Source organism: Petaurus breviceps, unplaced genomic scaffold (genome assembly GCF_028583685.1).
Source record: "Petaurus breviceps papuanus isolate PSGF00001 unplaced genomic scaffold, PetGlider_PUasm1.0 38, whole genome shotgun sequence".
NCBI lineage: Eukaryota > Metazoa > Chordata > Mammalia > Diprotodontia > Petauridae > Petaurus > Petaurus breviceps.
The window spans coordinates 98445614-98507439 of NW_027186304.1; the positions used below are offsets into that span (position 1 = coordinate 98445614).

Here is a 61826-nt window from a genome sequence, read left to right on the forward strand (position 1 = left end):
TTGATAAATACTTGGCATAATAATTCTTATAATCCTGAGTCTTGTATGTAATATATGGGAATCTGTCGTCTATATTGTCATGTTACCTATGTAAGTCCAAGGATGTACTCTAAAGAGGATGCAAAAAATATCACATGTATTTTCTTTAACAAATGCAAATCATTTAATGAGAATCTAAATCACTAAAATTTTAGAGATTTATTTACAGATTTTTGACTGGAAAAGGAGTAAAGGAGAGGCAGCATGGCACAAAGAACAGAAGGTGAACTCTAGATTTAGGAATACCTGAAATCAAGTCCTGTTTCTAACACTTGGTGTTGTGGCCCTGAGCAAGTTACTTAACTTCTCAAAGCCCTAGGCAGCTAAATTTTTTAGTTTCTGAATGATTCCAGATCTATATTGATAGATGAAGTTTTCATATTGATAATTCCTTATACCAATGAAATCATAGGTCACACTCTACTCCATCCCCCCCAAAAGTGGTATATAAGAAAATGTAAAATATCAAGAAGGGGTATGCCAGTCATATAAGGAAGGAGAGGTATAATAGATGGAGAAATTCGGGGTTGAACTAAATGTTAAAGGACCTATTGAAGGTCTCTAGAAAGCTAAGTATATTCCCTACTTAAGGTTATGGAACAATACAGAATGAAAAGGCGTGGATGAATTGCAATCTCTACTGATAGGAAGAATGTGCACATTAATTAGGTCGTGAATCCATTGGTATTTACTTGGAGGTGTTGATTGGGTGATTGTTGTTCTTTGTTCTTGAAGAGGAACAAAACAATATCACTATGTTAGAGACAAGCTCCAGAGTGCCTCACTGTGGCTGATCAGACCGACATGAGCTTGAAGAGCTCTACCACAGGTTGGGCACAAATAGCCCATGTAAACATTTGGGTTGGATTCTCTAAATCTGTGTATCTCATGTTTCTTTTGAGCTACTTCAATTCTGCTTTGCTTATAGAGCACAGCACCTTCTCTGATGAGGACATGCTATGCTGAGCCATCCTGTGCCTATTGAAGATATATGCCAAATCTGAAATCCAGAAAGGCAGAAGTGTGTGTGTGTGTGTGTGTGTGTGTATACATACATATACTCTATGTAGGGAGGGAAGAGTGTGTATGTATATATGTATACACACATACATATATGCACACCCATATACATACACACATGTGTATATACAAACACATACACACACACACTACTCTGAAAGGGAAGGAGGTACAGAAGAACAAGCATTTCTCCCATTACCATCAACATTATAATTCTTATCTGTCCTATCTTATGATAAATTGAGACACTATCATATTCTAGAGGATTTATTAAGCACAATGTATTAAGCACCTATTATGTAGCTACACTGTGCTAAGCATTTTAAAAATATTGTGTACTTTGAGCTTCACAACAAAAGGTAGGTGCTATTATTCATATTTTACAATTGAGAAAAATTAGTAAGTTGTTAAGTGACTTGCCCAGGATCACATTAAGAAGTGTCTGAGAATGAATTTGAAATAAGTCCTTCCTGACTCAAGGTCCAACGCTTCTATTCACAGTGCCACCTAATTATCTTAGACCAGTCTTTTTTCTTGGACTTTAGTGCCTTAGGGAAATTGCTGGAATAAACCAATTTATAATTCTAAAGAAGGACAAAGTGAATGAGAGATGATAACAAGCATTTTTCAACTACTCTATCTTGAGTAAATATGGAAGTAAGGGGTGTCACCTTGCTTATAACCAAATACTTTTGAGTGAGGAACTGTTCTGATCAAACTTAGAGGTTTCTCAGATATTCTCACAGAAGCCAATTCATTATGGAATTCTGAGTGTTCTTTCTTTTTTCTTTCTCCAAATAATGAACTAAAAGTTTTGGCCATGAAGTTCTAAAAGTGTAAGACAAAACTTTAGACCCACCCAAGGGAAGGTTAGATAACAATAGTGCTCATTATTATTTTTTCTTTCTTTATATATTTTAGGTTCACTTTCAGTATCTTATCATTTTAAAAAATATAATTATGAATAGCTGTATTTTCTACTTAAAATATTTTTGGAAGAAAGATTAAGGAATTGGTTCTTTCCCAATCATGAGTCAAGGGAAACAAAGTGGACCAGACTTTAACTGTACATACACCAAAGCCTTACTAACAGGAGCATTAGACATAGACCAGATTCTAAGTGGTTTATACCACATGTCAGAACCCTCTTCACCCACGGAAAAGTCCACTGTAACTTCTCAAAACCCAAATAAAACATCAGAAAAAAATGTAAATGACTGCTCAATATAGAGAAATTACTTCTTGTTAATCTTGAGATTAGTCAAAAAATCTTTACACAACATCAAGACTTAATTGCTAAGATAGCTCAACATGATCGGGACTTCATGTCAGTATTGAGATTAGACAGGTCCATTGAGTTAACTCAAAAAATGTGCGCAGAGATGACAGCAAAATAGGATCATTTAGTGGTATCCACAGGCAGGGACATCAAGTGCATCTGCTTATGATGCTTATGTAAAGAAGCATGATCATTCTCCTCCTACTCCAACACTACTCCCAGAACTTCTGCAGTGTTCCACAAAATTGTGCAAAAAGTAAGATCCCATCAGACTTACTTGAAGTCCATGAAAGGTGAGAGGAAGCCACATTTCTAACTGCAGAGACTTTTTCTAAACCAAAAATAAATGCAAAGAAATTTCTGCAATTAATAAACCCTCCCTTGGGAGGGTTAGGGCTCAAGTTCTGGCTCATATAGGGGAGAAAAAGAATGCTCTGGACAACTTTTACAGTGAATTATGGCTTCACTGCCTGATGGTGAATCAGCTGAGGCTGCTTTATTAAATGTTCAAAGACATTATAACTCTTTACTGTAAATTAAATCCCTCCCCCCATTTAAAAAATGCATACAAAAATATCACATGAACGTGCAAGAAAAGCCTAAGCAACCCTCCTCCACATCCAAAATATAGCAAAGACTAGGTCTGTTTATACCTTACACCTATTGGCCATTTGATTGGACTAAGGATCTAAATCTCTCACCTTTACAGAATTGCTCCTTCACTACACCCAGGAATCATTACCAGACTACATCCCCTTTCCTTGTAGAGTAGCAGATACAGCTGAAATATGTTGAGGGTGGTAAATTATTAAGAAAAACTATTTTTATACCTTGGGCCAAATAAACAATTTAGTTTTCTATTGGCATTTTATAACTTTATTTTGGAAACTATTATGTATAAATTATTCATAGCAAATCCTCTTGCTCAGTCCTTCCATAAAACCATACATAATATATAATAAGTGCTCTATCTCCACACAAACAAGTTAAGAAGTAGAGATCTTGTAAGCTCAATGTGAGGACTGGAATGCATTAGACTATTTTGGGAGAAGAGATGTAATGGCACAAACTAACAAAAATAGCAACTACTGAAATAATGTGCAAAGGCTAATATTTATAATAACATTTTTATATTTCCTTTCATTGTATTGATTTCTATCCATACAATCTATTAAAATTAGTTGTTTAATAATTGATTTAACAGATATAATAAATTTCACAACATTAATTCAATTTTTAGCATTCCCACCATCTTCTAGTTTTTAATTATCCTCTCTACAAAGTAAATTCTTTTGCTTTACTGAAAGAAAAAAAATCACTTAGAATCACAGAGAAGCTGGCTGTTTTCATCCACAGAGACATTGTAATTGAGTTCTAAATAGCAAGGCCACTTCTGCAAGCCCGAGGAAAATAAATTCTTTCCCTGACTACTTACCTCAGAGGGTTTAGATGAGAACATTCACAGTGAAACTTATCTTTGTAGATTTCCCGCTGACTTGTACCTCACTCTCAGTCTACCAGAAGACACCATAACTGGTTGTCTTCTCTAGAGAATTGTTGTACTTTTGTGTCCATGTAAATAAATGACCTTTATGCTTAAATCCATCTTCTGCTTCACTCATGTAACAAGATCTTAAGATTTTTTTCCTCAGGGAATTTTCTCTGGTTCCCATTTTTAGTTCTTATTTATATAAGATGTTGTCTACTTTAAGTACCCACACACATGTGTATGTGTATATATATATATATATGTTTGTATCTAAATATCTGCATATAGTACATGCATATAAACATATATATGCATGTGTATATAAAGAGATGTATGTATGTATGTGTTGTATTTTATAATTACATGGAAACCTTTCACACATTCTTTTACTTTTTATATGATTTTATTCACTTTGTTCTGTGTTATTCATCTTGTGAGATACAACTTTTCTGTTAGTCACAGAATCACAGAATATTCAGACTGGGGGAAAAATAATTTAAAGGTTATTTAAATCAAACACTTTATTTTACATATAAGGTAACTGATACCCATTAATTGAAATTATTTGTCCAAGATCATGCAGCTATTAGTTACAAAGGAATGACAAGAAATTCATTCTCCTCTCTCTGAAACCTGTACTTTTTCCAATCATAAGGAAAAAAAAACACTTGTGTTTACATTGTGATAGTTCAGTTAACCATTGTTTCACTGTTGTGAGTAGCAGCTTCCATCCATATAAAACTATTTTACCACTGCTAAAAGTCGATAGCCTTTGGCAATTACAGTGGCCAAAATTTAGTAGATTGATTACAAGAAAGCAGACATAGAATCTCTCTTTAGACCTATTTTTAAAAAATATTCACAATTTTAAAAAAATTTTCAGTTATATTTACTTTCCTTTGACATAGTGTATACTATTTAAAACACACCCTACTAAAACTATGACAAACAAGGTAATACTGGACTCCATCCCCCACCCTACCTTCAAAAATCTTGTAAAGTCTTTGTTGTTTACTGCACTGTCCTCAATGGGGAGGAGGGGGTAGAGAAGCAGAGTAACCCTTTGTATCATATTGTTCTTCCTCTGCCAGTTCCCACCAGTCCTACTAGGTGACACTATGTTACCACCCTCCTTCTTCCCCATTACTGGTCATCCTTTACCAGGTAACATATGACTAGAATGACTAGGTAAAAGCCTTCCACTTCTAGAATTCATAAATCAATAAAACTAAATATAAATTAAATATGATATAAATCTTGTCAACAATTGCTGAAAGATCAAGTGTTTACCACATTTAATAGAAGGTTTTAGATCATAAGGACTATTTAAATTTAGTTCAAAGAGTAAAAGTAATTTAGATTCATAGTATCAGAGTTACAAGAGTCCTGGGAGGTCATTCATTGTTCTAATTCCCTCAGTTTAGAAATGAATACACTGATGTTTTAAGAAGTTATTTCTCAAATTAGTTCCATGCAACTAGTTAGGGGCAGAACCTATATCTTTTCACTCCATATAACTGGGAGATAAAGGAGATTTGTTGAAAAGTTAGGCAGTCAGCTCTGTAAGGAAGAGGCAAAAATAAATCAGTTAGTAGCAGAGTATGAATTAGAACTCAGGCCACAAACCATACAAAGGTGAAATATGTATCTACCTCATGAAATCTCTAAATAGTCTATATATTAGTATAATTTCCATATCTAGAAGAATGCTTGTGACACTCATGAATCCTGGAGTCTTGAATATACAGCTTGAATAGCTAGTGAAGAAAGAACTACAATTCTCAGGCTACTAGGCCTGAGTAAAAGTGTTTCACAGAACAATGGTTGTCAAACTTTTGATTACAAGCCATTCTCAGTAAACATTATTTTTTGCATGCACCCTGAATATGTATCTACTTTTCCTGGAGTGAAATATATATATATATATATATATATATGTATGTATGTATGTATGTATATATGTATATATATATAATGTATAAATCTTTATATACATTATAAAATTTGTCAAAAATACAAATTCAAAAAGATGAGATAGATCTGGGTTTGGCAAAAATATATGGAAAATTATAAATATAATATAATGTATATCATAACCACTCAGAGAGTGTTTATCCAGTCTATTCCACTGGAGACAGGGGGTGGAGGTGGGAATGGTACAGAGAATGGTTACTGTCATTTGTACTGTCTACTTTCTCAGAGCACTAATCCTAGCACCTGACATAGCTACATGATGATATGAGGACAGGTGTGGGAATGCTAGAGTAAGGTGATAGGAAAGTTTGCCTGTGCAGCTGCTGTGATTACCTGCATAAAGAAGAGATTATGATTACTCTTAGGTTTGGTAACCAAATGAGGCCATGGGAAGCCAGAGGCTGGAAGATGCAGTTTCATTGAATGTTGAAAAATAATGGATAAAGGAAGTATAGGGGCAGTTTTGGAGACAAGTTCATGACTTCTGCAGAGTGGAGAGAAGTATAAAATCCAACTCCCTACTCTTTAATTGCTTTATCATGTATCCCTTATAGTAATTTTACAGAATCCTGAGTATTATCAATCCCCAAGACAACCAAGAGTTCATATTGAAACAAGCCCCATGGGCACTATCCAGCTATTAATGAGGGAGAGTTAGAGATTCCTTGGAAGGTCTAGGATGGCTACATTTGGGATGAACTCTTTAGTGGTGGTGTTTAGTAACCAAAGATTGGCCAAAATAAGTATTTTGGGTGTCTGGCCTACAATGGGCTAATCTTAAGTCAAGTATAAAAAAGGAGAGGCAGCATCTTGGATATGTTGACCTTCAAGGACTGGCAGGACCTGATTCAAAAAGTGATGCAGATTTTCTCTTTGCTGAAATTTTCAACTCCTAATTTAAATATTTAGGGACATTGCTAAAGAGTCCTTTAATAAATTCATGAATATTTAAGTGGTTTGGGAACCCAAGCTACTGTAGGAGAGGGAAGGAAAATGGAAATGTGGGCTATGATTGTGTTATCTTCTTTTATAATTCATTAAATTATGAAATAAATATTTTACTTTTTCAGTGGCATTTTTAGCCTGGACTTGTTAGCATTCTCAGAAACTGAATAACTTAAACTTGCATTAACTCCAAGAGTTCCCAGAGTTATCTAAGTGGGAACAAAAGAGGCCATAGAGGTCACTTATTGAAGAAAAGCACCCATGTGGATCTAGAATTGCTTTTACAACATGGGCTAAACATCTGTAATTCCTTTCATTGTGTATCATGCACCTAAAGTTTTGTTCATCTTTAATTCACACAAATGCATATAGACATGCATACACATAAAAAACACACAGGTTTACACTTAAACATTTTAATTGTAAATTATTGACTGACTCTCAACTTCTTGATATTTGATTTCTGGCCCTACCACTTAACTGAATTTTTTTTCGTTAAGTTCACAAACTACCAGGAGGATTCTGGGAAGATGAAGAAACTGATCAGAAAATTCCAAGTTTTCAATATTTTCCCCCACAAAAGAGTTGATAGCATCTTAGGGCAAACAAAGTGTGGGTGGAGATAAATAAGAACAGGGGAATGTCCTGGGTCCTCCTGAGACAAATTTGAGAAGATCAGGAGAAAAATCCCAGTACAAGGAGGTTCTCTCCCTGTAAAAAGTAAACACCTCCTCCAGTCTAATTCCCTTTTAACAGCAAGCAGAAAGACTCTTAAACAACAAGCAGCAAGCCCTAGGGTGAGTTAGTTTGAGAGGCTGCCTAAGTTGCAGCCACTTTTACCCCCCAGGAAACTTTTACCCCACCCCCCCCAGGATAGTGAGGGGACTTGGGTTTCTGAGCCCAGGAAGTTTGAAGGAAACTCTGCTGACCAAGAATGCCAGACCTAGGTGTGCTGTGAAAACCAGCAAACACCTGGTGAATGCAGAAGCAGTGAGGCAGAAAGCTCCTGTCTGTGGGCATTTATGGGAGGTTGGACATTTGACTTTGGTTTCAGGTTAGAGGGGGTAACTGAAGATCTGGGGCTAGAGGCACCATTTCCCATACCCCAGGGCAAGAGGTGACTACAAATAATTAAGCTATTACCACAAAAATTACACAGGCAAAGGAGAAGGAATCCAACAATAGAAACCTAATATGGTGATAGAGATGACCAGGGTTCATCTTTGGAGGAGGATAATGAAGTAAAGAAACCACCAAAAAGTAATGTCAAATGGTCACCTTCCCAAAAAAAAAGAATTTATAGAAGATGTTAAAAAAATACTTTAAAAATAAAATGACAGAGATGGAGGAAAAACTAAAAAAAAAAAAAGAAAATAAGACTAATCGAAGAAAAAAAAGAAGGGTATGAAAGGAAAGTCAACCAACTAGAAAAGGAGATACAGAATCTTAAGGAAGAAAATGACACCTTGAAAACTAGAATTGGGCAAAGTGAAATCAATGGAATTTTAAGAGACCAAGAAATAATTAAACAAAATATCAATAATGAAAAAATAGAAAAGTGAAACATCTTATAAGAAAAACAACAGGGGCAGCTGGGTGGTGCAGTGAATAGAGCGCTGGCCCTGGAGTCAGGAGTACCTGATTTCAAATCCGGCCTCAGACACTTAACATAAAACTAGCCGTGGGACCTTGGGCAGTTCATTTAAACCCAATTGCCGCCCAAAAGCAAAAAAAAAACCCAGATTTTGAGAATAGATCAAAAAGAGAAAATATAAAAATAATTGGAATAACTGAAAGTTATGATCAGAGAAAGAATCTTGATGCAATAATACAATAAATAATTAAATTGTTCTGAAGCATTAGAACAAGAGGAAAAAGTAGAAACAGAAAAAAAAGTTCATCATTCACCACTTAAAAGAGATCCTATGAGAAAAACTCATAGGAATATCCTAGTTGAATTCAGAAACCCCCAAATAAAGGACAAAGTATTAAAAATATTAAGATTATAAAAGTTTAAACATGATGGTGCCACCATTAGAATTGCATAAGAATTAGCAGCAGAGGCATTAAATGACCACAGGTCTTAGAACATAGCATATCAAAAGACAGTCTCAGGACTTTGGCCAAAAATATTATACCCTGCAAAGTTAAGTATTATTTGGATGGAAAAATTGATATTTGATATACTCTCAGATTCTCAAGACTTTATTTAAAAAATTCTGAACTTAAGAGACAATTCAAAATATAAAGAAAAAAAACAATAGAAATATTAGGTACCTAATGAAGACTTATCATAAGGACAGACTGTTTATTTTTTTAATATGTAAAATGTATGTTTAGATTCTTATCAATAATTGGGTAGTTCATAAAAATTGGGGTAAACTTGAATATGATATGAATTTTAAAAGTAAAATCATTTGGGAACAGCTTGAAAGAGCAATTATTTTATACAAATGAGGTGCAAGAGGAAGAATTGATACAGATGAATTAGTTGCAGAAAGAGGGCTGGTAGTTTTGGTAACCAATTTTCACTGGGAATGGGTTTAAGAGGTAATATATACATGTATATGTATAAAAATATATACATATATAATTAAAAGTGTATAAAAGTCTTCTAAATTCAGAAGAAATAAAATGGTAAAGGGCATAGAAAGGGGAGATCGGACAAGGGAGAGATATTTAGAGGGGAGGCGATGGAATAGGTAAAAAGGGGGTATCAAAGGATGTTTAGATTTATGGGAATGGGAGGATGAGGAGGGATTCTTGGAGGGAGGTAGGCAAGTCATAAGAGGGCAAGAGAGTGGGAAAAATAAAGTAGAGGAGGCAGGAGGGATAGGCGACAAGAAATATGCACATATATAAAAACAAAGATCAGGAATAGAATAGCTTTGGGAAAGTCTATGTCTATGTATGTATATATGCATGTATGTATGTATTTGTTTATGTATATATTTTTGCTATGGAGAAACATATCTAAACATTATTGTGGCTTTCTTGTGAGGAGATGTTGGGAGGGAAAACAAAGAACAATTTTTAAAAAGTGCACAACAGAGAACAACAACAAAAAAAAAAACTCACAAGGAACCAAAGAAAAGATGGACAATTCTCAACAAAACAAGTAGAATTTGTCATATACACTTTCCTAAAATGAAAATTTATTGTTACATATTTTGAATCCTCTCTTATGTTCTGCTATGTACATGGCATGCTTCTTTTCCATTTCTAACATTGTATTTAAGTTTCAATATTTAAATTTATATGTTTTTGTTTCTTTTATCTATTTTATTTGTGTTGTCATTTGAGTCTAAAATAAAATTTTGAAAACAAAAGTTCACAAGGCACCAAATCCAGTTTTATTAATTAACTTATTATTAGTTTTCAACATGCACTTTCACAAAATTGTATGTTCAAAATTTTCTCCCCATCTTTCCCCTCTGCCCACCCCCAAGACAGCATGCATTCTGATTTACCCTTCCCTGAATCTGCCCTCCTTTTTTTATCACAACCATCTTTTTTTTATCCTCTCCCCTCCTATTTTCCTGTAGGGCAAGATAGATTTCTATGCCCCATTGCCTGTATTTCTTATTTACCAGTTGCAAGTAAAAAAAAAAAAAATACATTCATTTTTAAAACTTAGATTTCCAAATTCTCTAGCTTTTTCCCTTCCCACCCAACTTCATTGAGGAGGCAAGCAATTTGATAAATGTTGTACATGTGTAGTTATGCAAAACACTTCCATAGTAGTAATGTTGTGAAAGACTAACTATATTTCCGTCCATCCTATCCTGTCCCCCATTTGTTCTATTCTTTCCTTTGACACTGTCCCTTCTCAAAAATATTTGCTTCTGACTACTCCCAATTTTTCTTCCTTTCTATCATACTCCCTTCTCTTTTCTCCTTCCCCACAACTTCCTGTAGCATAAGATAGATTTCCATACCCAAATGAGTGTGTGTGTTATACCCTCCTTAAGCCAAATCTAATGAGAATAAAGTTTGTTCATTCCTTCTCAGCTTCCCCCTCCTCCCCTCCAATACAAAAAGCTTTTTTCTTAACTGTCTTCTGTGAGTTAATTTACCATATGCTACCTCTCCTCTTTTCCTTCTTCCAGTATATTCCTATCTCTCACATCTTAATTGTTTTTTTGGATATCATACCTTCATATTCAACTCACCCTGTGCCCATCTTGTCTCTGTTTCTCTCTGTCTCTCTCCATATATGTATGTGTGTCACACACACATACATATATGTATATTCATATATATGCATATGTGTATATATACACAGATACACATATATTATATATGTATATATAATGTATATGTATATATACGTATATATAATGTATGTGTATATACGTGTATATAATGTGTGTATGTGTGTACACATATATATGTATACATATATAATGTATGTGTGTATATACGTATATATAATGTATGTGCATATATGTGTGTGTACATATATATATATATATATATATACACACCCTCCGACTACCCTTATACTGAGAATGGTTACATGACTTACAATATGATCTTTCAATGTGAGAACGTAAACATTTGAACTTTAGTAAGTGCCTTAGGATTTCTCTTTTCTGTTTACCTATATTTACATGTTTTTCTTGAGTCTTTTATTTGAAAGTAAATTTTTTTTTTTCAGTTCTGGTCTTTTCATTAAGAATGCTGGCAAGTACTCTATTTCAATGAATGTTTACTTTTTCCCCTGAAGAATTATATTTGGTTTTGCAGAGGAGGTGATCCTTGGTTTTAATCCTAGTTCCTTTGATCTGTGGAATATTGTATTGCAAGTCTTCCAATCCCTTTATATAGAAGCTGCTAAATCTTGTGTTATCTAGATTCTGTTTCCACAATACTTGAATTGTGTCTCTACGACTGCTTGAAATACTTTTTCCTTCAAGAAATTTGGCTACAGCGTTCCTAGCAGTTTTCCTTTTGGGATATTTTTTCAGGAGATGATTAGTAGATTCTTTCAACTTCTATTTTATCCTCTGGTTCTAGAATATAAGGGCAGTTTTCCCTGAAATTTTCTTGAAAGGTGAAGTCTAGATTTTTTTAGTCATGGATTTCAGGTAGTCCTAAATATATATATATATATATATATATATATATATATATATATATATATATATGTATGTATGTATGTATGTATGTATGTATATATATATATTTTTTTTTAATTCTCTCTCCACATGTATTTTCCAGATCAGTTGTTTTATCCAGTGAGGTATTTCACATTGTCTTCTTTTTTTCACTTTTCTGGTTCTGTTTTATAATGCTTTGATTAATCTTAGAGTGATTATCTTCCATTTGCTCTATTCTAATTTTAAAAAAAAATTATTTTCCTCAGTGAGCTTTCTATCTCCTTTACCATTTGGCCAATTTTGCTTTTTAAGGCATTCTTCTCCTCATTGACTTTTGGACCCATTTTGCATTTTTAGTCTATTTTTAAAGCATTATTTTCTTTGCTATTTTGGGGGGTCTCTTTTAGGAAGCTATTGATTTATTTTTCAGGATTTTCTTGCACTACTCACATTTGTCTTCCAAACTTTTCCTCTACTTCTTTTACTTGATTTTCAAAATAATTTTTGAGTCCTTCCATGGCCTAAGACCAATTCATACTTATTTTTGATAGCTTTTAATGTAGGAGCTTTGAATTTGTTGTCTTCTTCTGGTTATATATTTTGATCTTCTTTGTCACCAAAGTAAGATTCTATAGTCTGATTTTTTTCCCTGTTATTTGCTCATTTTCCCAGTCACTTTCTTGTCTTTTTAACGCTTTTTTTTAAGGTAGGACTCTGCTTCCAGAGTGGAGGGTGCCCTGTCCAAAGCTTTAGTAGATTTGTGATGCTGTTTTCAGTGATACTTCTAGGGGACTGTCAATTTCCCATTCTTACTAGATATTATGATAAAAGGAGAGGTGTTTACTCCTTTCCTGTCCTGTGGTCTGGTCTGTGAGTGACCTCAAGGACTCTTTTCTGCCTTTGAACTGTGAGGAGGATTCCTTCTCCACCACAGCCACAAGCTCTGCCATGCCATCACTCCTCACATAAGAACCTCCACACAGAACTGCAACCCAGATCCAAGCATGGTAAAGCAAGAGAATACTGCCTTAGCACCAAAAAGGAGATCCCTGCAGTCCCTCTGTGATCAGTGGCTTGATTTCCCACTATGTGTGGGCCAAAATTTCCAGAAGCAGCAGCTGCTGCTGCCACCATCTTCACAACACTGAGATTGGGGCTGGACTTCCCTTCCCTCTCCCCAAAGTCCTGACAGACCTTTCCAACTGACCTTCTAATTTGTCTTTGGTATTTGTGGGTTGACAAGTCTGGAAATGACCACAGCTGCCAGTGATTCAGTCCTCTGAAACCTGCTCCAGTTTTTGCCAGTGTGGCCAGCATTGGAATATGCTCCTTTCCCAGGCTGATGCAATAGGCCTTACCTGTCAACCTTCCACGTTGTCTTGGGTTTGAAATTTATTCACTCTCTCTTTTTGTGGCTTCTGTGGCTCTAGAATTCTTTTAAATTAATTTTTATGGGTAACTGAAAGAGAGAGCTGAAGCAGGCCCTTTTCTTTTACTCTGTCATCAATAAGCTCATTCTTGACCTGTAAGATAAATAGTGTTCCCTTTTTGTATTTTACTGCATCCTCACAGATAACTTAATTAATTAGCTATTATTTTTTTCATTCCCAAGAAGTTAAGGGATAAAGACCTGATGGGTTGTACTTTGTGTTACCCATCCTAGGTAGAAGCGGAGCTATCTATGGAATGTCTGGAGCTTTGCCCTTGAACACAAAAGACTGAGAACATTAGAGTCCTGGAGCAAAATTCAACAGTAGAGTTTAGCAGCTATCTGTTAAGAAGAATTATTTTCAGAAAGAAAACTATCAGATAAAGAGCACCTTCCTCTTCCCTTAGGGTCTTCAGATTTGGAGAATCCCTTTCTTGTCTGAACACATCTTGTTCTTTCCTCTGGATAATAGAAGTGGTCTCCCAGTATCCTGGAAGTCTTCTACCAAAAGTCAGGGTATATTCTGTGTCAATAGCTCCTTTATCACAAATGTGCTAGGTATATTTCCTCTTCAAGTCTAATGAGGAAAAAGAGTTTTAGTGTCATTAAGTCATTTGTTCCAGGACACACAGCTAACTCCAATCCTTTTCTATGACTAAGTTTTGTGTTCTTTCTATTTATTACCTGAATAGGCAAAAGTAGTGTGATACTACAAGGTTCCAGGGAGGAACGAGTTAAAATTTACTCTATAAAATTCAACATTCTTTTTGTCTTAATATTTTAAATGTTTCTATATTTTTATTAATTTTAAAAAATATCTGTTAAATTATAATATTATACTCCTTACTCCCTCCTTACTGTCAACTTAAGTCTATTTCACGTATTGGTGGTAATATATATTTCATCTGTACTGTTTTATATTTGTGTTTGATATTTTATAGGATTTCCATGTAGAAAAGGACAGCAAAAGAAAATGTATTACCACAGACTAATATTGAAGAAGAGAACATTTTTACTTCATTTAAAAATATACTTTGTCCATTCCACTGAGAATTTAAGCATATTCAGATTTGAAAATTCTCATCTTAAAAATAAATTTCTAAAATTCATGGGAAAAGTATAACGTGCTTTGCTATTCCAATCATATTACTAGTATAACCTATAACTTGGGAAACTAGTAGCCAGGCAATATGCTTACACATGAAATTTAAATATAAAATGCTATTTCTGTCTTCCCCCCTATAATCCACTTCACATTATGCTTCCATGTTGTTCCTTTTAATATACTGGTGGTCTTATTCTTGGCATGAACCAGCTTGACTATGCCAAGAATGAGAACAGTAATACAGATTGGACATAATCAGGTCAAAGTATAGAAAACTGCTAATTTCTAATTTCTCCTTCAGGCCAAGTGATTTGCACTATACATCTTTTATAATATCTCTTCCCCCACACACACTTTAGTTAAACCTCAATCACATGTTTTCTGCTATGTTTATCCCCTTAGTTTCCTGGATTTCCTTTCGTAAGCCCATATAATTAATATACACTGTTATTACTATTATTGATCTCTTCTGGTACTTTTGAATAAGGATTAATCTTTCATAGACATTTCAATCATAAGTCACATCCAACCCAATATCATAGTGATCTATGAGCCTCTAAGTTCCTCTTTGCAATTTAATTATTAATTCACTCTTTTCCCCCCATAATTTGTGACATAGGAAGCCACACAGCTACTCTCTTCTAGAATTATTTCTTCTTGGAATTATTTGTTCTTTCATCTGCTATTCTATATTTCATCTCTTACTTTTGGAGCCTGGAGTGTTAGACCTATGTGGAATTTTTTTTTTTTCCTTGACCATTCTTTTTCAGTTAAAAGCCCTGAAAGTTTCAGTTTTTAAGACTTTCTCAACTAAATTCACAAGACTAGGGGTTGAAGACTCTGGAAGAGTGGATAAATAGGTGGCCTCAGAGTCAAGAATAGCATCAAAGATAGCCTCTGAATCCTATCGGTTTTGACTGTCCATGATTTTCTGAACCAAAATACCTTCTCTCCTGCTGGTTGATCTTAGAACTTCCCTCAGTACCTAAAGACTCCTTTCCAGGGAACAACCTACCATCCTTGCAGCTTACCCTGAAATAGTCTTCCCTAAGACCCACTTCCTGTTCTTCCATTGATGAGTTTCTCCGAGAACTTTCATTTTTTGGAAAAGCTCAAATCCACTGAAATGGACAAATAAAATGGACATGACAGCAAAGCCAATTATAATTTGATAGGAGTGTTTATTAACTGCGGTGACTGCCTGCCCAGTAGGGAAGGCAGCATCGAATCTCCTGAAAGATGCATTTTTATAATGAAATATGTTGCTAACAACAAAATATGGTTCCAAGGTGGGGGGTGCCATTTCTAGTAAAGTCTTGGGTACCTAACAAGAACAGACATGTATTTGGGCTAACAAGAACAGACTTGTATCTGGGGTATGTTTCTAGCAGCATATGTGAAAAGTTCCCTCACTATTATGGTCTATCAGGTGGTTTCCAGGGACCCTGGTAGGGGCCCCTTCTGGCAGGTTTAGGGGGTTTTGGTGTATAATTTCTGATGGGCACTTCACCACCTTCCTTAATTCTTCTGCAGGCCATATTCTGAATTTTTAGACTTCAGACTCATGACCCTAAACTTCCTCCTTCTCCCTGTTAACCTTCACTTTTCAGTTTCCTTTTGGTTATTTTTTTCTACTATTAGAATGTAAACCTCTTAGAAATATGGACTGCCTTTCTTTTTGTTTGCCTTTGTATCCCCAGCACTTAATGTGTTAAGTGCTGGGGATACAAACTCCTATTTGCCTGGCACATAGTAAGAACTTAAAACATCCTTCCTTCCTTCTTCCTTCTTCCCTTCCTTTCTTCCTTTCTCCCTTCTTTCCTTATATCCATCTCTCTAAGACTGTAAGTCCAAGAAAAGGGTCTTAACTGCATTGGGAGAGTTTCCTTGTTAGGAGCAATATATCAATGGAATCATAAGTCCATTAAAAATGATTCTTATTATATTCACTCTATTTCTTTCCAAGAAGCCATTATTCTTTTGCTTTAGGTCTTTTAAGTCAAATCCAAAATCATACATCCCAAACTATAAGTTTTAATAGACGTCATCAAAATTAAGACACTATCCTTTTGTAAATAAGACTATGGCTCATTCAAGGTCATAATTGTACTGTAAGTAACATACGTGATATTGGAAAACAGCCTCTATGTTTCCAAATCTCTTCCTCTGGGATATATATCAATCTGAGACAGAACATAATCAAAATTATTTTTCTGAGACAACATATTCTTTACTTATTGATTGTTATTCTAATTTTCTTCTCTTTTCTCTATCCTCTACTTTTAACATTACCTAGAAAGAAAATAACACCTTTGACTCTGAAGTCTTCAAACTTTTTGCTCAGAATTTAATAATCCTAAACTACTCATCCTTCCAATTGCAATATTTGCCCCTGCATGAATTACCAGAAATATATAATAATCATAAAATCTGCCAACTCTTGGAAAATTTTCTATTACATCACAGAAACAAGACCCCAAATATTATAGATTTTCTAATATTTAAGTTCAGTAAACAAATAATCTCCTCAGTTCCATCATTAGTAATTTCATCAATCAGTCTTGCAACAAGCATTCATTAAGTGCTTACTAACTTCTAACTGAATATAGTAACCAAATAATTATCTTTGGAAGGGGCTTCTTAATTAACTATCCTATGGTTCAAGACATCATTTCATGATTTCCCAAGAACAAAATTCTCTTGCCTACATATAGTTTTCCTATGTGAGTTGTCTCCCTAATTACAATATAATTTCTTTGAGCTCAGTGTCTGTTACTTTTGTCATTTATATACATTTTTGTTGTTCAATTATTTTTTGTTTATTTCCAACTTTCTGTGAGCTTTTTAAGGTTTTCTTTGCAAAGATACTGGAGTGCTTTGCCCTTTCCTTCTACATATCAATTTACAGTTGAGGAACTGAGGCAATCAGCATTAAGTGATATACCCAAGTTTTCACAACTAATAAGTGTCTGATGCCAGATTTGAACTCCTAAATATGTCTTCCTGATTCAAGAGCCAGAACTTTATCCCCTGTACCACCTACCTACCACATAGTATTTAGCATAATCATAATTATAAATGCATAAAATGAGTATTAAATTTGTTTATTCATTCATCAACGATTTCCAGTTTTACAGAAAAGGGTCTCATGATTAAAGTTTGGTTAACCTTTATCCTTTTCTTCTATGCCAAACATCTTAATATACAGAAAGTATTATTTGCTTATTTACATAACCTTTCTTTTTGTTTTTCCCTTTCCATTCTTTCAAAGAACATGATTCTTAGAAAAGGTTACATACCAAATATGCTTTGTTCTACCAGGGCTACCCTTAGGTATTGAAGTGGATCATCTCTCCTACTTTTGGACTGGGCCCTCAAAGACTTTATTCACCCTATTGTTAAGCAGCAGTGAATGACTAATACCCCATTTCAATTTAACCACATCACATTAATTAATTTTTAGAAAAGGATATTTACTCTGAAGATAAAAAATACAATTATTTCCTTTTAACACTTTAGGGGAACACAATCTCAATAATACCACTTTAATTTCTGGAGATAGTGGACACAGGTCAGTTTATACATATTATTCCTCCCACCAAGATCAATTCCACATTGAGTCTAGATGAGTCTGAAATACAATGGACTGAATCCCAAAGGTCATTCCTTGTTCCTCAGAGTATTCCGGCTGCAGAAACTGGATAGCATTTAACTCCTGGACATCCGAACTTCTCACTCTCCTGAATTTTTACCATTTGTCATGTCATTGATTGCAATTCCATCATTTGCAATGAAAAAGCAAAGGGAACTTGAAGTCCTGCTTCACAAGCTACATGTTAATCTCAGAAGGAGAGGACCCAAGGTCTCTCTCCTCCCTTACATTGTTTTTCACTGTTGTTATAGAAATGTAAATCTTTAAGATCTTCCCTGCCCCTAGGTTAAGTGCACCAGGAGAATGTGGTGGGAGGCTTGGTTTTTTCAGGAATGCCCATACCTTGGTGCTTTGTGATTGGGCAGTGGGTCAAGAGGGTTGTTACATTCTCTGATCCAGGAGAAGGCTATATAATCCCCGATGTGAGACTTTGTTTTGGGGCTCAGTTTGAGAAGTGTTGTATGATTTGACCAGATAAGACTCTGGGCAGCCATTGAGAGTCTCTCCCTCCCTCCCCCCCCTTTTGAAAAACTCAGATGTTTATGCTTCCTTCTCTGGTGCCTGTGATTTGGTATTTTGGTATGGATGTAATGGTTGGACAGTTGGAGGCGGTCTGCTTGAAATGTTTCTGTCTGTATACTCTGAAATTCGAAGTGCTGACCTTTTTCCCTTGAACTAGGTAAATGATATGTTTGATTGATTAAAGCAAGATTGCTAACCGATTTTGAGTTGCTTTCCTTTAGTTAAGCAGACCTAAGAACCTGTGTTGGTAGCCACCCTGGGGATGTTGGGGGTGCTTGCTGCAACAACTGTACACAGTCAGTGAAGGTGAGAGACTAAATGAGATGAGAAAAAGCCCTTTTAAAGCAGTTCCCATCTCCAATCCAAGAGCCTACTTTCCACAAAATGATTTCCTTACTGGAAGCAAATATAAAATGTCCACACAAAATTAAAGAACCAGCAAGGCATTTCTAGTATATGTCATCATGACTATCTTGTGATTGGTGAGCTTTTAAAACTTCACCACAATGACAACCGCAACAGAAATATTTTGTGTATTTTCCAGTTCCCCATTATATTTAGTTTTGTTAACTTTAAATATAAATAATAATGATAATAACAATATATTTTATGAAATAGACAACTTCAGTATATACAAAAGAAGACAAATGCTTTATAAAAATAAAAACAATGCAGCTAGAATAAGAAGAAAATATGGATATTGTGATAAATCTTTTAACCTGAATATCATAAATCCATTGATGTCCAAAATCTATAAAAGAAATGCCACTAATCTATAAAACTGATTCATCCCTTATGTAATGCCAAGCATGAGGAGCTTTCCAGAATACTGTTGCTGTGAATGGCTTTCAAGATTCTGATAAGAAGCATAGTGAACTCTCCATTTATTCAGTAACAAATTAAGGCAAAACATTCACAGAAAATAAAAACACAGCATTCACCATGTCACAACTCAACAACTTACCAATAAAATGGCCACACATTTTTCACCAAAGTGGTCTTATAGTTTTAAAGAAAGTACACTCATTTAGTAGCTCAATCATTTATTAAGTCCTCAATTTAATCACGAAGTACAAAGGTTAAAGTTCTCTTGTAAACAAGGTGAATTTATTTAGTCAAAGAGTCGAACCCTAGGTCTCACAGTCTTAATCTCTGCTATCAAAAGTCTTCCTTCTTAAACAAAGTACATTCATTTAGTCAATCACAAAGCAAAAAGGCCATCCACCCCTAGGTCACAACTACATTAAAATATCATGAGTCAGTAGTAAGTATTCGAGGAGAGGTCATTTCATCTTGACCTGAGGCAGATTCTCAGCTTCCATGGTTCTTATCACATTTTCTGTTGCTGGGAAGACAAAGCTTAACAAAGCCACAATAACATGAATAAACATTGCTGGTGTCCTGATCAATTCACTTTGTGCCTGTGAAATAACCTACACAAAACAACAAGGTCTGAGGCCTGGATCAACAAAGGAATTTGACAAAGAAACATCAAAACAGGCAAATAAAATACCAGCACCACAGTCATGCCTCCTCAGTTCTTGGCTGCTGTGAATGGCCCTCAGAAGTCCTGGACAGCTCTGGCTGTGAGTTTTCTCTCTCTCTGCCTTCCAGGATGCTGCTCCCAGAAATTCTTCTGGTTTCTTTCAGCTTGGGCTTTTCCATATACATGACATCAGCTCCTCCCTGTTCAATCCCCTCTCATCATGTCAACAGGTCCATTCCACTGTGTGATTCACAAGCTCTGATTCTTAACACTTAACCTGAAACCAAGTGCTAAGTCTCTGTTAGCTTACCAATACAAGGGGATCGTCAAATTCCATTAGCATTATACCTTAATATACAAATGTTGAAAAATGTAAATATAATTTTTAATGAAAGAAGTTGAAATTATCATTAACTATCTTAAAAAATATTCAAAATATCTAACAACTAATGGAGCACAATGAAAAACAAGTTGGAATAATCATCTTTTATCCTTAAAGATAGCAACCAATAAACTATGACAATATAGGTATACTAATTCACTACTTGTGGAGGTGTGAGATATTCTATTTCAGAAAATTATTTATAATTATCAAAGGAAACTTACAGATCTTACAAAAATGTCTGATCCAATAATCCTCCTAAATATGCATATACTCACATATGCATATACACACCCATGGATACATCCAGCCAGAGATAACTCCGCACTTGCCCCCACATGCTTAGCTGCTATTAACAGCAGAAAATTACTCACATGAATACTCACACACATAACCACTATACACACATATACTACATGTACAATATGTGTGTATATATGTGTGTATACATAGACATACACAATATATAAATCTTACATTTATTCTGATTATGTAAATTTTGGGTAGTCCAGTGAAATTATCCCTGACTTTAGAGTTCAGAAGACTCATCTCTAATTCCACCTCTACCATTACATTAGTGAATCTTGGCAAATCATTTAACTTCTTTGAGCCTCATTTTCTTCATTTTTAAGGCACTCTTAAGTATTTTCTAGGTCTAAATCAAGGAACCTATGAACTTGACAATCACTGTGATGTTGTTTCAACTAACTGTTAATAATTTGTGGGTAGTTGTTAAATTGTATAGTTTTTTTTATATTCAGACTAAATTAATCAGTTAAATTGTTTAACACTTCTTTATCCCTTCAAATTGTAAGAGTAGAACACTCTCCTCACACACTCTAATTATTTTGAGAAACACTCTGGCGTAGTAGAAAGAAAAATGGAATTTGCAGTCAGAGAACCTAGGTGTAAATCATGGCTTTGACACTTCCTATGTGACTTTTGGTTAGTGACTTAAGCTCTCTGGGCTTCAGTTTTCTCCTCTGAAAAAATAGAATATCATGTTTGATGTCCTCCAAGATCCCTTCTACCACTACATTTTGGGTCTAGTATAAAAATAAATCACTATTTTTATTCAAGACTCTCTCATCTTTGAATTTCTCAGGTCTCCCTCTTCTAATTTTCATATTTCCTCAATAAATCATGGCCTCCAGAGTATAGTTAAGAACTAAACCTTTTGATGTTCAGAAATCCGTCACATTTTCCATTAATATAAGAAATTCTTTGAATCCAAAACATCACAATTCTGTAACTCTCTCATGTTATAATGAAAAGTCTGTGCAATCTCCTTGGAAAATCATTTATAAAATATTATCTTTTCATATTAATAAGCAGAAATACCTCCACTATCGTCTCCCTCAGAATGTTGTATTGCGGCATTGAGGTAATCTTAATTTCTTGAAGTTCCCTGCCATGTACATGATTTTAGCAAATCCTAATAGGAATGGGAAAGTTGTAATTGACGGCATAGCAGAGGATTGTGTATAAACCATATATATTTGTAGTAATTAATATTAGAACAACAATAATAACTTTTTTGTGGCCATCTACCATGGCTCCTTACATTGTTTATTAAGGAATAAATGAAGCATCTGTGTTTACATCTGGTAAAAGAAGAACTTGCACAGATAGAATAATTCTTTGAAGAATGGATACATTCTGCTTTTAAAAGTTCTATCATAGCTTTATCTCACTTGATCCACATGACAATTCTGAGAAATAGGTTGACAGATAGTATTTCTCGTACTTTAAAGATGAAGGATAGGAGGCAGTATGGTGCAAAGTTCAGAGAGTCAGCCTGGAAACCAAGATTATCTAGCCTCAAACTTTGTTTCTGGCACATAGTAACCTTGTGACCCTGTCACCACCTTTCAGTGTCACAGACAACTCTCTCTGGTTAGAAGTTACAGAGGAGATTCTCACCTTCATTGGTTGGGGTGAATATTTTTGGAAATTCTCTTAATAAATGAGAAGACAGAAAGACAGAGAGACAGTCCCTAACCCTGAGTTGGAGAAGCTGAAGTCTAAAAACTTTAAGTTTGTAATCTATACTCCAGGAACAATTGCCTTGGGAGCAAGTTTGGTAAATTGAAAAGAAAGCGATAGTTGGATTCAAAGGACCTGAGTTGGAAACCTGATTCTGCCACTTACTATGTGTCTGTAGATAGATAGCTTCATCTCTAGGCCTCAATTTTCTTTTGTAATCTCAGGGATTCTGATTAGATTGACTTCAAGACCCAACTCACCTATAAATCTATACTCTAATATTTAAAAAGCACCACTCTTTTTATTCAAGACATGTCTTGGGGTCCTTCAATTTTCCTCTTCATTGCAATATTTCTTCATTAAATCATCCTCCCAACAACCCCTTCTCCCTGAGTACATTAATAATGACAAAGCCAAGAGAAATTAGGTCTCTTAACTCCCAGTTCAGCATGCTTTCTTTCTTTTATATTTGCCATATGTTTTGTTTGACCACCATATTATGATATACTATACAATTAATCCACATCTCTGGAAGATAATCTGACATATTGCATGCCTTTGTACTAACTACATATAGCTATGTCATAAAATAACAGCAATGCTTATTTAAGAAATACCCTCCAAAATAACTCATGAAATATATTCCCCAGAGCCTAAATGAATGGTAATATATTGTATTTGAATAGTAGTTTACAGCTTGCAATGTGCTTTAAAAATATCTCTTCCAATTTTATGATTTTTCATGATAACCATAAAATTTTGTCTAAATGATGATGACAGGTAAATTTTATAGAGCTTTACTTACTACATTCCTAACTTGGGACCTGGGAATCCCTAAAGCTTTTAAGTAATCATCTAAAAATTCCAGTTGTGATTAAGTTAATAAAAATACCAGTATGAAACCAGGCTTCTATCTTGGGGAGAAAATAATCAAAAATTATCATCAGGGCAGCTTAGATCTGCCCACCTTTGCCTAATTCTCTCAACTAAAGTAATTACCAATGTAATCTAAGTTACAAACTATATAAAAACCAAGGATCCTTATTGTTAGAAAAAAAGAAAAGCTATTTCACTGAAGTGATAGGGTCACAACTAATATGTACAAAAGAAGGCCCCTTTTAGATGACCAGAAAAGAAACCAGAAGCAATCGTGTTTTAATGAAAAGATTTCCTGAAGAAAATTGAAATGACAACTTTCTCATTCCCTATAGTCAGAATGAATTGATGGACACATTTCCCAAATGCAGTTCCAAGTGAAAGTGACATTGGTGTGTGCATGTATGTATATATGTGTATGTGTCTATATATTGCTGTGAATTGTTAGAATAATCGTCCATATTTTCTGCATCAATTTGTTTCTAAACACAAAGTGTATGTAATATCATTTTAAAAGTTTGTAAATTTCTTTGCAAATTAAATTATCATCAGTTAACTGATAGCTCATTTTGTTAAAGGCAATATGGATTATCCTTCCCCCTTTACTCAGGCAGTATGTTCAAGCTAAAAAGGCTTTGGAGTTGGAGTCAGAGTGTTTGGATTCAGATTCTAGTGGTGGAGGACTATTGTACTTTTAAATAAATGAGGAAATAGATGATTAAAAAAAAGTAAGACATAGGAACTGATGTAGAGAGAAGTAAGTCAAACTAAAACTTTAATGTCAAACTTATAAAAAGTAAACTTTGTGCTGAAGAATTAAATGAGTAGATCTAGGAGAATAAGTTTAAAGCAATACTGGAAAAACAAACAACTGAAATTTACGAGAACTATAATTAATAAAATGACAATTCATGATTCCAGCAGATTGTGAAAAAGCAGGCTCTCCATTTCAGGAATGAAATATATTTATGTTTTTTCTACAACCAGTGGAGGAGTTGTTGTAACTGACTTTGTTTATTATAAGATTTTTTTTTTACCTTTTCTTTTGATTTTTTAAATGGGATAAGAAATGATAGGGAGAGAAGTCATTTTACTATTTTTACTCAAATTCCAATTCTTAGTCACCACAAAAAGAACTGACATAAACATATTTTGCACAACCGGGGCCTTTTCCCTTTTTTGGATGTCTTTAGGATATAGACCTAGCAGTGGTATTGCTGGATCAAAATGTACGCACAGTTTTGTATCCCTTTGGGCATAGTTCCAAATTGTTCTACAGAATGGTTGGATCAGTTCACAACTCCACCAACAGAAATTAGTGTCCTTGTTTTACCACATCCACTTCAACATCCAGCATTTTCCTATTTTTTTGTATTATTAGTCAATCTGATAGGTATGGCGTTACCTCAGAGCTGTTTTAATTTGCATTTTTCTACTCAATAGTGATTTAAGAAGAATTTTTTTGTATGACTATGACTATTTCATTTGATTCTTATGATTCTTCATGATAACCATAAAATTCTGTCTAAATGGCAAAGAAAACTAAAATTTAAAGAACTTGCCTTACTACTCATTTGGTTCAGGAAATCAAAATCTCTAAAGCTTTTAAGTGATCATCTGAAAATGCCAATTATGATTAAGGGAATAAAAATACCAATGTGAAACAAGACTTTTATTTTCTAGCAGAAAATCACCAAAAATTGTCCAGCTGTATGACCCTAAGTCAGTCACTTAAATCCTATGTCTCTGTCAAGTTATCTCTAAAATGAGGGAGTTAAACTGAGTGACCTTTAAAGTCATTTTAACTTTAAATCTATGACATTATGATATTACCTCAAAAACTTATCCTTCAAAATCCCATTTATTTCAAGAGAAATTCCATCCTTACAATCAATTACATTCTTAAACTTGGCACTACTTTTTGTAATTCACTGTTGCCTTTCCCTAAACTTTTCTACTACCACCACATATTTTGCATATATGATATTTTCTTCACTCACATGGCTATAATTCTTTTTTTTTGTCTTTTTGGAGGGGTTAGGGCTGGGCAATTCAGGTTAAGTGACTTGCCCAAGGTCACACAGCAAGTGTTAAGTTTCTGAGGTGGGATTTGAACTCAGGTCCTCCTGACTCCAGGGCTGGTGCTCTATTCACTGTGCCATCTCACTGCCCCAACATGCCATAATTCTATAAAATATCATCATTACTTCTCATGTAGGTTATCGTAAAATTCATAGAGTTGATCTCTCTATCTAGTCTCTTACCTGTTTAATCATCTTATGAATAATTGTCACATGGCAATGAAGAGGGAAGATAATTGACAATCAAAAACTTCCAAAGATTCTCTTGCTTTACTGAGAGAAAAGCAAGGCATCCTCCAGTAGATTAGTAGACACCCTGAGGTAATTTTTGAGAGAACATAGAGAAGTTACAGGACAGATAGGTATGAATGGGTTCTGATCTGCATTGTTGAAGATTACTCTCAATTCATGCAATCACAGTTACATTAAAGTTGAAATATTGTTGATGTTGTTCAGTCTTTTCAGTCATGTCCTACTCCTCTTTATTCTATTTGGGGTTTTCTGGGCAAAATACTACAATGGTTCACTATTTCCTTTGCAGGTTCATTTTATAGATGAGAAAACTAAGGTAAACAGGGTTAAGTAGCTTTCCCAGGGTCACACAGCTAATAAGTGTATGAGGCTGGATTTGAACTTAAGAAGATAAGTCTTCCTGACTCCATTCCCAGTACTCTATCAACTTTGCCACCTAGCTGTCCCTAAGTAGAAATAGATTATTGTAAGTAATTGTCTATGAATAGGCCAGAGATTAACTGATTTGCCCAAGGTCGTACAATAATGTTTCTGTGCTGGGGATCTGAATGCAGGTCTTCTTGATATAGAATGAACATCATCTATTATGATTCTACCATGAATATGGCCTTTAGAATTTTTTTTTTATTAAGCAATCAGGGTTAAGTAACTTGCTCAAGGTTACACGGCCAGATGTTTCTGGGTGGGTGCTAAGTGTCTGAGCCCAGGACTCGATCTCCAGGTCGTTCTGACACTGGAGCCCGTGCTCTTACTCGCTGTGCTACCTGGCCGCCCCTTAGAATTTTTTAAAGGTTATGAAAATAGCCTTCTGATCTTCAAACCTCTTAGAATTGTAGTTATATATTTCTATAGATAGCATGTATACTTGATTTTACTTCTAAAATCTCCTTTTGTGTTTTAAGATAAAGCAGACCCATTCAGGCAAGTTTAAGAGCAGACAGAAATCAAGTATAAGGTGATCACAATTAGCCCTGTTTGTGCTTGTGAGAAGGTCTGCAAATTGTTTTTCTGAATTTAAAATATGAAAAGAAAGAATCATGGCAATGAATGTCATGATTCAGAAAATATGTAAATGTAAAGAAATTTGCTAAGAAAAAAATGACTAATTAGGAAATTGCAATCAGTCTTCATCTACCAAATATAATTAGCACAGCATGCTACCATTCAGCTGTTGATTAAAAGTATATATTAATATATTTGTAATAATTATATTTCCTTGAGCAATGATATCACAATCTGATCACTTAGTTTTGCACAGAACCTTTAATGTGGTAAGGACTTGCCATATAAAGAAGCCTCATTAGTTACAAATCAATTAGCATGAAGCACAGCAGGATAGAATGATGATTTCATTATATATTGTTTTTCTTTCCCATGGGAAAGAATTTCAAACTGTAGAGTGACAAAATATGAAAAGATATGTCTGTCTAGATATTAAAAACAATAACTTATTAAAGAAAAGGAAAACCATGTACAATAAGGAAATTGCAAATATGGATTGCTGGTTGTAGAATTAAATGTGATTGTTGAATCATTTACTCTCTCTTACAATATACAAAGTGTTGGGATACCTTTAGGAGACAAGAAGCCTTCATCAAGCTTTGAGTTTCATGATCGGATATAAGAGGTAGTCAAATGTAACAATTAAAATATAGTCAAATTGCATGTACAGCTAGATCAAATATAATCTCTTCTGTTTTGACTTTTAAAAACCTTCTTTATATGCCTCCTCCTATATTGCCAGCATTAGTATGCATTCTTCTTCTCCACTTATGATATGGGAAAGCCATATTACCCTACTAACTTGCAATATAGCTCCTGCCTTTGCAGTGGTTTTCTCACATTTCTAAAAGATTCTCCCTCATCATGTCTATGTCTTGGACTTTCTTCAAGGCTTTCTTCACATGTTTTCTTTTACAGAAGGTCTTTCCTGGTTCTAGTTTATTCTTCAATTACATTTCCTTCATTCTACCTTAATGTTTATGTAATTGTTGAATCTTTCATCTCTTAGAATTTAAATGCATTGAAGGTAGGGGATATTTTAATTTCTTCTGTTCCCAATATTTTGCATAATACTTATTAAGCAGTCATTTAATTTAAGGATACAGCATGTACTTAATAATTATTGATTGAATGACATAGGTTCTGAGTGGATAAAGATAAACTAAGAGATTTGGAGGAACAGGAAATTTTGCCTCAAAATGGAATTTAAGTTATGCTTTGGAAGTTAGAATGGCTTTTTAAAATTTTTTTTGAGGCGGTTGAGGTTAAGTGATTTGCCCAAGATCACATAGCCAGTTAGCACCAAGTGTCTGAAGATGTATTTGAATTGAGGTCCTCCTGGCTCAATGTCCAGTGCTTTATCCAGTGTCCCACCTAACTGTGCCAGAAAGACTTTTTTTTCTGACTACCCCTTCCCCTTAATCTGCACTCCCTTATATTAGCCCCTCCACCTTCTCTTATTCCCTTTCCCTCTGCTTTTTTCTAGGATAAAACAGACTTCTATACCCAACTGAGTGTGTATGTTATACTCTCTTTGAGCCAATTGTGATGAAAATAAGGTTCACTCACTCTCCCTCACCTACCCTGCCTTACCCTCCAATATAAAATCTTCTTGCTTCTTTTATTTGAGATAATTTATCCTGTTCTACTCCCTCTCTCTTTCCTCCATGTATTCTTCTCTTACACCTTAATTTTATTTTTTTAGATATCATCCCTTCATATTAACGTGTACCTCTGCCCTCTATCTATATAAACTTCTATTAACACCCTAATAATGAGAAAGTTCTAATATTATCTCCCCATGTAGGAATGTAAATAGTTTAAAATTAAGTCCCTTATGATTTCCCTTTACTGTTTACCTTTTTATGCTTTTCTTGAGTCTTGTATTTGAAAACCAAATTTTCTATTCACCTCTGCTCTTTTCATCAAAAATTCTTGAAAGTCCTCTGTCTCATTGGTTGTAGAATTTCCATTTTTCCTCTGAAGGATTATAGTAAATTTTGCTGTGTAGGTGATACTTGGTTGTAATCCTAGCTCCTCTAACCCATGACTCTGGCATATCATATCCCAAGCTCTCTGATCCTTTAAGGTAGAGGCTGATAAGCCTTTTTGCTATCCTGACTGTGACTCCACAATATTTAAGTTGTTTCTTTCCAGATGCTTGCAATATTTTCTTCTTGACCTGGGAACTATGGAATTTGACTATAATATTCCTGGGAGTTTTCATTTGTGGATCTCTTTCAGGAGGTGATCAGTGAATTCTTTTAATTTCTATTTTACCCTCTGATTCTAGAACATCAATGCCATTTTACTTGATAATTTCTTGAAAGATGATGCCTAGGATCTTTTGATCATGGCTTTTATGTAATAATCCACATTATTAATTAAACAAAATTCAATTAAATAATTAATTAATTAATTTTTCCAGTGAGATAGTTCATATAGTCTTCTATTTTTTCATTCTTTTGGCTTCGTTTTATCCTTTCTTGATTTTCATATAGTCATTACCTTCCATTTGTTCCATTCTAATTTATAAAGAATTATTTTCTTCAGTGAGTTTTGGATCTCCTTTTCCATTTGGCCAATTATGGTTTTTAAGACTTTCTCCTCATTGGCTTTTTTGACCTGTTTTGCCATTTATCCTAATCTGTTTTATAAGGTGTTATTTTCTTCAAGATATTTTTGTATCTCCTTTACCATTTTGTTGATTCATTTTTCATAATTTTCTTGCATCACTCTCATTTCTTTTCCCAAATTTTCCTCCTCTATTTTACTTGCTTTTCAAAATCCTTTTTGAGCTCTTCCACGGACTGAGATTAATTTATATTTTTCTTGGAGGCTTTGGATGTAGGAATTTTGACTTTGTTATTTTCTGAATATGTGTTTGATCTTACCACCATAGTGTCTTTCTATAGTCAGTTTTTTTTTCTAGAATTTGTTTGGAGTCATTTTTAAAGGTATTTGGAGGGGTTTCAGGGAGAGCTTGGGCTAGTCCCTGCCTTTAGTCTGCCATTTCAGTTTTGTCCTGAAAGGTTTTCAAAGAGGACATTCCAGAACTAAGAACAAAAATCACCAAAAGCATGGAAGCAGGAAATGGCAGGGGAATGGAGAATAATCCAGTTTACTAAGAGTACATAATAAGTAGAGGAAAATACACCTCCTAAACATAAAATAAGATTAAATCATTACCATGCTAAGTTGTGAAAGGACTTGAGTGATAAAATATTTTGCATTATAAACTAAGGCATTTGACTTATTGGATAAGAAATGGGGACCATTACAGGGGTTTAAATAAAGGCATAATAACATCACATCTGTGCCAATGGGAGATTGACCTAGAATGGGTGAAAAGAATGCTAAAGAGTGAAGAGAGATTTGTTAGAATACAGTAGCAAAATTTCAGACCGATGATACTGAGAATCTGTGGTATCAGTGTGTATAGAGTAGAAGGAAGGGATGTAAATGAACTATAGTTGTAGATCAATGATTGTATAAGATGCATAAGTCAAAGCTAACCCCAAAGTTTTGAGCATGAGCTTGGTTGAGTGAAATAGCGAAATAACTGAGGAATAGAATTGAAGCAAATTTTTTTTTGTCTTTTCTGGAGGGGGTGAGCAGGGCAATTGGGGTTAAGTGACTTGCTCGAGGTCACACAGCTAGTGTTAAATATCTGACATTGGATTTGAACTTGGGTCCTTCTGACTTCAGGGTTGGTGCTCTATTAACTGTGACACCTAGCAGCCCCAATAAAATAGTTTGTTTTTTTACCTGGAAAGAGAATTGTAAACTATCTAGTTTAATGTCCTTATTTTACAGCTGAGGAAACACCAAAACAATGATAAGTGATAGAATCTTCCATATGATAACACGGAGTCTAATATCTTCCTTCTCAAATGAATTCTCCATACTAACTAAGAAATTAAATTAACATTTCAAAAACATAGGATTGACAATGTCAGTCCCCTATTCAAACCCCTTCAGGAGGACCCTATGGTCTCCAGGTTAGAATGCACAATCCTCGGCCTGGCCTATAATTTTCTTAACAAAATGACTTCCACCTACTTTTTTTTTTAATATTTATCTCCTCTTACATCACTTCATACATTCTACATTATAGGAATATTGGCCTATTCTTCTCTGGATGTTGGGCTGTGTCTGCTATTCTTATTCCTGGAATGCATGCCTTTCTCATGTCCTTCTCTAATAAATATTCCTTAACTTTTTGCAAGAATCAAGTCAAGTCTCCACAGCTATAAGAAGTGTTTCTAGATCCCTCCACTTTTTAGTGCTCTATCCCTCAGAAAATATCCTTTTAACAACTTGCATGTTTTTGTGTCATGACTTCTCCAAAAGAAGGCCTACTCTTTGAGGATAAGGGAAAAAAAAACTATTTGCTATGTTTCTGTATCCCTGTCATCAGGCATTCTGTATTGAACATATGAGCTACTTTGGAAAATGTTATTGTGCGGATGATGAAAAAGTTATCATCTCATGAGCTGGGGAAGAATAGTGAAGAAAAAGTAGTGTGTAAAATGGTTAACATGACACTCAAGTTCAGACATCCTGGACATTTAAAAATAAAACTGGAAGAACAGCAAAGAGACAAAAAAATTCAAGAACATCTCATATGATATTTAGAACGATCTAGTTTCATTACTGGTGATATTTTAACAAACGATATTTAGATTCCAAAATCTCAATCTCCAAAGTGGTATATGTGGAAGAGAAAATATAAAAAAGACAACAAATACAGTAAATCTGGCTAGCAGACTAAGTAGGCATAAGAGGAATCCACCCTAAAGTCAACAGAATTATTACAGCAAAGATGGATTGTTTTTCAAGATAGTGGAAAGAAAGGAAAATAGCCAACTGCCAGGAAAAGTTTATACTATCAAAAAACATAATTGAGAGGACCAAATTAAAATTTGACCTTATGCTTGCTTTCTTATCTCTATACAATCTTTATAACAGTCATCTATATAAATACCAAGTGTTTCCTTGATGAAAACTTAAGAAAGCTATGTTCATGTTAAAAAATAAATTTCATTGACTGCAGGCTACATTTTAATATTCAAATTACTGAAAATCAGAGAGAAAATATAATAATATAGTTTATTGTTTGTCAAATATTATTTAAAAACACATCATTTTACTAGGTAAAATAAAATAGCCTTAATAATGTTCTTCAAAAATGACACATAGACACACACACACACACACACACACACACACCCCAGACATATACTAAGACTGTGCAAGATTTCTTCATACATAAATGAAAGAGAAATAAGCTTCTAGTCTGACTTATTTATTACTTTCTGTTGGCAACATCCATCTCCTATCTTTGTGCCTTTTCACATATTTGCCACAAACTTCTATGCTTTTTAAAATCTTGAATACTCTGATGATACTTAAAAATGATAAAAAGTCCTCTGTAGCAGCAAGCACCCCGGGGCCCCAGGGTGGCTGCCAACACAGGTTCTTAGATCTGCTTTTCTAAAGGAAAGTAATTCAAAATAGGTTAACAATCTTGTTTTAATCAATCAAATATATCATTGACCTAGTTCAAGGGGAAAAGGTCAGCACCTCAAACTTCAGAGTATACAGACAGAAACATTTCAAGCAGACAGGCCTCCACTTATCCAACCATTACATCCATACCAAATCACAGTTACCAGAGAGGAAAGCATCACCATCTGGGTTTTCAAAGTCTGGGGGCTCTCAACAGCTGCCCAGAGTCTCATTTAGTCAATTCCCACAACACTTCTCAAAGTGAGCCCCCAAACAAAGTCTCACATCAGGGATGGCATAGCCTTCTCCTGGGTCAGAGAATGTAAAAACTCTCTTGACCCACTGCTCAATCACAAAGCACCAAAGTGTGGGTGTTCCTGAAAAACAAGCCTCCCACCACAGGCTCCAGGTTCACTTAACCTAGGGGCAGGGAAGATGTTAAAAATTTACATTCTTATAATATCCTCCCAAATGTTGGCTGTACTCCAGAAGTTATGGAAAGAAATGGATTAGAATTTCACACAATTAGTAGATGTGAAGGTGTTATTATTCATCTATGTACCTAAGTATATTTATAAGTTTAGTCAGGAATAGGAAGATTCTATTTTATTATTCTCTGATAAAATGTCATCTTGATTTTCAGCCCCCTTCCCTTTAATTTTCCTTCTAGAAATTATCTGAAGTAACTCTACTATCATCTGATTCTCACTTTGCTTCTTAGGGTTTGTCTGACACTGAACTCTCTAAGTCTATTTTTAAGGAACAAAAGGTCTCAAAGCTTCAAGTTGTAGGCAGCTTGAAGACCAATTTAGCAAAACTTAGAAAGCATTATCAACAGAATATTAATCACCTTTAAGTGGTGAATATAGGGGATAAATTAGCTCTGTAGTCATACAGGGGCTATAATCTGTATTAATAAAAGGATTAGACTTGTGGTTAAAATAATGGCTACTCAAAGTATTGAAGCAAGTCAGAAATTGCTAAACTTCACTTAATTTGGTTTTGTTGAACTTTTTCCTATTAATTTCTCATCAAATTAAATCTTTATTTACATGTTCTGTGATACAATTACCACTGTAGGTTTTTTCCCCATACTGTGTAATACCATTGGGCATGCACAATGTGAAATATAACCTGGATTTAATTGTCTTAATTAGGGCTCATAACTTCACAGTTCATCACTCATAGCTTTATCTTGTTCAGCAAACACTTTATTTTGCATGATAGTTTTGTGTTTTCAGCATATTTTCAAAATAACAGCATATCTTTTTAAGCATTTGGAAAGAGGATCTTACAGCAAGTTCAATTCATCTTGACCTGCAAATTTGCTAGTTACAACTTACTTTTTCATTTTCTGCTTGCTTGCATAATGCATGTAAATTTTTCTTTTAGCTTTAAATAATAAAGTTTTGGTTGTCAAATGCTTGAAGTTATTTTGTTTGTCTAGTTATTGTTCAGTAAACTCAACTATTTTTTGCTTCTCACTTGGCTAATCTTGGATAGGAAATTCCCTTCAATTTTCAGTGACAAATACTTGCTTTTCTTAACTCATATTTGATGTTTCTTAAAAACATGAAATTCTATTGAACAAAGGACATTGCATATATTTCTTTAAACATGATTCTTAACTAATCTCATGGTTTTCTTCTGATTTTCAAAATCACCATACTTGTCTAAGCAAAGCTAATTATCATCATTTTTTTTTTAACAGAACAAGGAAGGTTATCATTCATGAGGTGTTGGTATCAAATGTGACCCTAACTTCCTACTAATTTCCATTCCCTCCATGCAATTACCTTAAAGGTGAAACATTCAGTTGATTAGATGAAAATCTAGCTTTCTTAAGGTTATCTCTAAGAGTACACATGATGCAAAAACGACCTTTTCTATTTTCACGTAATAAGATCCTTGAAATTCCAGTAATGTGCTGCAGGCCTAGAAGAGGAAAACTTGAAAACATTATTTTAAAAAAACTTTAATTCCCAAATAACCAATTAAGCTAACAATTTCAATTGTGGCTTTATAACCCATCTCTAATTAGTTTTGACTTGGAGCTTTGGGTATTTTAGAGATCTGAGAAGTACACATGAAGTAATTTTACAGAGGATGTAATGAAAATACTGCAATTAAATAGTGTAAATTTTGATCATTTAAATATGTTTTAACATCAATTAAAGTATGGATGTAAAATATATCTTATGAGAATTATTAGGGTTATTCCCATTTTTTATTTTTAAGCAGTATTTTCTTTTTAATTTTGAGTATATTTACTCTCTACATATGTCTTTCACTATGTGAATTATGTCTCTACTCTATTCCAAGGGATTGCATAAACTGAAGCATTGAACACGTGCAGCTCATTACTTAGCTTTAGTTTACACTTAGGAAAACTTGTGTTTCACATAATGCACTTTCAAGCCGTTTGACTAATGAGAATATTGTCCTTTGTGAGCACATGGATTGTGTATACTCAAGAAGAATGCTTAATGAATGCAAACTATTATCATAAAAGTAATATGATATGTAATCTAATAGGAGCTAAAACTACTCCTATAAACTGATGTTTCAAATATCATGACCATCCCCCTCCTTATTTTAATAATATTTTTGATATTGCTGAAGATATCTGGATAGCTCAAGCTTCTCTAAATATTCAATCTCTTTAGAATATCAATCTTGAAACCAATATGCAGAGGCTTAGCAAGATACTGAGATGATACAGAAAGTGTCAAAAACTAGCAAGGTTTATGTGGGGATAGCATTTTGTGGCAACAACAATAATTGACATTTATTTAGCATTTTAAAATTTTTATTATCTTATTTGAGTCTCACAGCAATCCTCTGAGGTAGACACTATTTTCCCATTTCATAGAGAACATGTAGGCTTGGAGAATCTATATGACTTTCTCATGGTTAGCAAGCATCAGAATCCATGTTGAGCACCATTCCCATGCTGCTTTACATTCTAAAAGCATAATTTTGAATTATAGGCCCTACATATTAGCAGTATTATTATTTTGTTTAAGGCTTTTAATTTAGTTTTTTTTTTTAATTTAGCTTTAATACAGTTTCCTCATCTGTAAAATGCAGTGCTGAGGATCTATGTTGGCACAAAACATGGTTGCAGTAAAGTGTTACCTGCTTTCCAATAGGGAGATTCAAGTATATTGTCTGGGTTAGGTTCAGGCCTGGGAGACCCTCTGTCTGTAATTAAGATGGAGGTGCTATTCTTTAAATACTTTAGCCTATCTAGTCTCACATCACAATATGCCAGGGATGATTTTAACTTATTCTTTATGTTGAGGGTTTCCCCAAGAAGCAATAAAAATACTCAATGTGCATTATATATGGGATATATATATATACACTTAGGGAATGCAATTGTAAAAGACTTTCAAGTATGCATTATTTGGACAGGATTTAATAACTTAAATTATGATTATTATAACAATTTGCAGGGGTTCTAATGTTTACACCTCATAAGAAGGCAAAGCAATTTTAAGATTTGCTAATTAGAAGGTTTTCATTTCACCTTAAAATCACACTGTCCAAACAATTGCTGGTTCATGACTCCTAGTAAAATTCAGTTTTGTGTAAATCTTCTCTCTGTTGCAGAAATTCCCACCTGTCACCAGTAAGCTGCAAACAAAAGAAGCAGCCCAAACTCAGTTTCAGTCTTGCCTAGTCAGGACAAATGTTCTAAATTCCAATTGCTCACTGCCTTATATCACTTTAAAGATTCTTAGTTGAAATGGAAGAAAGAACTGAAAGGGGCAGGTCACTCCCTTATATATCCACTAAGTGCTAATATAGATAATAATGAGATGTCATTACACTTTGCTAGTTTCTCTGTGATGAGTCATATATGACTGAAAACAAGTTTTTACATGTCTATTCAGCTCTATTGATGGATACTTTTGAAGCATGTCTTATGGTGAGGGTTGGGAGGATGGTTCTTAGTTTAACCTCAACAATATCTATAGTAATCATCTCTCAGATTGCTTTGAAGGAAGCATTTTATGTATCCAGGACTTCAATATTATAAGAGGCCTCAGGAATCATCTAGTTCAAGCAATTTCTAAGAAGAATCCCCTAAAACAGCTCTGGAAAGAAGGTATCTAGAATTGACTTGAAAACTCCCAAAGGGAGTATTTTATAAAAATTCAAAATATCATATAAATATTAATTTTTATTTATTTTAAACTTTTATTTTAGAACAGCCTTTGCTGTCTAAACTTTTCACTATACAAATTAAGACTACTGGGAATATGTATCTGAATTTGAGGTACCATTAGTCTTATGTTACATTGTACTGAGCATTAAACTGTTATCAATTATAAGCTCCTAGAAGCCAAAGTCTAAGCAATTCTATCTTTTTTTACTCAGTATAGTAACATATATTGTACATGGTGGGTGATTCCTTCATAAATATTTGTTGAAGGAAATTAGATAAATTTGATTTTTTAATTACAATTTAGAATCATGACCTATCAGGAAAATCCAAGTCAATATAAGATTTTTGCCTAAATTTTGTAAAACACAAAAAAATTTTTGTTGTTTTTGCTATTATTGCTCACACAAATTACCAAGCAATAGCTTGGTAAAAATGATTACTTTAGTTACTTCATGATTTAAGTCTCCTATAATATAGGCATGACAGTACTGACTGTTATATAATCAGTCATTAAGATTGATTGTTAAATTCCCAAACTTACATGAGCGTGGATGCTGGAAAAGTAAAAGCCAAAATGCTTTTCTTGCTTTCCTGATCTACTCTAGAACCCGAGGTATACAGAGCTGAAAGGAAAACAGAGGGATAAATGAATGAACTGGAAACACAGATATAGATAGAAGGATATATAGGTAATAGAAGAAAACAATAAAAAGGAGAACATGAAAGAAAGGGTTAAGAGAGAAGGAGAATGGGATCTAGATTTAGAGCTGAGACCTCAGAGAACATTTAAGCCAACTTTACACATAAGGAAACTGAGATCCAGAGAGATAAAGTGACTCATACAATGTGACACAACTTGGAATTGACAGAGATTGGATTTGAAATAAAGTAATCTGACTCCAGCATTTTCTTTTATTTTTCATTGTTTTCACCGAACCAAGAGTAATCATTTCATCAGAAGAAATGGAATAATAATCATAATCAAAACACGGATTCATAGACACTTAGAAGTTGAAAGAATGGTAATCTCCAGCAAGCCCTGGAACAAGTCCACCATTTTAGATCACATCTCAGACCTTGTCTTCTCTATCAGCTAAAAGCTTCGAAAAGGAACCATGTTTGCCTTAGTTTCCTCAGCTATAAAATGTGGGTAACAATAGAACATACCTCCCAGAAAATTTGTGAGGATCAAATAAGTTAATATTTGCAAACTGCTTAATTAACTAACTGATATTTGTAAAGTGCTTAACCAAGTACCTGATACAACCAATTGCAATCTTTTTCTTGACGCAGGGAGTCAACTTACCATGCTAGAGGCCATCTTTGAATTCTCTTAACCATACATATGTACTAGCAGAATCCTCTGCCTAGCTACCTTTTATCACATAACCAGCATGTCTTTTCATCATACCTTTCCCAGATGCCGTATTTTGCTCTTCTTTTTCCAAGCTTTCCATTGGCTGTATTTTGCAGCCTCCTTACATACATACATGTGATATTTCTTACTGCTTTTTAAAAGGGTCTTTGTTTCCACAGGTAACTTAAAGTCACTAAAAGGAGGTTAGAATTTCCCAAAGGCAACCCACACTACTCTTCTTCTGCTTGACTCTGCCACCAACTTGTGCAACTTATTATCTATCACAGACATGAGTAAGTGTGAAAAAATGGTTTAAGTTTTCTACCCAAACTATTTTATATTCTAGGAAATAGGCATTTTTTATATACTTGGGTTTTGCTTTGTTTTGTTTATTTTTTGTGAATGGTAAGGTCAAAAATTTTTAATTGTCTATAAATCTCTTCCTTCAATCACTGAAATATTCTGAGGCTTAATTCAGTGAGTGCAATGTGGTTTTCATTTCTTTGTAATTTCCTATATTCTTCCTATGAACTAGTTTTCCTAAGCATTATCAATATTCACATAGTAACCTACATTCATTCTTATTTCAACAGACTGTCATCATATTTGAACTTGCTTTTCATAAGATAGAGGCATGTGTAGGAACTTAACTTATGATTTTATTAGCATAAGAATCACCATGATGAGGAAACATCTGCTACCAATGTAAATTGTCATCATCATCATCATCAATCATCTTTCTCAAAATTTATACATTGTTTTTCTAAGCTTTGCAAAAAGAAATATGTTTTCATATGCATATATGCATGTACATATATGTAAACTTCCAAAGTTATACACTTGGTATTTGTATATGTGTTACATATGTATCTATGGCACATCTAAATTGATTATTATACACACAGCTAATTTCATCTTATCCTCAAAACAAAGTTGGAAGGTAAATTGTTATACTAAGTGTATAGAAGTGATTATGTTAAGTATACATGTTAATCATGTATTATCTCCATTGTACAGATGAGGAAACAGGGTAACAGAGGTTGTTACTTGACCAAAGTCATATAGCTTATAAATTTCAGAGGAACAATTCAAATTTTGATCATATAGATTTAGAGGGATATCTAAGTCCCTGAGAGGTTAAGAGACTTTCTAGCTCTGTACCCTGATGTTGCTGCAACTTCTTTTTCTGTCTCTCTGCCTCAGTCTCTGTCTATCTCTGTCTCTCTGTGTCTGTCTCTGTGTCTCTCTCTTCTCTCTGTCTCTGTCTCTGTCTGGAGTGGATAACAGAGCACCAGCAGGAGAAGATAAATAAGAAGGAAAGTTTTCTAGAGAAATCTTTCAATTGGATCTTTTTCTCTTAGATTTCTGTAGAGTTGTTGAGTCTTCTCAATCACTCCTTTCTTTGCCACAACTCAATCATACTTTTGCTCCTCAGGACTGTGCTAGAATGCTGTGCTTGTTCCAATCCCTAAAATATGTCCTTTATTGATCATATAACAATTTATATGGAGTAACCAAGTGTGTTTATCCCATAAGGACATGATTCTTGAAGCTTTTTATTTTTTCCAGTTAGAGGTGACTTTATTACTTGAGTACATAAACCAAAATTTATGCAACCAGAGCAGAGGCTGTGGATGATTCATATTTCCAATTAGGTGGGAGCACTCTCTTGGTCTTGTAGTACCGAGCCAGCTGGTGAATTCGGCTGTCATTCAGAATCAGACGGAATTTAGAGTCCTTATCCTTTCTCTTTCTCCCAAAATGCTTTCGAACAGCAACAGCTTTCTTGATCAAGTGATAAAGATCTTCAGGCAGATCAGGGGCAAGTCCCTTGGACTTTAGAATTCTCAAAATTTTGTTGTCAGTTACAAAGCGTACTTGTGCCACGCCATGAGAATCCCTCAGGATCACACCGATCTGGGAGGGCGTCAGGCCATTCTTGGCCAGCTTGTAGATAGGCTCCTTCACGTCGTCCGAGGTGAGCTTCAGCCACGTGGGCAAGCTGCGGCAGTAAGGCAGAGCCGACTGGGACGGACCCTTCCCGGGAGCGTGCATATGACCCATGATGGCGACGAGCAGGCAGCAAAAGAGGATTCTTGAAGCTTTTCACTCTAATCTGTAGCACTTTTTGACATTTAATCTAAGGTCTACGATATTAACCGATCAGACATCAGACACAATTTCCTTTAAAGGAGTTGGTGTTAAAGAGATAATTTGTTTCACTCTTAAGTATTTTTATAAGCTTCCATGATTCCTATGTTATGCATATCTCGTCTTTCTTATTTCTTAAATTGTATTGAAAAGAGGTTTTTAAAGATGATCATGCTAATAAGATTGGGTAGTTTGAGGAGGAAATAAGAAGTTACAGCTATGGTATGGTTTCCACATCCCACTAAACAGAAACAACAATAATCTTTTGTGGAAAATTATTCACCATTTTCCATTGCAACAATATCAATATAGAATATCTCGGTAGCCAAAGCTGATCCTGCTTTTTCAAATAGTAAGTACTCAAAGTATAGCTGTCAATCTATTAATAAAGAAAGCAAAGTTATACGGTGGTGATAGTGAGGTAAAATGATGATTTTAGGATATCATCCATCACTCCATGGCAAAAATAGCCCTCTTGTTTTCATACATCTTCTTTAACACTCAAAGACCACTTTAAACTCATTCAGAAATAAGTATATTAGCACAGGACTGGTGTGTGTGTGTGTGTGTGTGTGTGTGTGTGTGTTTGTACACACACACACACACATAGATATAGATATAGATCACTAAAATTGATTCTGGATATGTAGGAAGTATAATATAGCCTGCATTAAAATGCAAGTAAATATCAACAGTTATTTTAAAGGCACCATCTCACATTTCTCGACACTGTGAAATAAGTGTACAACCCTCACATTCTCTCCTCTATTGTACCTGATCACCAGCCCTCACTGTTTCCTGGTATAGAAGAGGTCCAATTAACTTAAAATTTTATTTTACTATAAAGCATAGAAGTACCAAAATATATTGAAAAAGAGGAAAACATTGGGGGTAGGTGATATAATTATTTTTCCCCAAAATTTTATCTGTTTTGTTTCAGAAAATTTATCAAAACATAGTTTAAAAATTAGAGGTCTCCTTAATACATTCATTCAAACTGTTTTTCCATAAATTAGAATCTTGGATATACCTACAAACAGTGTGGGGATGGAAATATGGAGATGGATGATCATCCATCTATCAAAGGAGACAGATAAGTTACAGTTAGACGCAATGGCAAAAATAAAAGAAGAGAGTATTATTTAGAAGAAGAGGATGGAAAGAAGTTTCATAATGTGCAGTGATGCTACAAAGTCCGAGAATTGTTTTAAAAAATCATGAGGCAGAATTAAAATACGTGTTTTTCTTGATATCATAGATTTTAAAGATCATGGAGGTGGCAGAAATAAGTGGATGGTGAAGAAATGGTGGTGGTGAGACTGAATTTTTTTTTTGCTAGGTAACTGGCAGTGAAATGGAAGAATAACATAAAATGATAGTTTAAGGGATGATGGGAGCATTGGGTGAAGATTATTAGTATGTTTAGAATAGTAAAGATATGGACACTTTTGAAGACATTAGGGAAAGAGTTAATAAATGGCAGAAAATGAAAAGAGAGCAAAGTTTGTAAAAAAGAAAGATAAGTTCTTAGGGAAGACAAGGGCAGGTAGTCAAAGACACAAATCAAACCTTTGGCTTTCCTAATGTGAGAGTCCACTTCTCTTTTTGAGATAAAAAAAGAAAGACTGAGGGTACATGTAGAGTAATTTTGAGATTGTATAAAAGGGGAAGAATATAACAAATAATATTCACAGTAAAGATGAAGTTGTCTTATAAAGTAGAGTTAGGGTAGGGAACATAAAAAGATCAGACTTTAGGTATAGCCACTGAAGTAAGGGGAAGGGGCAATGAATTAGAGGGAATAAAAGCATTGTAATGTCCTCGTTAGAGCAAAGTGGATATAAAATGATGTGAAATTATACTAAATATCCTGAATCAATGTCAATGTCTATTGTGTAACTACTATGTGCCAGTCACTGTGCTAAACTCTGGGGATATAAAGAAAGGCCAAAAGAACTTTGTTTCAAAGAGTTCACGTTTTAATTTAGGGGAATACATGCGGACAACTATGTCCAAACAAGATAGAAGATAAACTAGGAATAATAAACAGCACAAAGGCATTAGAAGTTAGAGAAACCAGGAAATTCTTCTTATAGAAGGAAGAATTTTAGCGAGGACTTGAAGGAAGTCAGGAAATTCAGATATAGGAATGAGGAGGAAGAGCGTTCTAGACATTGAGAAAGGACAACTGAAGTACCCATATTTGGGAAACAGCATGTCTTGTTCAAAGAACAGCAAGGAGGCCATTGTCATATGTGGTGGGGGGAAGTATAAGATATAAAAAGGATGAGAAATTTTAGGAGAGGTTGGTATTGGAACAGGTTAGGAAGTGCTTTAAATTACATATAGTAGATAGATTATTTGAAGCTAGAATTAGTAAGGAAATGCTGGAATTTCTTAAGAGGATGACATGGTCAGAACTGTGCTTTAAGAATGTCCCTTGAACAACTAAATGGAGGATGAAATGGAGTGGTCAGGGACTTGTAGCAGAGAAGCTATTGCAATCCTGTATACATGAAATGAACTGGACCTTTAGCAGGAGGGTATAAGTGTCAGAGAAGAAAATCAGATGTATGTAACAATTGTTACTAGTCAATAGATAGGCCTTAGCAACAAATTAGACATATTGGAATAAGAATGAGGAATTTATGAAGCCACCCAGGTTGTAATCCTGGTTGCCTGGTAGAAGTGTGGTCCCTTCTACTATAATAGGGACATTTAGAGGAGGATAATGTTTTGGGGAAAACATAATAAATTCACTTTTGGCCATATAGAGTTTTAGATGCTGTAACAGCGAGCACCCTAGGATACCCAGGATGGCTGCTAGCACAAGTTCTTTGATCTGCTTTACTAAAGGCAAGCAACTTTAAAGGGCTCAACAATTTGTCATTAAACATACATAAACACACACGTGTGTATATACATATATGCATATACATATATATCTGCATACATATGTGGAGATGGAGATATAGAAATAATTATACATATACACATAATACATATGTTTCATGTATGCACATACATATAATTATATATAATATACAGTATTATACTACATCACATATATTTTATATTATATTACAATATGTACATGTGCATGTACACATATGTGTAACACCAAGCAAAGGAGTAATTAGCTCCTTGTTTCAGTTATTCAAATATTTAGCACCTTGTTTCAGTTCTTCAATTGCCTTTGAGCCCCACTTGTGATTTAAAGGTGGGAGGAACTCACTAATATAAGAGGAAGGGTGGAGCAGGAAGGAGGGTCACTGTATAAAAGCAGGAACACAAACTGGAACAGAGCAGAACTGAGAAGGAGAATGCTTGTGGTGTCTGGTACTCTAATTGTCTGTTCTCTCTGTATTGATTTGTGTTTGTGTTACTTTGTCACAAGGAAGCATTCTGTCTGATGATTTGTATATTTTGTCAGACTGAAGCCTTCTGTCTGTTGTTTGTGTTACTTTAGCAGATAGAAGTATTCTATCTGTTGAATTTTGTTACTTTGTCAGAAAAATGCACCCTGTCTCTTGACTTGTGTTGATTTCACAGACAGAAAGTGAATTGAGATGACAGGGCCAACAACGTTTATGAATGTTGTTGTGGCTTTGTTAAGCTTTGTCTTCCAAGAAACAGAAACTATGAAGGGCCTGAGATGGGCTGGTCACCATGAGCTTCAATATGGAATGGAAACTGAACAAGGAACTGGATGAGAAATTGGACCACGATCTGAACCAGGAGCTGAGAGCTGCCTACCTGTGAATTCAGGTGACATTTGGGTGAATTCAGGCAAGAGGTGGGAGCATGGAAGGTGAACCATGGAATCTGGTAGTCAGTCTGGAACCAAGATGAATGGACCTTTCCTTGGGTACTTAGTGCTGATTGACAAGATCATGATTTACTGGGACTGTAGGGGTGAGAGAACTCTGTACTTTGAACTTTGTGCCACTTAAGGATGATTGAGTTAAGGATGATTGGAAACTAGTCTCCAATCAAGAAGAAAGAAGACATTCTGACTGATGTGATTAAGAAAAGAGCCTAGGCCATAGTGTTTTAGGACACCCATGATTTGTAGCCTGAACTAGATGATGATCTAGCAAATGAAACTGAGAAGAAGCAATCAGATAGATAGGAGGACCAAGAAAAATGAGTGTCATGATAGTCTAAAGAGAAGACAGTGTAATGGAGAAGAGTGATTGAGATTGTCAAAAGTTTCAAAGAGATTAAAAGGATGAGGATTGAGAAAATGATATTGGACTTAGAAATATAGAGATTCTTAGAAATTATATGACATTTGAACATCTTTTTTCATATCCTGAGAGTGAGAACAAATAAAGAGGATGCTGAGGGTGGTAAAAAGTTGATGATTGACAAGGAAATACTAATGAAAGGACAAATGAAACAGATGAGCAATACCTTAATGAACTGGGTAATCAAAAGTTTGAGATTGAAGGGAAGAAAATGAGAGCAGAACAAGGATGATGAGCTAGAATAATAGAAAAAGAAAGCATTGACTTCACAATGATCAAGAATATGTTAAGATGAATCCTTAGAGTACAGGTCTGTGAATAAACACTGTATCTGTTGTATGCAGACCAGCATGTTCTAAGATTTATCACCAATATAACAAACTACATGGTTATAAATGTCTGTAACACCTCTCAAAGACTAAATTAAAGGAGTGGTCACATCAATGAAATCAGTGATCCTTAAAATATCTGAATATGGTTTCAGACATCTATCTGTCACTTAACCTTTCTCAGGCTCTCTTTTCTCATTTGTAAGATGAGTAGGATATGGTGGTGTCTAAGTTTCCTTCCAGCTCAAAATCTGTACTTTCCTGATCCTTACTTAGGTAAAAAGAGAGAGAGAGAGAGAGAGAGAGAGAGAGAGAGAGAGAGAGAGAGATATTTAATTGACAAAACAATTCACTATAAAATAGTAATGATTTAACGTTCAACTTTATAGCATTATGATGAGTGGAATATGACATTGTCCATAGCCTTTTAAAATTTTTGACATATTTAAAAGTAAATGCCTTATCTTTGCAAAAGAGGTAATAAAAGAGAAAAACAAAAGAAAGGAAAAAATTAAAGAGAAAAAGACACAAGAAGAATGGATTAGTATCAACAACTATATATTTAAATAGCTTCTCAGGACTTTGATCGAATACTTATCTTTTTGAAAATATTCCATTTTTATACAAAGATATGACAACTACAGTGTCTTTGTATCCTAAATCATTTCAAGTATATGCAATTTGTTTCTCATCAAAATCTTCCAGTTTTCAAATGCACACGCACACACACATACGTGTACATACACACAAAAACAACATACACAAACGTTAAATTACTTTACATTTAAAAATATGTTGATATCGACCACATAGAAATACAACTAAACATCTCCCCCTCTGTGGGAAGGGCACAGATTCAGGCTAGTAATAAAATGCAATTAACAAAATGAAGTAAAGAACACAATCTAAACGAAGAAAGTAAAATAAATTCCACTATAGGTCAAATCACACTTCACAGGATCAACAAATTCAAAAGACTACATAGGAAGCCTGAAAGAGTTATCAGCCTCCAAAAGTTCATTATTATTATATGTCCTATTTGAGGAAGAGACATGGAGAAAGGGAGAGAGTAGAGAGGATTGGAGAAAAAAGGAGACAAATTCAGAATAAGGCATTGAAAATGCTATGAATGGAGAAGCAACCCTAGACATTTGCAAAATAAAGTTATTCTCTCATTATTTCCTTTTCTAGAGACCCTGAATTATCCATGATTTCTCCTTGCTCCATACTCTCAAATTCATTGTTTTCAAGCAAATAACCAACAATCTCAATAACCAATAAAATTAATTCCTTATTATTTATGAGCTAATGAAATCCCTCACAGTTCATAAGTATAAGTTACATAAAGCATAAGTGTTATGGTAATAATTTAAGATAAAATCTTAAATGGGTTAAATTTGTTATTTTTACTGAAAATCAAAATAAAGTCCATAAATTGAATTAAGCCTCTTTCAATAATGAAATTCGTGGTTTCTACTATTCTTATAAGTGCAGGAATTAAAAATAGATGAGCGGGGGTGGCTAAGTGGCACAGTGAATAGAGTACTGCTCCTGGAGTCAGGAGGACCTGAGTTCAAATCCAGCCTCAGATACCTAACACAAAAACTAGCCATGTGACTGTGGGCAAGTCACTTCACCCCCACTGCCCTCCAAAAGCAAAAAAAAAAAAAAAACAATAAAAAAAATAGATGAGCAATTTTACTACTTTAGGATTGTATGTAAACAGATATGTTTAAAACTGAATGTATTAATATTTTTAAAGAAAATATATATTAAATTCTTACTATGTGTTAGGCACTCTGGTATGGTCTGGGAGATACAAAGACAAAAACCAGTCACCTCTCATAGCAGAAACTTAAGAGTTTACCAGGGGATGGAGGCAACATTGTTCACAGATAAGTAAAAAGAAATATATATACAAAAACAAATACAAATTAATTTCAAGGAAGTAGATCCCTAACAAATGAGAGAATCAGTAATCTCTGGTGGGAGATAGAATGTAAACTGAAACTTGATAGGAGCTTGGTTTTCCCAGTGGTGAAGAAAGATTTCCAGGGATAACTGTCCAAAGGCAGAGAAAGGAAAGATGTCATAAAGGGTGAAAATGTAGGATGCTTACTGTAATGTGCAATGTGTGAGGGGGAGTATTGTAGCATTTGTATGGAAAGAAAATTTGTACCCACAATGTGAAGGCATTGAAATGCCAGGAGAATATATGTTCAATTTTAGAGGTGATAAGGGCCACTAAATCTTCCTCAGGAAAGGACTGATATATTCTGCCTTTTTTTTGGGTGGGTGGGGATGATATTAATTGGGAACAATGTGGAAGATGAACTGGGAAGAAAGAAAGTAAACATGAATACTCCTCAAGCTTATATACTTTGTAATTATATATATATATATATACAATAGATGACTTAGATACTGAGGTGGCTCTGCTATTTTATTATTTTAGGTACTTTCTCCAGTGTTTCATATTGTAACCCATAGTATACAGTACATGTACCATGCATATATATGCACATATACCTATATATATAAATATATGTAAAAATAGTGCATATCTAAATATGTGTATAGATACATGTGTATACACATAAACATCAAATTAAAAAAAAACACAGAGGGGAAGGCAATAGCAAAATTTTCATGCAGTAGGTGAGCAGGAATGTGTTCCTTAGGTTGGGGATAGTCAATGCATAGGTACATAAATGGGCGATGGATTGTCCTGTGTGCCTTCACAATACTCCAAGAATGATATGAAGATGTACTAAATTAGAATGGTGGATAAATAAGTAAAGAAAAAGGGGATATATCTGAGAGGTACTGAGGTAAAAAGAAATGACAAAATTCGGTAAATAATTGGATAGGTAGAATGAGTAAAAAATAGGGGTAAGTTCAGGATGAGAGCAAGGTTACAAACCTGTGTGTACAAAAGGATGGATGTTCCATCAATAGTAACATCATTCTCCAGGTGAAATTTAATTATGGATTATGGTTGGGGAATATATCTAGTATTCTGTTTTCCACAGTACTATTTTGAGATACCTATGGCATATCCAATTTGAATTGCCTAAAAGGGAGTGCATATACATTTACATACACATAATCACCCATGTGTGTTATGTGTACACATGAATATGTGCACATATATTTGAGTGTGTTTATCTCTCTCTCTCTATATATATATAGCCATCTCTATCTCTAAATGTGTATGCAAGTATATACATGCATATAGATATGTGCATGTTTACATCAAATTGACAGATGTGTATACATAATATACATGCATAATTAAGATGGACTTATACTTTGTAGTCTATTTTTAAATTTATATTGGTTCCCCCATTAGGATGTAATCAACTTGAGGAATGAGGTTTATTTTTTCTTTTTCTTTTATTTTTGCATCACCAGAATCTGAAATATAGTAAATATTTCATAAATGCTTATTGATTGAATCTATTTTCTTTTCTTCCTACAGTGTCTTTCACATAGGATTAGGGATAGGACTAGAGACTAAACCTATAACTTCATTAGTACAGGGAATTGCAAGGTGAGTAAACAATCTCTATAAATAAAAGTCTGAGCTTTCTTCCACATTATTGACGTTGAGAGTTGAATAGAGTATCTTACTGTATTTTTATTTATTTTATTAAATTTACCAATTACGTGAAAATATTTTTAACATTTTTTTAATTGAGTTTGAACTTCTCTCCCTCTCTCCTGCCCCCCCCCCAGCCATTGAAAAAACAAGCAACAATATATTGATTATACATGTGAAGTCTGAGTTGCATAGAATGTTGAAAGTGATTTCGTGAGTGATTTGTCACATAGATAACATGAACAATATGAGTCTGAAGTAGAATGTGAACTGAAATCTTTTGTTCTTTAAGAGTAGCTCTATCATCTAGAAAAAATAACAAAATTCATCTGGAAGAACAAAAGTTCAAGGATATCAAGGGAATAAATGGAAAAAAAAATATGGAACAAAGTGGTCTAGCTGTACCAGATCTCAAACTGTATTATAAAGCAGTAATTATTAAAGCAATCTGGTGCTGCCTAAGCAAGAGTGGTGGGTCAGTGGAATAGATCAGGTATAAATGACATTGTAGTACATGACCATAGTTGTCTAATATATGATAAATCTGAAGAGGTACTAAGGTTCAAAAGTTCTCTTCCAACCATCTTAGGTGCAATCCTGTGGAATCCATTAAACTACCTTCAACTCAATAATAAGGTATGAAAATAACATCTGCAAGGAATTGTATGCAAATAATTGTCTGATGGTTCAATCATTCAACAGTCATTATTGATAGGATGCAGAAGGAGATTACAGCCCTACCTCCCAATACAATGAAAATCAAGATCATTGCTCCACCTGAGCACTGGATCAGAGGCTCCATCCTGGACAACTTTTCTGCCTTCCAGTGAATGTGAATAACCAATCAGGAGTATTATGAATCTGAGCCCTCCATTAGCCATCACAAATGAATTATTTGTTTTGTTGTTTTTGTTTTGTCAAAGGATGTGACATGATAAGTGCTCCTCAACAGATGAGATTGACATGGCTTTATTCATTCATTTATCTATACTATTGATATATCTGTTTATTTATTTATTCTTGGTGCTTCATTCAGGATTTAAAAACTGAAATTGTAAAGATAATGAGTAGTCTCAGTATGTTGGAGGCAATCATTTTCAAAGTTCTACAGTGTGCCTTCAGGATTGTATACAGTTAAAAAAATAGTCATTTCAATTGTTATATAATCCATTTTTACTGAGAGTTACTTGTCTCTGTGTAGGCTGTTCTGCTCTATACAAAGGAACTACTTAATAAAAATCTAGGCCAGGGAGATGGGGACATGGTGAGGCAGTAGCATTGCTTCACATGTAAATGATGCAATTCTAAAACAAAGCAAAACTTTCTTTTTAGGCCCTCTAATAAAGGCCCTCTAATTTCTCTCCCTGACCCCCAAATAGATGTGAACAAAGATTTTTACATCCACCCTGGAAGTTCTATGAGATCGGTACCAGTACTCAGGGGAGGGGAGGCATTTAATGTGCAAAGTCAATTAAAATAAAAGTGCACACTTTAAAAAAAATGATAAAGTCAAAAGCATGAAAAAATAGAAAAATTGTGAAATAAATCATTGGAAAATGGAAAAATAGATCAAGGAGAGATAACTTAAGAATTATTGGACAACATAAAAACCGTGATAAAATCCTAGACATCATATTTCAAAAATTTCCAAGGAAAACCACCACAAAATCTTAGATCCAGAAAGTAAAATAAAATTTAAAAGAATCCACCAACCACATCCTGAAGCAGATCCCAAAATAAAAATTCCCAGGAATATTATGGCCAAATTACAGAGCACTCAGATCAAAGAGAAATTATTTCAAACAACCAGAAAGAGGCCATTCAAATATTTTGGAGCCACAGTCAGGATTAAACAAGATTTAGCAACTTCCATGTTAAAGGAGTGGAGGGCTTGAAATATGATCTTCCACAGTGCAAAGGATTTTAGATTACAATCAAGAATAATCCCTCTGGCCAAACTGAGTACAATTCTTTGGCTGGGGGGGGAGAATATTTAATGAAATAAAGGACTTACCTTTCTATCTTAATTGATTCAAAAGGATAAAGTCCAGGATGACCTATCTTGGAAATTTGAGCTTATCCATACCCGACAAAAGATGGACATTGAATAATAAAGAAGATCTTGAAACATTTTTAGTAAGAAAACCAAATTTTTAGAAATAATTTACATCTTAAATACCCTAAAATACTGAAATACAAATGAATATACAAATGCAATATATGAATACAGTAAAAAAAAAAACAGAGTGACCAATAAGAGACTTGTTTCTAAATTTCTTCAGGGAGACAAGATTGAAAGTGGAAGTCTTGTAACAGTGAAGAGAGAGAAAGGGAAGCATTAATGGATAGAACCTGGTGACTCCCTGACTACAGGTAAATGATTCTTTTCTGAGACTACATCATAATAAAAGAGAGTACATGAATTGTTGGAGGGGAGCAGAGGATGGAGAGGAGTGTGTAATATTTCCAGGTCAAATCAAATGCTAACAGTGAAGGAAATTCTAATGCTGTGGTGTCAGAAAGAGAAGAGTCTTCAGAGGAGTAGGTCAGGATGAAGCGGGGAAAGAATGAAAAGTAGAGAAAATTAAGGAGGCTCTACTTTGGACATGAGAGGGTTCTGGTGATGAATGATTCTATGTGTAAAAAGAGATGGTCAGTGAAGGAAGATAAGGATATAGCATTCAGTGAGGTCTGGTGGATTTCATGCTTGAAAAATATACCTGTCCTATATTGGGAGTGGAAATTGGAACACTTGAGGGTGGGTAACCGGTAAATGGAAGAGTAGGAGAGTATGGACATAAGGAATAAATCTAGGGAAGAAAGTCAGCAAGAAACAATATAGTCTAATAGTTGATTGCATAATCAGGGACATGGTGAAGGAGGGGTCCTACCATTGGGTGTTGTCCTCTATGAAACTAGCATCAGTTGGCAATGTTTTAGAGGTGAATCCCAATAGAAATAAGAAATCCATGGGGCAAGCCCTACAAGGCAGTGGCAGAAAGGACCTAGACAGGAGAGTCTAGAATGGATGGGTTGGAAGCTTTGATTACATGAAGAATACAGAGAAAAGAGAAAACCCATATAATTATAGGAGTAATAAATCAGAGAATGAAGTCTAGAGTAAACAGAAACAATGGACAATGTGCAGAGTGAGAAAAAGTCTTTTTGGAATAGCGCAAAAAAGGAAATCTAAAAGGTGAGGAACTTGACTAGATGAAAGAAAGAAAAGCAAGGGGAGAATGTCAAATGAGAGGAGGGGATCAGTAGTGAGGGCAGGAGAACCAGAGCTACCTCAAAAAAAAAAGATTAAAGTAACTAAAATGACAATATAGAAGAGGGAACTTAAAATTGAAAAACTTCTGTATAGATTAAAATCAATACATCTAAAATGAGAAGGAAAGTGATTGAATGGGAACATATTTTTATATCAAATTTCTCTGATGTGTATTTGATATCCTAGATATATAAACTATAAATACATACATATATGTGTGTGTGTCTGTGTGTGTGTACATTTCTGTGTTTGACTATTAAGTTAATCCTCAATGAATAAATGGTCAAAGGATATGAACAAATAATTCTCAAAGTATTCACAACTACATGAAAAAATGGAATCACTAATAATGAAATCCAAAACAAAACATACCTGAAGTTTCTCCTTATACCAATCAATTGATAAAAATGACAAAAATGGCAACAATGTTGTAAGGGTTGTGGAAAGTTAGATATACTAATACATTTTTGGTGAACCCTTGCCATTTTGGAAAGCAATTTGGAATTATGTGAATAAAGTGAATAAAATATCCATACAATTTGGACTAGATTCTCCATTACTAAGCTTATTATCCAAGAAAAACACTGATTAGAAATAATAATAATGAAAATAATAGTAATAAGTCCACCTTCACTCCAAAATATAATAACATTTTGTGTTATAGCTAAGAATTAAAATCAAAGCCTATTCCTATCAGTTGGGGAATGGTTAAACAGATTGTGGTAAATGAATGTAATGGAATACTACTAAACTCTAAGAAAAAGTTTTTAATGAATACATTGAAGCATGGAAGTATCTATGTGAAGTGAGGCAAAGTGAAGTAAGCAAAGTCAAACAATATACGCAGTAACTACGACAATGTAAATGGAAAGAACTAAAAAAAGTCAAAAAGCAAATGTAGCAAATTATATTGATCAAGTTTGAGCCTCAAATGAAGAGTCATGAGAAGATACTGCCAACCTACCCTTCTTGAAAATGGAAAGTACACAGATATAACTCATTGCACATATTTTGAGGCTTTTTCAAATGTATTGTTCAGTTGTGCTGATTTCCCCACTCCAAAAATACTATTTACGGCGTTCAGGGACTGGGGCTGAACTTAGAGGAGTTGTGGGAGCTGCGGGGACCATGGCTGAAGCCTCCGGAGCCCTCTGTGCCCGAACGACTTCTGCCCGGCCACGCTGCCCGCCGAGCTGCCCTCGAGCCGCTCCCTGGATGCCCTGCGGAAGCCCGGCACCGAGCTGTGGCTGATCTGGACCCCCCGTGGACTTCAGCCCAGACAGCTTCAATGGATGCAAGGTGCCTCTCACTGGCTTCCAGACCCGGAAGAGACATGGGAATGAGGCTGGCCTCCGCCAGCGCTACCACGTCCTGAGCAACACCAGCAGAGACAGCACCGAGACTATGCTGGTGCCCTCGTCATCCGCAGACAGCCAGCTGGTCCCAGCCACAGCTCTGCAGGACACCTTGAGTGTCATAGAAATGCCCCGAGGCAAGGCATCTAGTCAGGCCCTCCATGCCATCCCCACCAGCCCACCCCCACGGATCCCACCTGGCCTCCGGCCCCGATTCCAGGCCTTCGGGGGCGGGCAGCCCGTGCTGGGGCCCCCGGCTCCGACTGTGGAAGCAAAGCATTACCGGAAAAGGAAGAAGTCTGAGCTGGTGTCTAAGAATCCCAGCGCCCAGGAGGTTCTGAATGGAGTGTGTGGGCAGACCTCTGCTCCAGGGCAAGAGACGCCACAGCCTATGGAGCATATGCCAGTCAAAATAGAGGAAGATGTGACAGCCCCATTACCTGTCGAGGAGGAGGAGGAGGAGGAGGAGGAAGAAGGAGGAGGAGGGCACGGCGATGGAGCTACAACGGGAGGTTGTTCTTTCCCCCACTAAGATGAAGAAGAGCAAGAAGAGACGAGGGCTGGAGGAGAGGCAATCAGAGTGTGAGGTCCAGACTGACCTTCAAGAGGAGAAAACCCCGACCTCAGCCAAAAAGAAGAGCAGAAGGAGACAGGAGGCAGAAGGACATATGCCCTTGCCTGACTGGAGGAAGAGGAGGAGGAGACGGTGGGCCTACCTCCAAGGAGCGGAAGAAAGAAGACCCAGGAGGAGAGATGACTGAGGCCCTTGGGGAGGCTGGGCCTTCGCACACCAAGAAGAAGAAAAAGAAGAGGAAGCCAGAGGAAGGGGAGGAGGTGGCCCCAGACCCCTCCACCCACAGGAGTGGAGCCTGTGGCAGGGGTCCCTGAGTCAGTGACCCCCAGCCCTAGCCAGGGGCTGGAGGAGAAGAAGAGGAAGCATCATGGAGAGGTGGGGACAGTGGAGGCCTGAGCAGATGAGCCAGCCCCATCTGAGCCATAGCAATGGCAGCCCTCGACCTTGGAGAGGGTTGGGAGCTTTCGAATCATGCCCTTGCCCCAGCCCTAGCACACACAAAGACGGGCCAGCTGGTATCCATGCTTTATTGTCATCCATCCTGAGACCCTCCTCGCCCAACAGAACAGGGCACCTTCCGGAAGGGCTGGTGTAGGACTTCAAAGTCTCTGGGCCTGGAAAAGAAACAGTTGGGCCTCCGGCATTAAAAGGAGATCTTAGACCATCAAAATTAAAAAAAATACTATTTACAATATGGTATGGCTCCTGGGAGATGGAGAAGGAGGAATATATGGAACACTATGGTGACATAAAAAATTATTTGTCCATAAAAATAATTTTAAAAAGTAACATGACTGAAAAGCCAGTTGAAGGATAAAGCAAACAAGAAAACCAAATCAAAAAATAACATGGTAGAGGGAGAAATGGTGAGTTTATTAGATTGTCTGGTCTTATAATAATATTTTATGTTTATATAGTCATTTAAAACTACAATGTACAGCATTATAAATGACATATATATTTAGATTAGGTATAGTATATATGTATACAAATTATATCGATCACTTTGAGTTTTGCAAAACACTTTAAATACATTCTCCTCTAGTATCTTTAATAAATCCTTTTGAGATAGTCACTGAAATCAGCATTTGATGTGTGCTGAAACAGATTCAAAGAGGTTATGAGTGCTTATAGTCATGCAGTTCACAACTGTGAAATGCACAATTAGAACCCAAGTCACTCCTATTTCAGAAAGTGACTTCTCTGTGTTTCCTTGTCACTCCCCCCCCCCCCCCCCCAGGTTCATGATATGAATAGGAGATAACTGAGTTAGAACTCATATCATTTGATGCTGAGGTCATTGTTCTTTCCACTATATACTACCCTGCTGCTAACATAAAATATCTTTGTTGAATTTCTTGTTTGAATCCAATACAAATCTTTTCTTATTTTGTAAAGAATATTAGACTACACAAGAGAGCCTATTGCAAGCATCAGGCTTTATCACAGTTAAGAACATTATTAAAAGCAAATTAAACTGGTATTTCACATTGGAAACCATGTGGTAAAAATAATAAACAAAAATAATTAAATTTTAAAAGGGAATTTACTATCATGACAGAGACACTGGTTTCTTGATGCTTTCAATTTCAAACCTATATATGGTCATCTTTTTTTTTATGTATCTACTCTGGGAAAAGAGGATTACAGCCTCAAATAGCTGAGTGGAGCTGTAATCAGTGGGGAATTATTTACTTCAAGGCAGGCTAGGACAGAGGATAGTCAGGGAAATTATTCTCTAGGCAGAGATCATGACTGGCAGCTGAGACAGCGGCCATAGAGGCTTCAGTACCAAGTTTACCTAATGTTTCAGGGCCTGGCATAGACATGCCTACAGAGGCAGCATAACATAGCAGGGAAAGAATGGGCTCAGAGTCAGGATGACCGAGTTTAACGCCTACCTTAAAGACTCATAGGCTTTGTGACCATAGGAAAGTCACTTAACATCTCAGTGCCCCAGTCAACTCTCTAGGATTCTGAGCTACAAAGGAGTAAATGATCTGCCCTGTAAGAGATTTACCTCATTGGGACATTCCTTACATTAATGAAAATACAGATTTTGACAATAACAAAAAAAGAGAAAGAACTACTTAGATAGAATGCCTAGTTTTACTTTGTATTTTTTTCCTTTTTTCAAATAATATCTTAAATATATTTTAAAATTTATTTTTAAGTTTTTTTTAATTTTAATTCCAAATTCTCTTCCTCATTTCATACCTCCATGACCCACTGAAAAGGCAAATAATATGTTATAAATTAGATATTTGATATTCTATAAAATATATTTCCATGTTAAACATATTTTTAAAAAAACATATGCTTCAATTTGCACTCAGATTTCATTAGTTCTCTCTCTAGATGTGGATAGCATTTTTTCATCTTAGAATTTTGGAAATGTCTTGGATCACTCTGTTGATCAGAGTAGCCAAATTTTTCACAACTGATCATCATTACAACCTTTCAGTTACTGTGCACAACGATCTCCCAGTTCTTCTCCTTTCACTTTGTATCAGTTTATATCAGACTAACCATGTCCTTTCCCCCATGAAACCAAATCCTTCATCATTTCTTACAGCACAATAGTAATATGCCAAAACCTATTTAGCCATTCCTCAATTTATGAGGACCCCTTCAATTAACATTTCTTTACACTACTCAAAAAGCTGTGATAAATATTTTTAATTTATTTATTTACGTTTAGTTTACCACATTTAGTTCCATAATCCCTTGAGTTTCAAATTTTCTCCACCTCACTCTCCTCCCTTACCCCCCCCCACCATGGCAGCATGCAATCACATATAGGATCTACAAATACCTTCACATTAAATAGTCAAGTTGTAAAGAAGGATTATAACCAATAGAGCGAACAATGAAAAAGGAGAAACAAATCAAAACAAACAAACAAAAAAAAAGAGAGGGAGCAAGTACCTGTGGTTCTTTCTCAGGATGTGGATATCCTTTTCCATCATGAGCTTTGGTAGCTGTTTTCTAACCTTGTATTGCTTAGAGGAGCCCAGTCTATCAAAGTTAGTTATCACACATATGATGTGTCTGCAATTGTGTACAAAGTTCTCCTGATTCTGCTCTCCTCACTCAGAATCAATTTATAGTGTCTCTCCAGGTTATTATGAAGTGTTTCTGCAGCTTATTTCTTAGAGCAAAATAGTATTACAATTATATACTACGACTTGTTTAGGCATTCCTAAATTGAAGGCCATTCCCTTGATTTCAAATTATTTGCCACCACAAAAAGAGCTGCTATAAATATTTGTGTACATATGGGTCCTCCTGCTACTTGTATGATGTCTTTGGGATATAGCCCTAGAAGTGGTATTACTGGGTCAAAAGGTATGCACATTTTTATAGCCATTTGAGCATATTTCCAGATTGCTCTCCAGAATGGCTGAATCAGTTTGCAACTCCCCAACAATGTATTAATGCTCCAATTTTTTCCACATCCTCTACAGTATTTATCATCTTCCTGTTTTGTAGCCAATCTGAATGGTGAGATGTGGTAACTCAAAGTTGTTTTGATTTGCATTTCTCTAATCAATAATGAATTAGAGCACTTTTCATATGCTTATAAATATCTTTCATTTCTTCCTCTGAAAACTTCCTTTTCATATCCTTGGACCATTTATCAATTGGGGAATGACTTGTATTCTTATACATTTGACTTGATTCTCTGTATATTTTAGAAATGAGACCTTTATCCGAGACACTGGTTTAAAAATTCTTTTCCAATTTTCCACTCCCCTCCTGTGATGGGAATGTAAATTTTTAAGATCTTCCCTGCCCCTAGGCTAAAGTGCACCTGGAGCCTGGGGTAGGAGGCTTGTTTTTCAGTAGATACTTTTTGATTGGCCAGTGGGTCCAAAAGGTTGTTACATTCTCTGAGCCAGGAGAAGGCTATATAAGCCATGATGTGAGGCTTTGTTTTGGGGCTCACTTTGAGAAGTGTTCTGTGATTTGATCAGATGAAACTCTGGAAAGCTGTTGTCCAGAGCCCCCCGGCTTTGAAACCCAGATGTTGTTTGGTATGGATGTAATGGTTGGACAGTTTGGAAATCTGTCTACTTGACCTGTTTTTGTCTTGATAATTCTGTCTGTATACTTTGAAGTTCGGGGTGCTGACCTTTTTCCCCTGAACTAGGTAAATAATACATATTTGACTGACTAAAGTAAGCTTGTTAACCCATTTTGAGTTGCTTTCCTTTATCAAAGCAGATCCAAGAACCTGTGTTAGCAGCCACCCTAGGGACGCTGGGGTGCTTGCTGCTACACCTCCTAATCTTGGTTACATTGTCTTCATTTGTATAAAAACTTTTCCACTAAATGTAATCAAAATTATCCATTTTTCATTTCATAACCATAAAAATATTCCCTTCTTGCAAATATGACAGGTAAAGCATTCCTTGCTCTCCCAGATTGCTTATAGTGTCAGCCTTTATACCTAGAACATTCACCCATTTAGACATTATTTTTGTATAGATTGTCAGATATTGGTCTATGTCCAATTTCTGCCATGCTATTTTCCAGTTTTCCCTGCAGTATTTGTCAAATACAGAGGTCTTATTTCAAAAGTTGTGGTCTTTGGGTTTATCAAACAGGAGATTACTATAAGTCATTGCCTGATATCTCTCATGTACCTTATCTGTTCCATTGATCCACTACGCTATTCCTCAGTCAGTACCAATTAGTTTTGATGACTGCTGCTTTATAATACAGATTAAAATCTGGTTTAGCTAGGGCATCTTCCCTAGCATTTCTTTTCATTAATTTCCATGATATTCTGGACCTTTTGTTCTCCAAGAGGAATTTTGTAACTAACATTTCTAGTTCTATAAAATAATTTTTTGGTAGATTGATTGATATGGCACTAAATATGTAAATTAATTTAGGCAAAATTGTCATACTTATTATATTGGATTGACATAGCCACTAGCAACTAATGCATTTCCAAATATTTAGATTTTACTTTATTTGAGTGAAAAATGTTTAATAAATATCTTTGTATACATCCTGGGTTTGTTTGGCAGGTAGATTTCCAAATATTTTATAATGTCTACAATAACTTTAATTTATATCCTGAAACTTTGCTAAATTTATTCATTATTTCATGTACCTTTTTACCTGATTCTCTAGGACTCTCTTAAGTATATCATTATATCATCTACAAAGAGTGATAGTTTTGTCTCTTCTTTTCCTAATCTAATTCCTTCAATTTCTTTTTCTTCTCTTATTGCTATTGATAAACATTTCTAGTACCATATTGGAAAAGAGGGGTCATAGTGGACATCCTTGTTTCACCCCAATCTTATTGGAATCTTCTAGCTTATCCCCGTTACATAAAATACTTGTTGATGTTCTTAAATAGGTGCTACTCAGAACTTTGAGGAAGACTCCATTTATTACTATACTTTCTAGTGTTTTTAATAGGAATGGGTGTTGTATTTTGTCAAAAGCCTTTTCCCCATCTATTGAGATAATCATATGGTTTCTACTAGTTTTGTTGTCAATATGATCTATTATATTGAAGTTTTCCTAATATTGCATTTCTGGAATAAATCCTACCTGATCAAAGTGTATTATTCTCATGTTAAGTTGCTATAAACTTTTTGCTAATATTTTATTTAAATTTTTTGCATCTATATTGATGAGGGAAATTGTTCTATAATTTTCTTCCTCCATTTTGTCACTTCTTGATTAAGGTATCAGTAGCATATGTGTGCCATAAAAAGAATTTGGCAGTACTTCTTCTTCCCAAATTTTCCCAAATAATTTGTAAAGTATTGTAATCAATTGTTTTTTAAAATTTCTGATGGAATTATCTCATAATTCATCTGGCCCTGGAGATTTTTTCCTAGGGAGTTCATTGATGGCTTGTTCAATTTCTTTTTACTGAGCTGGGCTTATTTAAGTAATTTACTTTCTCTTCAGTTAATATGGACATCATATATTTTTATAAATATTCATCCATTTCACTAAGATTGTCAAATTTATGGACATAAAATTGGGCAAAATAATTCCTAATTATTGTTTTAATTTCTTCATTGAATGTAGATTGACCTTTGCCATTTTTGATACTCATAATTTGGTTTTCTTCTTTCTTTTTATTTACCATATTGACCTAAGTACTATCAATTTTATTAGTGTTTTTCATAAAACCAACTCTTAGTTTTATTTATTATTTCAATAGTTTTCTTAAATTCAATTTTATTAATCTCTCTCTTGTTTTTCAGTATTTCTTATTTAGTATTTAATTGGTGATTTTCAATGTATTCTTTTTCTAGTTTTTCAGGCTCATGCCCAATTTATTGATCTCTGTTTTCTCTATTTTATTCATGCATGCATTCAGAGATATAAAACTTCCCCTAAAAATTGCTTTTGCTGCATCCCACAAATTTTGGTATGTTGTCTCATTGCCATTCTCTTGAATGAATTTACTGACAATTACTATAATTTCTTGTTTGACCCACTCATTCTTTAGGTTTAAATTAGTTTCCAATTAGTTTTTAGTCTATCTTTCCATGACCCTTTATTACATGTAATTTTTATTACATCATGATCTGAGAAGGATGCATTAAAAATTTCTGCCTTTCTGCACTAGATTATGTCCTAGTATATGGTCAGTTCTTTTGTATATGCCATGTACAACTGAGAAGATGATATATTCTTTTTTGTCACCAAAATTTTCTCAAGACCTCTATCATATCTACCTTTGCTAAAATTCTATTCACCTCCTTAACTTCTTTCTCATATATTTTGTCATTAGATTTATCAAATTCAGGGAAGGGAAGACTGATGTCCCCTACTAGTAGAGTTTTGCTGTCTGTTTCTTCCTCAAACTTCCTTAACTTCTTCTAGAGGAATTTGGATGCTATACCACTTTGTGCATATAGGTTTTGTAATGAAATTATTTCATTTTCAATGGAGCTTTTTAGCAGGATATAGTTTCCTTCCTTATCTCTTTTAATTATATCTTTTTTTTTTGCTTTATGTGAGATAAATATTGCTACCCCTGCTTTTTTTTTTACTTTAGCTGAAGCATAACATATTCTATTCCAGCCTTTTACTTTTACCCTGTGTGCATCCCCCTGTTTCAAATGTGGATCTTGAAGACAGCATATTGTAGGATTATGTTTTTTAATGCATTCTGTTATCCATCTCCATTTTATGGGAGAGTTCATCCCATTCACATACACAGTTATGATTACTATCTGTGTCTTTCCCTCTAGCCTATTCCCTCCCCTTTTAATTCTTTTATTTCTTCCTTCCCCTCCTTAAGAGTTTTCCTTTTAACCACTGCCTTCCTTAGTATTCAGTCCTTATGCACCGCCCCCTTTACCTATCCTTCTGCCTTACTACTTCTTCTTCCCTTCTAACCACCCTCCCTTTTCCCTCCTATACCCCCTACAGCCTGTCAGGTATGATAGATCTTTATACCTCACAAGGTATGTTATTCCCTCCTTGAATCAAAACTAATGTGAATAAAGTTCATATAAGTTTCATCTCCCTCCCTTCTTTCCTCCTATTATATTATGTTTTTATGCCTCTTGATATGGCATAATTTACCCTTTTCTGCCTACTCCTTTCATTTTCTCTCATTACAATACCCTTTCACCCCTTAATAAGTTTTTTTAATCATCTGATTAGTTGATTTATACCCACAACCTCTATCTATGTATATTAGTTTTAAATATCATGATAATTATAAAATTCCCCTGGATTACTCTGAGGCTCACAGAGTAAGGTGTGGGGGAGGGGTGGTCTGTCCAATTCCAGTTTCTGGCCTCGGTGCCCCTGGGCTAGAGCTCAGGCAGGCTTACCGTGTTTCCCCGATAAGACCTATCCCGAAAATAAGCCCTCCCCTTACTGTGTAAGATTCCTCTAAAATAAGCCCTACCCCGAAAATAAGCCCTATTGAGATTGCCACTGTAGTGAAGGTGATCCCCTGCGCTACACGCTACATTACGGTACCTACTGTATGCAGCGCCTCCCCCCCCCCCCCCTGTGAAACGCATGCCGCGTTCCGAGTTTCATCCAATCAGAGCTGCAGCAGTGAGCGCATCATCCTGTTCTTCCCCAGTGATTTGCTTTTTGAATAAAGGTACATTTTTTTGTTCACATTTACCTGTTTATTAAAATTGCTGTCAATGCTGTCTTAGCAAAATGTAATTTCCGTTATAATCTCTTTCAATTAGGTCAATTTTTGCCTTTGCTTTTTCTGGGATCATGGTTTCACCCCTGCCCTCTTCATTTCAGCTGGAGCATAATACATTCTGCTCCAGTTCTTCATTTTAACTCTGTTTATGTTTCTGTTCAAATGCATCTCCTCTATACAACTTATTGTTGATTGTGGCTTTTAATCTACTCTGCTATCTCTTTCCATTCTGTGGGTTAGTTTATTCCTTTCACATTCATAAACATGATCACTAATCATACATTTCCTTATATGCCATTTTCCCTCTGTTTATCCTTCTCTGTGTATCCTATATTCAAATTTTATAAATTTTATTTACATAGTGAACATCTTGTCTTTTAATGTTATTTTTTAAATTCTCATCTTCTAAGTTGCCCTTTATTTCTTTGCATTTACATTTCCAATTTATTGTTCAAGGGAGGGAAG

At 35.0% G+C, this 61826-nt stretch overlaps 1 protein-coding gene and 1 pseudogene across 1 annotated transcript; one reads left to right on the forward strand and one right to left on the reverse strand.

Annotated features, from left to right (window-relative positions):
- Positions 1-39216: 39216 nt before the first annotated feature.
- LOC138170199 (small ribosomal subunit protein uS15-like) lies at positions 39217-39744 on the reverse strand. The gene has a single exon (XM_069099529.1). It carries the CDS (start codon positions 39725-39727, stop codon positions 39272-39274), a length of 456 nt encoding a protein of 151 aa, XP_068955630.1. The 5' UTR covers positions 39728-39744; the 3' UTR covers positions 39217-39271.
- Positions 39745-43483: 3739 nt separating this feature from the next.
- On the forward strand, positions 43484-53593 carry LOC138170298 (DNA-directed RNA polymerase I subunit RPA34-like; annotated as a pseudogene).
- The last annotated feature ends 8233 nt before the right edge of the window (positions 53594-61826 follow it).

Coding starts and splice junctions, on each gene's coding strand:
- LOC138170199 (XM_069099529.1), bottom strand. CDS start 39,727: ATGGGTCATATGCACGCTCCCGGGAAGGGTCCGTCCCAGTCGGCTCTG.